This window comes from Vicia villosa, unplaced genomic scaffold (genome assembly GCF_029867415.1).
Source record: "Vicia villosa cultivar HV-30 ecotype Madison, WI unplaced genomic scaffold, Vvil1.0 ctg.000739F_1_1, whole genome shotgun sequence".
NCBI lineage: Eukaryota > Viridiplantae > Streptophyta > Magnoliopsida > Fabales > Fabaceae > Vicia > Vicia villosa.
In genome coordinates, this window is record NW_026705330.1 from 331,964 (window position 1) to 395,000 (window position 63,037).

The following is a 63,037-nucleotide window of genomic DNA, read 5'->3' on the forward strand; positions in this document are numbered from 1 at the left end:
GTCTCACATTCTCTCTCTAGAGTGGATTGGATACGATGTCTTTTTCCGTCAAAATCATTATCTGTGGTTATTTCCCGTTTGTCAAGTTCAATCGCTTGGATGATCCGTACTTGGTGTGTGGCAATTCGAATGGTTGTCACTCTTGTAGAATTACACCCCGCCTTTCGGCCTGTGGGATCCATGTAGTTCTTATGCTTCGCAAGCATCAATGTTTCCTTGCAAACCCAGTGTTTAATAACATCCCCAATAGAGTCTAGCCACTGCTGGCCTTCTTTGGTCAAAGTCCAATGATTATTGGCATCCCTTTCAAGTCCCGTGGTTATGGGCATCCTTCGGTCAGGTCTAATTTTGATTAGTCCTCCCCATTCAAGTCCGGTGGTTATCGGCATACCCCTTCAGATCCAGTTGAGTTTTCCAACCCTCGTGTTGCGAATCCTTTGCTTTCCTACCCTCGAGTCGTCAGCTTTTCAACCCTCGAGTTGAGAATCCTATGCTTTCCGACCCTCGAGTCGTCAGCTTTTCAACCCTCGAGTTGATAATCCTATGCTTTCCGACCCTCGAGTCGTCAGCTTTTCAACCCTCGAGTTGAGAATCCTTTGCTTTCCGACCCTCGAGTCGTCAGCTTTTCAACCCTCGAGTTGAGAATCCTTTGCTTTCCGACCCTCGAGTCGTCAGCTTTTCAACCCTCGAGTTGTGAATCCTATGCTTTCCGACCCTCGAGTTGCCAGCTTTCCAACCCTCGTGTTGTGAATCCTTTGCTTTCCGACCTTCGAGTCGTCAGTTTTCCAACCCTCGTGTTGTGAATTCTGAGTTTCTGACTTTTAGTCTTGAGTTTTCCAACCATCGAGTTGTCAGTTCTGAGTTCCCGACTTGCGAGTCATAAGTGTCCAAACCCTCGAGTTGTGGACGTTTGTCATATACTCCCCAAAAAGTGTCATGGAAAACCAATCTCTTGCACTTGCCTGTTGCAAATAGGCATCACAAATTCTTCCTTCTTTTAAGGAAATCCAATGGGAATATCATATTGTTACTTGCCGAAGCTTGTTAAGTGGAGGCAGCCAAAAAAACAAAAAAAAATGGTATACATCCGTTACTTAGAATGCAAATTTTGATGGTACTTTCGGGGTATTCAATCCACTCGCACCTCTCATGTTCGAACCCTAAGATGTTCGTACATTCAGGTTCAAGAAGATTGAATAGGGGCAGCTGTTGCACCCCAAAATTTGCCCACATATTTATTTCTAACTGGCTTAGATTTTGCATTCATGTACATACTTTGTTAGGTCATTGACATAACATACATCATTAATCAATAAGCTTTGCAAGGGATCGAGGTTGTAAATAGAGTTGAGGTTTCACATGGCTTGAAGTTCATACTTTGTGCAGGCTTGTTTCTATTGAGATTTTCAACTAATCATGGATTAAGGTTTGTTTCGCTGTGATTGTGTCAACGGGTGGATTTTCAGGGTTGTTCCTATGATCATCTTATTGTTAGGGTGTCATCTTGTTTATTCTCCAATTCAAAGTTTGGTTCATTTGATTACTTGGAATACAAGCTATTCGTTTGAAGCTTCGCCAAAAGAGTGTGTATTCATTCGTGTGAAGAAGGTATTGGGCCACTTTCAATTGTTAAAGACATTTGGCAAAATTTCAACTCTTAGTCAAAGTCAACCATGGACGGTCAACTTTGTTACTGAAGTTCATAAGTCAACCATGGACGGTCAACTTTGTTACTGAAGTTCATAATGAATCATCTTGGGCTCTTGTTTTATGACTCTTGTTCAAGTTGCAAATTGAAAGAAATATATGAGGATTCATTTGAATATTTAGGAGGGAAATGCAATTTTGAATCCAAAGTCATAGCTTGTCATATGTTGCTTCAAAATCAATATGGGAATCGTTTCAATACAAGGTCACCAAATGAAAATGGAAGATCTACAAGAAAATGTACAAAATAAGAATAGTTGGCTTTTTGACCAGAACTTTTGACCTTTGACCAAAGACTTGGATTACAATTCAAAGCAAAGAGAAAAGAAATTTCAAAGTTTGAATTGGAAGAGAATTATTACAAAGGGGGCAAATTTCATTACAAGACAATACAAGCCAATTACAAGCTACATTCAAAAGCCAATGCGAAGTAAAGTTTGAAATCCATGTCCGATTTATTGCAAGTACAAAGAAAAATTACACCGAAAAATATACAACACTTCCTAAAACCTATCCTTCTCTTTCTCCATTTCTTCCAAGCTGTTTCATTTGCTTTCACTTTGATAGATCTTGCTTCAAATTTGTTTTGCTTTGCATTATGCTTACAAGTTCTTTCTCCAATCTTCATGCTATATTTCTCAAAACCTACAAATTCAAGTTAAGTCATGAGAGAGCCTCACGTGCTGCCACCATGATTCATGTCAAAGAAAAAAAAACAAAATAGATTCGCCACTTGCTAATTGAATCAGTCTAATATTCTATTAATTGTCCCAATAACTATCCCAACAGCATTCAATAAACCAAAATCAGCATCTAACTCAAAGAAATACTCAATATTAAACTATCCAAAGTTCAGACATTTCATAACAGATAATCCAGCAATGTACAAAGGATCATTTCATAGCTGCCGTCATTCAGTGCATACTAAACCAGTCCCTATACATCACTCATTCACAAGACATCTACATCATCAAGGTTCATATAGTTGTAAGACATTTAAGTTATTTCAATCGTCCGGGTCGTAACGCACATTTGATACATCAGTTCAAGGTATTCAATAATTCAATTCAAGTTCAGCATAGTTTATCAAGGCAACAAGTCAGTTTGCAAAGGACACTCCGACCCAAATCTAATTACCAGCTAAAGCATCAACAATTGACAGTATACCAGTCACATTCAATGAAAAAAAACATATGTAGCAAACTGTGATAACAGAACCAGCTCAGCAATTTCCCAACTGACACTAACCTCTCCTAACTGTTATAACAAACCTTATTCCAAACCAACTTTTAACAGAAAACAAACCCTCAAACTACCCCCAACAGAATTCAGTTACTAACTAACTAACAACTTCTAAAAAACCAGTTGGTAACTAACTTTCTGTTACTAACCACACTTCTAACCTTCAATCACCCTAACTTCCAGTTTCACATCAATTCATAACAGTCATAACTAACCTTTAACTAACAGAGTTTCAATCCTAACTAACTTCAAAACCTAACAGAATCAGCTTCTAACTTTCCTAACAGCTCTAACAGAATGCAACCGATTCCTAACTGAAAACTAACAGAAATTCAGAGAATAGAAAAAAGGAAGCAGAGTGGTGAGGGATAACAGAAAATCAGAATAAAACTCACCTCTATAAATCAGAATCGTTTCACCATTTTTGTTCTTCTTCACTTCTTCACAGCTTCAATCTTCACATTAACCATTCTTCATTTCTTCATTCATCATCACCCACGCCTTCACTCTGCTTCCATTCATCACACACCACCTCTTCATCAAACATCTTCTTCCACTCTTCACAAACGTCATCTCCTCCAATCTTCTGAATTCACCATCTCCATGACCTTCAACTGTATCGCAGAATCATAACCAGGATCTGAGCTTCTTCACATTCATCATCAACCGTCAAAAATTTCAAGAAACTCTTCAATCTTCCTGCATCAATGTAACGAAGATCACATTCAAATTCGCAGAAGAGGAAGTTGATAACAATAAAGCAAAAATCGCAGCACGAAAAGAAAAAAGAAACTCACCGCTATTCATTCAATCGTAACAGAAGGCAACAAACTCCCTCCGATCGGATTCACCTGATTCGTGCTTCATCAATTCCCTTCGCCTCTTCGATTTTCATCATAGCCTGCTTCAATAATCGTCAACAGTCTGCAAGCAATTTCAATCGACAAATCACAAGAGAAAGAGAGCGTCGGGGAAGCATCAGAGAGGGAACTGTAATTGATTCGAAACGGAGAAGAAGAAGAGAGTGGATCGGAGAAGAAGGAGCACCGCCGCTTGCACCGTTTTGGTCACGAGTGAGAAGAAGAGGAACGTAGACTTCAAAGGTCACAAGAACAAGTAACCCTAATCCCCTTTCTATTTTAATTTTATAATTTTATTTTTATCCTATAGTTTTAATTGAATTAATTTGAATATTAATTGAGATATGGGCATTAAGTGGACATTGATTGATCCTAAAGTCTGAATAATCAAAAATCATGCCAAAAATCTGAGAATTGAATCAATCACTCCTTGGGCCTCACCGAATCCTATCCTCCTCTTGGCCCATGTTATTTTTGGCTGGAAATGATAACAAAAAGAAGCTGTTGGGCTAGACTCAGTGGGCCTGCGCCCTTACTCCCTTTACACCATCAATTTTAACATTCACCCCCTGACTCGATTATTCCATGTGTAGGCTTAGTTTTTGTACATAGTTCTTTTTCCTATTATTTTTAGATAATAAAAACATAATAAAATTCACCATTTTTTCTAAATAGATTTTAGGTGTTTTGTTTAGAATTAATTGTTAGATTTTAGTCATAGTTTCTCCCATTAAAAACTCATAAAAAATACTTTGATTTTCTTAACTAGATTTAGGTTAGTTTAATTTTGACATTCAAATGGTAAACTTCCCACTTCAAAAACTCATAAAAATAGTAGTATTTTTAGGTTAATTTTGCACTAATACTTGAACCGTTTTCTTTATGTTTTTGTATCATTTTCATGCTATTTTTGTATAATTGTTGTGCGATTTTGTTACTTGTTTTTGGCCTCGTTTTAGGCCTACTTTGTTAATACCATTTTAATGCTCCCTTTAGAATTAGAAGTAGGAATTAGAATAACTTAGATTAGAGAATAGGTTAGTTCCCCTTTGTTCATTCTTTTTCTTTTTCAACTTTAAAACATTAACAAATAAAGATACGAATCACATTAAGAAAGTGATAGAGAAATGAGTGGGATTCATTCCCTAATCTGTTTCTCAATCACTTAGTGACATAGAAATGAGTGGGATTCATTCCCTAATCTGTTTCTCGGTCACTACTTAATGGGAGAGAAATGAGTGGGATTCATTCCCTAATCTGTTTCTCGAACATTAATTAATGGGATAGAAATGAGTGGGATTCATTCCCTAATCTGTTTCTTGAACATTATATAATGGGATAGAAGTGAGTGGGATTCATTCCCTAATCTGCTTCTCGATCATTATACATCTTTATGTGATTCTAATCGCAAAGTAATTTCCCTTAAAAAATACTCAACCAAAAACACTTAAAACACTTAATAAAGGCTCAAATTAAAACAAAGTGACGAAGTGGTGCGAAACCTTGTATTGGGTTTTGTTCATCATGTAGTTACATAAAAAACACAAACCCAAGTTCATTCTTTTGCCTTGTTAGGCGCTTAAGAACAAGTTAAGTCCTTTCCAAAAGTAGGCGTATAAGTCTCCAAAGGTCGAGCATCGTGGATTGTGACCTTAACCGCTGTTCAACTAAAAAACACAAAACAAATGGGAACTATGGAGCCGAACTACGGTCGCTCTGATTCCTTGTAAGGGATACGTAGGCATTGGGTCGCGGGGCCTAAGCGAGCACACTTGTAAATAATTCCTTCTTTTCCCCGTATTTCTTTTGCATGCACTCGCATTTAGGTTTAGACATAGTATACACCCTTTAGATAGAAACAAACATAGGTGGATACCATCGAGTACGATGGGCGTGAGGGGTGCTAACACCTTCCCCTTGCGTAACCGACTCCCGTACCCCGTTCTCTGGTCGAAAGACCTTGTTTTATCCTGAGTTAGGTTTCTGATATTCCTTTCCCGCGATGGGATGAATATATTAGTGGCGACTCTGATCCATTTTTCGCGGTAGCGACATTGATTGGTAAGTTAACAAGTGTTAATTTGCCATTGTAGTAATATCCGAAAATCTCGGAATATCGTTCTCAAGAATTGCGTGATATTATAGGGTTTAATTCGAATTCAGTCGAACAAAAAGGTATTTAGAGGGTTAAGATTGGGTTGTTTGCAACAAGTAAAATTAAAATAAATTTAACAGAATACCACGGCTCGATCTCCCACAACTGCAACCGGGAAGGAGCTAGAACAAATTTATGCCATAACTTACCTACGAACTAGATTATGTGGTCCAGTAGGCCAGATACTGGTGGTGAAAAACAAAAAATAATTTAACGGAGTAGAAAATAATATGAGACGAGCTTATCAAGGATGAAATTTAGCTCTTGAATCCTTTTGTATCATAAATTAATCTTGTAACAACTAAGCCTTGTTTTTTTAATGACTATTGATTCTCTAGAATATTTATTCATAATTTCTAAGCAAACTTTTAGCATCCATTTGGTTGGGGGTTTTGGAGAGGAGGGGTCGGGACGGGAGGGGAGGGAATATTTTAAGTTAATTATGTTTGATTCAATTTTTTTATGAGGGGAGGGGAGGGGATTGGAGGTAATCTGATTCCCTCCTGGAATAATTTTTTGTTCCCTCCGAATTGGAGGGATTTGGAGGGGAGGGGAGGGAACGGAGTTATGATAAACTTTATTTTTGTTATATTGACAAAATTACCCTCATTTTTTTTATTAAAATCCTAAATTTTTATTAATATATATTATACGTTAATTTTTGTCGCCTTGTTAGAATTCTTCCATTTTTTAACGACAACTCTATTATTTTTTTATTAATATGTTGAATCAAATTTCTTTATTTTTTCATGTGTTTCATTTTATTCATTTTTTTTATTACTTTGTTTGTAAGAACTTAATTGTTTTATAAGTTATTGTGTTGTATTACATATCTATATATAATTGTATTATATGAGCTATAATCTAATTAGATGTTTTATAAATTAGATTATATTATCTATAATCTAATTTTATAAATATTTAATGGAATTAGATGGATCATCAAGATGATAAAATTATTCATCTGATCATACATCATATTATTATTGTATGAAATTTATCAATATTTTATTTATGCTTTAATATATTTTAAAATATTTGAAATATTAAATACTTTGTGTTAGATTATCTATGTTGTTTATGAATTAACAAATTTTTTTGTGTGAATATCATACTGTTTTTATTTGATTTAGCATGAGTGTTATAATTTTTTAAGGGTTAAAAGGTAAATTAGTTTTAAAATCTCTCCTCTCCTCTCCTGAACCAAACATATTTCTGATTAAAAATCTTCCCTCCTCTTCCCTCCCCTTCTTTTGAACCAAACATACTTTTAATTAAAATATCTTCATTTCTCTCCCCTCCCTTCCCCTCCCCTTTATTTAAATTCATCCCCTCCCCTCCCCTCCGTTAAACCAAACAGACATAATTTTAAATTGATTCCTATGCCTATTAGTAAATAGTAGTAATAGATAAAATTAAAAAATACGAATATCAAGAACATTATAGTTTTAAGCTGCTATCCTTAGTTTTAGCTGATAACTAACAAAAATATTCTTATCAAACATTACCTGTTAAAATTCTTTTCTAACAAGTAACCGTATCGCAATTTATAATTGATCAGAGGATAAAAGACATTAGAGACGAATAGAAATAAATCATACTGAAAATAAATACTTAGTCATTTCAAAAATATTAATTACTCATCTCTACCACTCGGGAATTTAAATAGTCACAATCCTAACAAATATATTAAAATAATTGTAAATGTTACACATTTGATAAAGAAGTTCCCACACAAAAACCTTTTTAAATTCCCTAAATAAAAGATAAATCAAAGAAAAAATCAAAATATGTAAGTTATAGTTCAAAATAAGGGGGAAAATCCAATCTTTGATATTAAACAAAATCTTACAATTTTTTTTTTTAAAATTAAATCCTAACTAAAATTATAAAAGTTAAATTTGGTTAGATAATACAATTAAATCCCCTCTTTGAATCCTTTTACCTTTTATGTGGGTAACATAAGTTGAACCTATAATGAATGTTTCCAAATCATATGACTCTTTTACAAAACACGATTAGTCAATAAGTTGATAGTTAAGTTACCTGTTTCGTCTGATGCGGTCTCTTGGCATTCTTAAAGGTCTGTTTGGTTTAAATGAGGGGCGGAAGGGGAGGGATTTTAATTCAGGGATGGGAGGGGAGAGGGGAATAATTTTTATTAATTATATGTATATTTGGTTCAAACAAAAGGAGGGATTTTCGTTAAAAATATGTTTGGTTCATGAGGAAAAGAGAGGAGATTTATTAATAATTTACATTTTTATCCTTATGATTTTATATAACTGATATGATATTTAAAGGTGAAAATTTCATAAATAATTTTTTGTAAATAATATTTATAATATTGAGTGATTAAAAGTTTATAAGTTAGCACCTATTTAATACACTTGATACGTATTATAACTCTCGACACAAAATTATCTATGTGTTGATTACAACTTTTGAATATATAAAATAATATATATATATATATATATATATATATATATATATATATATATATATATATATATATATATATATATATATATATATATATATATATGAGGAGGGATCAAATTACACCCGAAGAGTTACACCACGAGTTACACTCGTTCAATAACTACATCTCGAATTAATATTTTTTAAATTCAACCGTTGGATTGAAACATAATATCATATAGATCATACCTATAAAGTTTGAGCTTAATCTATAATGATTTACTATATCATCAAGATATCCAAAGATTAACGTCATAATGAGCTTTCATATAACGTTAATTTTAATGTAATTCAATGACATAGTAAATCATTATAGATTAAGCTCAAACTTTATAGGTATGATCTATATGATATTATGTTTCAATCCAACGGTTGAATTTATAAAATATTAATTTGAGATGTAGTTATTGAACGAGTGTAACTCGTGGTGTAACTCTTCGGGTGTAATTTGATCCCTCCTCAAATATATATATATATATATATATATATATATATATATATATATATATATATATATATATATATATAAAAATAAAATAATAATAAATTAAAAATTACAATGATTATAATTTTTATTAAATAAAAATAATTATTTGAAAGTAAAAAATAATTATAATAAATTAATAGAAGCAATAGAGAAAAATCACAAAAAAGAAGCAGAGGAAAGAAAATAATAATTTTAAAATAATAAAATAAAACTGAGGATATTTTAGTAAATATATTAATTTATTAAATATCAACTATCATATTCCCTCTCCTGCCCTCCCATCCGAATCCTCCGATTTGAAAGAACGCAAAAAGTGTGATTTAGAAGGATTTTGCTCCCCTCCCCTCCTAAAAATTGAACCAAACAGATTTTGTTATAAATATCTCCTCCCCTCCCCTCCTAAAAATTGAACCAAACACATTTTGTTATAAATATCTCCTCCCCTCCCCTTCATTTACGTCGAGCCAAACACATCGACTATTTTACAAAATTTGGTTACTCAACAAACTGATTGCAAAGTAAATCTCTTCCTTTGTTGCAAATTGCAATCTCTCAATGTTGGTAAGAGAATATAATCGCAACCAATGTAATACACATAGTCAGGAATAATTATTATCTATTGTGAGTAATCATAACAAACCCAAAATATTACTCCCTCTAATCTTATTTATAAGAAAAAATCAACTTTTTAAATATATTGAATAAATAATGTATTTGAACAATATATTGTCCAAATACATTATTTATTCAATATATCTAAAAAGTGAATATTTTCTTTTATAAATGGGACCAGTATTTAATTCAGTTGTGCAAATACAGGGTTAACTCTCAGTTGTGGCATTGCTAAGGCTTATTTTGATAGGCTATTTGAAGGAAGAGTGGGAAATTATGCACCAGTACTAGATGTTATCCAGCCGGTTATCACAGAAGCTGATAACATATCCCTTACAGCGCCATTGGTGAAGGAGGAATTTTTTGAGGCTTTAAATGAGATGCATCCTGACAAGGCTCCGGGGCCGGATGGTTTTAACCCGGCTTTCTATCAGCATTTTTGGTCCTTATGCGGTGAGGATATTTTTACTGAGGCTAAGATTTGGTTAGACAGGGGCTTTTTTCCTTCATCTCTCAATAATACCAATATTTGCCTTATTCCGAAATGTATGAACCCCAACAATATGAAGGATTTGCGACCGATCTCGCTTTGTAATGTGGCATACAAAATTATCTCTAAAGTGTTGGCTAACCGATTGAAGAAATTTCTGGATAGGATTATTGGTGAGGAGCAATCGGCTTTTGTGGAAGGAAGGTCTATTCTTGATAATGCCATGATTGTGTTTGAAATTATTCATACTCTTAAGCGTAGGACGGTGGGAAATAATGCTCAATTAGCTTTGAAGATTGATATTAGTAAAGCTTATGATAGGGTGGATTGGGGTTTTTTGCGTGGAATGTTACAGAGAATGGGTTTTACGGAGACTTGGATAAAGTGGATGATGATGTGTGTCACGTCGGTGAACTATTCTGTGCTGGTGAATGCAGATAGTGTTGGACCAATTCAGCCGGGCAGAGGTCTGAGACAGGGGGATCCTCTTTCCCTGTATCTCTTTATTCTTATTACTGAGGGCCTTTCGACTCTTATTAAAGGTGCCGTAGCTCGAGGAGACATTCATGGAGTCCAGATTTGTAGGGGGGCACCTAGTGTGTCTCACCTACTTTTTGCTGACGATTGTTTTTTATTTTGCAGGGCCAACTTGAATGAGGTGAATAATTTAATGGGGATCCTTAATCTGTATGCTGATGCTTCTGGACAAGAGATTAACTTGGCAAAGTCAAAGGTGTTTTTCAGTAGGAATCTTAGTCGACCAGCCCAACTTGATCTTGCTAACATTATGGGGGTGAGGCATGTGTTGGGTACAGGAACTTATTTGGGTCTCCCTTCTCTTATAGGGCGACGAAAGAAGGAAATTTTTGCTTTTGTGAAGGATCGGATTTGGAGGAAGATAAACTTGTGGCGGAGTAGACCTCTATCTAGAGCGGGGAAGGAGGTTATGATAAAATCAGTGCTTCAGGCGATCCCGTCTTATGTCATGAGCCTTTTTATTTTACCAGACGGGATTGTGGATGATATTGAAAAAATGTTGAATTCGTTTTGGTGGAGTGGCGGTCAAAATAATAGGGGTATCAGGTGGATGGCGTGGGATAAATTGACGGGGCCAAAGAATGATGGAGGGCTTGGGTTCCGTGATTTAAGGGCGTTCAACATGGCTATGGTTGCGAAGAGGGGCTGGCATCTCTTGTCAAAACCTCAATCACTAGTTGCTCGATGTTATAAAGCAAGGTGCTTTCCTAGAATGTCTTTTTTAGATGCTAATCTTGGGAATAATCCTAGTTTTGCTTGGCGTAGTATCTGGCAATCTAGGAAAGTTTTGACTCTTGGTTGCAGGTGGAGTATTGGTGATGGTAGGAATATTCCGGTGATGTTTGCACCTTGGCTTAGGGGTAAAGTTGAAGGGTGTGTTCATGGACCTCAAAGACAAGGTGCGTATGATCTTTCGGTTCATGATCTCTTGTCTTCTAATGGAAAATATTGGGATATTCATGTTGTAAGAGACCTGTTTGATCCTGCTGTGGCTGAGATTATTATGCATGTTCCGTTAGTTGATGTGGTTGAAGATATGTGGATTTGGAAGCATGAGACTAGTGGTTGCTATAGTGTGCGGTCGGGGTATAAGTTGTGGAGGAAAGAACAGGGTCAGGCGGGTTTTAATAGAGTGGATGGGGACTGGTGTAGTCTTTGGAATATTAAGGCCTCTCCAAGGGTTAAACATTTAATGTGGAGAATTTGTAGGGGCTGCCTACCAACTCGTGTTAGACTTTGTCAACATTATGTCTCTTGTCCGGCTTCGTGCCCCTTTTGTGAGAATCAGATGGAGGATACCTGGCATGTTCTGTTTGGTTGTGATGTTACTAACAGGTGTTGGAGAATAGCCGGTCTTTCAAATGTTATCGACCCTCGGGTAGCTACTTTTGATAATGCTTCTTCTTTGATTCTAGATGTTTTTAGCCGCGAGGATAGTATGACGGCAGGGAGGGTTGCGGTAATGATTGAGGTGTTGTGGAGGAATAGGAATAATATGATTTGGAATAATGAGAGTGAGAATTATTCCAAACTCGGTTTGCATGCTCTAGCTAGTTGGCAGGAATGGCATATGGCTCAAGAGAGTGTCCCTCGGGCTCATGATCAGGTGCAAATTACTTCTTGGATCCCACCTCCGTTCGGAATGCTTAAATGTAATGTGGATGCAGGTTTTAATAATATCCGTGGGACCTCGAATCGGGGCTGGTGCGTGAGGAATAGCATGGGCTCGTTTGTGTTTGCAGGAGCGGCATGGGATGTTGGTATTTCTCCCGTTCTGGACATGGAGGCTTTGGCACTCAAGGAAGCTATGCTTAATGCTATTGATTTGGGTTTGGATCATGTTATCTTTGAGAGTGATTCCCAAAACGTGACTAATGCTATTCGATCCAACCATATTGGTACTTCTGAGTTTAGTTTTATTATCTCATCTATTAAGTCTTTGTTGCTCTCTTTTCCTAACTTTGAGGTAAAGTTTGTAAAACGCCAAGCGAATTCGATTGCTCATACGTTAGCAAAAGCGGCCGATTCTTGGACTAGGCGTAGTTTATTTTACACGATTCCTCCTTGTATTGAATCTTTATTATATAATGAAATGAGTTGAGTTTCTGTTTGTCAAAAAAAAAATTCCGTAAATGAAAAAAAAAACATTAAACTCAAAACAACATTGAATAATTATCAAAAGACGTTAATTAAAGAGAGAAAAACAATAAGGGTTACATGATTTAGATAGTTAAGGCAAATTCCTATAAGGAAGATCTAATCTAAGAGAACTGTCCATTAATCCTTAAGGTATTCATAGCAATTACAATAGAAAACGAAATGATAAACTTACTATTGACTAGGGATGATTTCTTAATAATAACTTTCGTTTCACCTTCACCTTAGCTCCAAAATGTCTTATTTTCAATAAAAATAGAATACTTAGTACCAAAATTAGACAAATGAAACTTTTTCCTTGGTTTACAGTAAATGTTTATTGTAATGGGACAAATTTAATATGCGTAGTTTCCATCTTTCAGACTCCAATATTAAGGACATGCAGTCTAAATTGAAGCATCAGACATTAATACATGTGATTATATTCAATATCTTTTTCAAATTATTGTGTTAATGTCCTTAACATGTTTAGTGTATGACAACATATGCATGTGTGAAATATTGTAAAATTTATACAACCAACAGAAAAAATTTCTTATATACAACTCATCACCTAAGGCAAGACTTTTGACTGTTCCATCCCCTCACAAAAATGATCATACAAAAACAATCAGACATAAATTGAGGCCTGATTAATGATGGAACAGAAGCAAGAAGTTTGCAATATTACATATACCTCAGATTTCATAATCTATGTCTGTTACATTCTGCGACGCGGCAGGCTTAACCAACTCTCCTTGCTCGTTGACCTGATCAAAATTCCGACACGGTTTCGGAAAAATGGTCCCTATTACCTGACCTTCCACAAACGCGCACTGAAAGATATGTTTCTTTTTGTATGTTATCCCAACATTCATATCTTGGAAAGTCACATTTCTAACTGGAATCTCTTTGCTACCTTGAATTCGCACGGGAACACGAACTCCCTCGCCACGGACACTGATGAAGCTTATGTCTTTGAGAATTGGAAGCGCGGTAGGGTCATATCCGGCGTCAGGGTGTTCGTTGTAATCGGTTTTGATGACAATTCCAACACGGACGTTATGGAAAGTGAGATTTCGGTAAGTTATTTGGCGAACGTATCCGCCTCTTCCAGGTGCGGTTTTGATCCTGATGGCACGTCTAGATTCCCAAACAAGAATGTTTTCGATGGTGACGTTGGATACTCCGCCAGACATCTCACTTCCTATGGAGATGCCAGCACTGTCGCATTTCACACAAAGAGCAATATGCAGATTTAGAATCATCCAATGACTAACATTTTACGTGTTTCATAATGATCAATACTCTCTCTCATCCTATTTATAAGAAAATGTTTACTCTTTAGATATATTGAATAACTAATGTTCTTGAACAATATATAGACCAGATATATTAATTATTCAATGAATCTAAAGAAGTAAATTTTTTTTATAAATAGGATCAGACGGAGTAACATTTTTCAACAAACGCATAAAGAACAAGATGATGAAAGATATGCAATAAGTAAAGTGAGTTGAGCTAGAAATTTGCTTTACCTGACATTAGAACGAACGACAAGGTTTCGGATTAATATGTTCTTAGAAGGCTTTCCATAAGCAATTCCATATTGATCCCAGCCACTTTTTATCGCAATTGCATCATCCCCGACACTTATGTAACAATCCTCTATCAACATATCCTCGCAAGAATCTACTCATAACATAGAAACCGGGGCTTGTTAAACTTCTTCATACAACAAACCACCCGATCATATATTACGATGTGAAATTACTTATAGTATTTTGAAAAAGATACTTGCCTGGATCGATGCCATCAGTATTCGGAGCATGATATACGGGAGCCAATATCGTAACGTTTTTTATTGTAACGTTCTTGCAGTCATATGGATGAAGGGTCCAAAAAGGAGAGTTGCGCAAAGTAATATTTGAGATCACAATGTCGCTAGACCACATGATCTGAACAAGTGGCCCCCTTGTGTGGTTGAGAAGTTTATTCAGATGTTTTGTCCACCATGTCTGTCCCTGTCCGTCTATGGTACCATTATGCCCTGTCCATATTATGAGAATATACAGTCAGAGAAAGCTCTAGATTATAGACCTTGTATGTCAAGTTCTTATGTCCGCCATCGGTAGATAATCATATATAAGTAGTTTACAAGTCAATCTAAGTGCAGCCTCAATCATGAACAAGGATGAAAAACCATCACCTGTTATCACGACATCTTTAAGATGTTGACCATGAATCAAACTGCTATACCGCGGCCCAGGATGCTCCCTACCATATCCATATGAAGGCAAAGCCGGCATCAATGGCCAATACTTTTCATCCTATCAATCATCATACAAAATAAGCAAAACAAAACTTTAATCAACCATCCCATTTATGCACATAAATAACAACCCAAGGAAAATGAAATTCAACAAATCTCAAATAATTGTTATAATTGTCCACATTTTCCCTGGCAACAAATGATCCAGAATTTCACTGATATGCCCTATCCGTATAAACAAGTTTTATGCGGACATCCAATCATATGTCACCATTATGCCACATGATCATATTAGTTCCTAAATACCTCTAGAATCATCTACTTAGTGAGATGTGGTTAAGTGCATACAATATCAACAACCAAATCTTATCCAGAGTAGTCAATAGCGGGGCTATCCCGCTATATCGGAGCGGAGCAGAAGCCGACCGCTATGAGAAGAGCCTTAGTGGTGTAACACATTATAATGGACATTATAGGATAAATTGCCGGTAGGGGCGGAGCGGTTCCCAGCCTGGAGCGGATTCTGTCCTGCTATCATTTTCCCCTTTAAAAAACCGAAATTACCCCTTAAATTTAAAAGGTTTTAAGAATAATTTTAGATTTTTCAATCAAATTTGAGTTGAGACTCAATCCTAATGGTCCTTCACCGACGTTTCTTCGTTCCAAAGAAAAGTCACATTCCTCCCTCCTCTCTCTCCACACTTCGTTTTTCTCTATGCACTTCATATGTTTATAAGTATTATTCATGTAATTTTTCTAAAAGAATGACCAAATCAAATAGCGGTCATCCTACTATACGCTATCCCACTATCCCATTTTTAGGTCAGCCGCTATTCGAGATTGACTACTCTGGACTTATTCCACTAAGTAAGGTCAGTTACATAGATAACCATGCTTTTATACAAACTGTTAATCTCGAGATCTTTCTTAATAACTTCTCTTATAATTTTTCTAGATCTTCCTCTACCTCTAGTTGTTCGACTCTCCACCATATAATCTACAGTCTTTACAACAGAATCTACATGTATTCTCTCTACATGCCCAAACCACTTAAGTCTATTTTCCCCCATCTTTTCTACTACCGGTTCTTCCTCAACACTCTCTAATATTGTCATATCTAATCTTATCACACATCCAATGGATTATAGTGCATGAGTAAACTATTTTGCATACATATACCTAAACTCATCAACAAATCCTAAAGCGAAAATGTACAAACAAACACAAAAGTCTACAACAAACACATCAGAAGGAAAAAAAGCACCTGAATTCCAAGAATGACAGCATCACGAGCTAGAAAAAGAGTCATATGACTAGTAAGATTAAACGGCGCAGTAAGCCAAAGACCAGGCGGCACATTCAACTGAGCACCACCCTTATCCCCAAACTTAGACACAACAGAAACAACTCTTTCAAAAGCCTGAGTATTAACAGTAATCCCATCACCAACCCCACCAAACTCAGTCAAATTGAACACCACAGGCCTCAGCTTCGGTGCATCCCAAACCATTTCCCCACCCAAAACCAAAAAACCATTAATCGCATTCTTCTGCCACACCAGAAAAACCGAACCAAGAGCTGCAACAATTAGAAACACAAAGAAGAAACTTGTACTCTTGTGAGAGGTAAACGCCACCATGATTCTAATCTAACACAGTGAATGAAGTTGATATGGAAAATGGTTATATGGGTTTTTTTCAAAATTCAATCTTTGGTGGGTTTTGGGGTCTCAATCGAGATTTGGTGAAGATTGAGTGTATTCAAAGTGAAGTTGATGGGGAAATGAGATGAATGATGTGTAATAGGAAATGGAATTGGTGATGATGTGATTAGAAGCAAGAGAAAGGACAGTGATGTTGAGGATTTGGAAGATGACGGAGGTGCAGATCGCATGTTGTTGTTGTTGTTCATGTTCATGTTCGGAAATTTTAAGAGAAAGTAATGTTTTTGTTTTTCGGATCTAAACAACCTGCGATGTCTACTTGATTTTTTTAATGTATTATTTACTTTTATTTTAAAAATTTGTTATTTTTTTTTTACTCCTTTCTTCTTGTTTTTTAATATATATATATATATATATATATATATATATATATATATATATATATATATATATATATATATATATATATAAAAGAAGAAGAAGAAAAAAAAGTAAATAGGGGAGATTTAGGATTTGTTTGAATAAGTTTTGTATTTTTTCTGCGAAGGAATCAAAATTGATCGATGATCATAAGATGTAGATTTGAAGATTGTAATAGTGGATTTGAGCTTCTGATGTGGTGGAAGAGAAGTTGACATGCAAGAATAATATTTCAACGTTCAAATCAATATACGAGTAAAATGAATGAATGAAGTTTGAATTCAAATTGTATCTGAAAAACGGTGTGCATTGTTATTATGTAGGGATGTGGTTATAATAATTTGTTAATCTTTAGGCGTGGAATACGAAGATTCGTATGACAGATTCTGAATTTAGACCATCTGCACTTTAGATCAGGTAACATACCTATTTCGCGAGTGCCACAATGAATTAGTGTGCTCTTTAGGTCGCAACTATTAAACCTTCTAACTGACTCATAATAGTATTCATAGAACAAGATGCTTTGTATTCATTCTTTTTATTTTGAAGATGCATAATATTACAAATTTGTCATTAAAAATTATATTTTTTAATTTTCAAAAGTAAAAGTTAAAACTTATAAAATCTATTTTAATTTTTAAAATTTATAAATATAAGATAATTTTTTAGAAAAATTGTAAAATTAGATAATCAAACAAGTTCTATTATTTTTAAGTTTTAAAAATTAAAAAACAATTTTACACTGCTAACTCAAACAAACAATTAGATTAACTTTTAATTTTTAGATTTTTAAAATGTGTGTTTAAAAATTTGTTTCTAAAAATAGTTCAAACAAAAAAAAATACATATTTGTTAATTTTATTTTTGAAAAATTGTTTTAAAGATAAAAATGAAAAAACTTGTTTAAAAAATTTATTATTAAAAACAATGAAAATATGTTTATTCTTTGTAATAATCAATTAACCAAGTCCACTATCTATGTGGGTAAATTTCATTGAAATTGAAACAACTTAACCAATCTTGTCCTCGAGGGTAGTTCACCAAATTCATGAATGTCTTGTTCAATGTTCACATTGAATACTATTGTCAATTACTCCCTCCGTTTTTTATTATAAGTCGTTTTAGACTTTTCACACAGTTTAAGAAAAATAATAATTGTTGTATGAAAATGAGAAATTATGAAGGTTTTTACAAAATTATCCTTCATTAATGACATATAGAAGATAAATTTATATAATTGAAAGGAGAGAGTAATAAATATTTAAGGATATAATAGGGAAAGTAACATTAATTATTCATTGGAATTGTAAAGCGACTTATATTTAAATACAAATTTTTTTTCCAAAACGACTTATAATAAAAAACGGAGGGAGTAGTCGCTAGTATTGTCTTTGAAAGTCAAATGTAAGGTCTACGTGATGTAATCACTAGAACTTCTTTATGATATTTATGTGTTGATGGGTGTTGTTACGTTTCTTTTATAGATAAGTGGTTATTGTTATGATAATGGAGTTGTGGAGGAGACTAAAGTCCATGGTCTAATGGTATTCATTTCACATTTATTAAGAAATGATGGAGCTTAATAAAAAGAGATTTTGTAAGCACTTTGAAAGAATTTTACCAAAATGTCTTGCTCCCCCAAGACCAAGTCTCTTAGATGTTGACGAAAATTCTCGTAAATAAGTTAAAAGAGGTGTTAGGAAGCATGATATCAAATAATCCTTCGACTTTACTTCTAAATACACGACGTAAGAGATAGATGTTTATAATTGAAAATTGATTTTAAAAAATTGTATGATTTAGTTAGTTTGAAGTAATTTCAAATTCATATTTTAAAAAAAATAAAATTTCTTGAATACATAGATGAGGTAGATGAAGTCATGCATTTTCACAATCACAATGTTTGTCTTGGTAAATGAAAGTCCAACTAAAAGATTTCATTATTTTTGGTATGAGAGTTGGATAATGAGGCTCATATTTATAATTAGGGGTGTTCAAAATTGAATCAGTTTAATAAAAAACTGTAAATTTAATCAAACTAAATTGAAAATTGTAAAAAAATTGTATTTAATACGGATGTATTTGGATCATGATAATACAAAACCGCGTGGTTTGCTTCGGTTTGCAACTTGTATTTTGCAAAATGAATCAAAATGCATTATATTATAACTCAAATTTCAGTTAACTCACATCCACCCTAAATCTAAATCTATTATGCTTTAATCTTACGAATACGAATGATTTTCTCTTTCTCACATTTAGGATTTCAGTTTCGGTCTTCTCAAATTTCTTCCAGCACTATATTGTATTCTTCTCCAAATACATATTGCCTATTCTTCTCTAATCTCTACTCTCTTATATTATTTCTTTCCCACCTTCTCATTTTTACGCTACTATTCTGTCTTTTCAATTTCTCTTTTATTGCACATCTTCTTCTCTAATATATCCTCTCTTTTGTTCTTTCTTTTTCCTCTTTACTAACTATTTTTTTATTTCATTATAATATTTTTGATATTGTTTTATGTTTATTATTCCACTTTTGTCTAATATGATTTTTACATATTAAATGGGAAGTTGTGATCCATTATGATGAATTTTATTGTTATTTAATAGTGTATGAATTACTAAATACAAAATTATGTTGTCATCTATATGTGTATGTATGATTCAATAAAATTTTTGAAAAAAACTGAACCAACCGAACCAAATCAAATTGCATTGGATTGGTTTGAGTTGGTTCGATTTTATTTCTAAAAGTCAACTAAACCAAACCAAACTGCATGTTTTTTCTCTTGCGATTCGGATGATTTTTTGCATAAAAACCGCACAAACCGCACTGCAAACACCCCTATTTATATTAGTCTAGAAACGATTATTAAGTTTGGTTAAAAAATATGGTCATGGAAAGTTTCAAAAACTTTATGGTTAGATTTTGGAGAATAATATTTTGGAGGATTACGTCTATATTTTAAAATTATATGATATTTTTAAAAAATTTTAAAAATATATAGTTTTATAAGTTAATATAGTATGTTGTTTTCTTAAATTTTTAAATATAACAAACATATTTTAATATATAGACACAATCTTTCAAAATCTTTTCTTTCAAAACCCAACTCTCAAATGAACGAACTCCTAAAGTAAATGATTGCTTACCTAACAACATTACACAATTTTGAGTTGATAGAAAAGAAATGCTAACAACACTCTCTTTTGAACACTCTCTCAAACACTCACTTTCTTATTAGTTAAAATATGTGTGGGTCCTACTACTTTATGTGGGACCAATTTTCAAAATGAGGGGCCCACACATGTTTCAACCAATAAGAAAGTGAGTGCTTGAGAGAGTGTTCAAAAGAGAGTGTTGCTAGCACTCCTCTTGATAGAATCATTTTAAAAGAAAACTCTTAAACAGATCCTTAAAGTCTATGATCACTTATATTACAACATTACTCAATTTAATAATAACATTACTCAATTTACTAATGACCGATGACAGAATCATTTTAAGAGAAAAATTTGAGAGAACTTTGTTTTTTTTTTTAAAACAAAAAAGGGACTCAGCCCATAAAATAAAAAAGAAAATAGGTACAAAAAAGAGAACTTATGTAACATTAAAATATATATTACGTGTTTTGAATTGGTTTTCACTCAAAGAGTGGACATTTTCAAAAGTAAACATTATGAGTTGAACTTGGAAGAATCCTTCGACCAAGTAGACTCAAATTTCTTTCGTGCAATGTGGACAAAATAATATTTTTGTTTTTTATTTTATTTTCAGTGAGTTATAATCCTATGAGATCTTCAATATTAAAATCAACTTTTGACTCTTTGAAGAAGACACTATCTTAGTGGAAAGGTAAACATTTATCTACAAGCAGAAGTGCAGTTTTAATTAATTTGATATTGAGTAGTCTTCTATTATTTTTCTTCACTTTTTACAAGGCTTCACAAAAAATACTAAATGAAATTAAAAAAATATTTCTTTTGAGAAGAGGGTTGTAAAGTAACAAGATTAATTGAGTAACTTGGGATAAATTTTATCTTTCGTAGAAGGATTAGGAATAAAAATTCTTGAATGGTTCATTTTACCTATGTTAAGTAAATGATAAGTAAATGATGGTGGAGATGCATAACATATTCAAATTCACTTTGGCATGATTTAATTGATTTTAGATATTGGTTGGGGTAAATAAATTAGTGTTCTCTCTCCATTCGAGATTTCTTTCAATTTCACTTTCATCTTCGTTCTTATACACACGTCCTTTGTTTATGAGTTGACTTGTCAGCATGCACCTATTTGATCACCAACTTGTCTGGTTTTTCATTTTTCAAAATGCATAAGCCAAAAACTTAAAGAAACCAGACTCGTGTCACGTTTGATGAAATGTCGAAGGCGAGAGTGCTGGTATGAATGCCATTTAGAGGATTTGAGATGCAGATATGAATTTTTAATTGTTGAGCTCTCGGTCTAATAATAAGGTCTCTTCAGGTTCCAAATGTAGGCGATAAGAGGATATTGATCTTTAATTAACGCCAATTTTACGGTGGGATGCAATAGAGAACTGATAACCTGGATCACCATCAACGTCTGAGAAATTTATGATGATGATCGTGTATTTAGAGAACGGGATCTGAGATCGGTTGACTCATTTTTAATCAAATTTTTTTGAGTTACTAGTTCATGATATCTTTAGACTGGATGAATATTTTTTTTCTTTTGTTATTGTTGTCTCTGTGAGAGAGATAACTGAGTTTGATTGAGAATAAACTTGAGGCCATGTCAGTTTTACCAGGCTCCACAATGGGCGTCAATTCGGACGACCTCACCAATATTGATGCATTTGGTTTGGATCAATTTATCATGGACCTGTTTACCCTTGATTTTGGTAAACAACCGCTAGTCTTCCGAATTCGATACTTTGGTTGCTTGAAAAATCGGCTAGATTGATGCTAGGACATATGTGTATAGTTTTGTGTGTTGTTTTAGGTTTTCTGGGCGCTAAATGTAAAGGTAATCTTAAAGACAAATACATACACGTAAAAGGCCTATTTGTAAAGATAAATGGCAAAGAAAGATAAATTCTACTGAAAAGTAAAAGGTTCGACTAGAAATATAAAGAAAATAGAAAGGACTTTGAATGCAAATAAATTGCTTTAGAAATGAAAAAGATGTTTCAAACGTACATTTCTCAGAGACTCGTTTCTCAATACGCTCAGATACTTTGAGTAATTTGAGTATAATACAATGTTGAACACGCAAAAATCTAATTACTAAGACCTCTATTTATACTAATTCGACTATAACGGTCTTCTCTTCAAAAGATGGTGTGAGTGCAACTTGCCTTTAGATATGTTTTGCATGATGTCAAAAATATATGAATTTAGCATTTATGTATATTGGACAGTATCCCTGAGTTGTTGTGGCACCCTTTGCGTTAGAGGTCTTAGGAAGCATTCAAAACAAGTTTAAAAATGATCCAAATCATAAAAAATAATTTTCTGCTCAAAACACACTTGCATGTGTCGACACATCCGTTTTTCAGACCGGCACATAACTTTATGTGCTGGCAGATAAACCTTTCGTGCTGGCACATGATGTAGCTTTACAACTTCATACTGACACATACGATTTTCAGGTCGGCGCATGAGCTGCAGTTTTAAAGCCTGCAGCTTATGTTTGCTATGTGTCGGCACATAAGCCTTTTCAACCCGGCACATACTATTATGTTCAGTTTTATGTGTCGGCACATAAAAATTTTAGGTCGGCACATACTGTTATTTGGGTCAAAGTTTTCATATTTTTTCAATTCTGAAGTTTCCCTTTTTGCCACCAAAGTTCCACAACTATAAATACATCATACATATTTCATTCCAACTTGGTGAAACTATAAACATTTACCATCATTACTCTTCACCTTCAACCTCCAACCAATGCACACACACTAACAAATCACACACAATCATCTTTTGTTGGGGTGCCATCTAGATGAGGTTTGATAACGCCCAATTAGGTTTGATGTAATCGAGAACATTCAGTTGAAAATTGTGGGGGGGTTTCATACGGAAAAACCTAGGGTTTGTCCTCCAAGATCTTTGGTAGATTTGGGGGTTTGTACAAAGAATTCTGAATGAGGATTGCGGTCAAGTGAAAGCCTTGGAGTCTTGGTAACTCACAAAGGAGTAGCGCGAGAACGGCGAATCAAAGGATTGGGGCCTAGTGAAAGCTTTAGAGTTTTGGTAACTCGCAAAGGTGTAGTTGGAGAATGGAGAATCAAAGGATTGCAGCCAAGTGAAAACTTTGGAGTTTTGGTAACTCGCAAGGGATTAGCGCGAGAACAACGAATCAAAATGGAAGTTCTTGGGTCCAATAGATTGCAATTTTATTTGATCAAGTTAAAGATTTGGAGATAAAGGATATTGAAAATTAGTAGCGTGAGACGGTGAATCAATTGGATCCATTCTGTCTTGGTCTTGTTGAAGATCAAAAGAAGAAAAGTGGTTGAATCAACAACAAACGGTTAGGGTTTGTAAGGGTTGCTCTTGAAACACTTCTCTTGTAGTTACTTTATACAAAGTAAGAAATAACTTCTCAATTTCATTTGAAATTGAGGGCATACGTACCCACACGCGAGGACAACGTGGGGAATTACCTTACCAAATCCTTGTGTCGCTCTCTATCTCTTGCTCTATTACTCTCATTTAATTTCTATATGCAATTTCTTAAATGTATTATTTGATAGATCAATTCGTATAGATATTTTCCTTGATTACTAAAGTTGAAAATTGCTTTGTTGATTATCTTACAATCACTTTGATTGTAAGTGCTTTTGTATATTAACAAAGCTTAGAGGAAAAATCTTAAAAATTGATCACACATCAAAGGTTCGATAAAATGCTAGTTTTTCTTTTTATCAATAATTTCATTAGAAATAGGTAACGGTTGTAATTTATGGTAAACGGTTAATTGAAATAGACTTGTGTTGATTGTTCTTATTATTATGTTAATTCCATATGGCTTGCGCATATCCGAGTTCCAATAACTAGGTTCGTTTAGACTACTACTTCGATCTAGACTTTAAACCTTCTGCTAAAATTGTTTTCAAATGAATTCTATTTGTCCTAATTTTTTTTAAATGATTGTTTTGGCTTGGGGATCTATTCACCCCCTCATCTAGATAAGGTTTCGTAGTCTAATAGATGACACATTTTTGCCTGCATGTGCTTCGTCTCTTGCGGGTCTCCACGCGTCCTTCTCAAGGAACAAATAAGACCAAAATACTGTTACTAGCCAATTTTGAATTCCTCAGTGTCGAACTCCAAATTCGATTGATTTAAAAATCTTTCTAAGTCCCAAATAGAAGATAAGCTTTCTAGTATGGCTAGCATTTTGCCAATGTTTTGTAAAAAACATCCATATGTTTCGTCGAAGTTAGTCACTTTTCACAAAATGGACCGTCCTTTCTTGGGCCTGGTAAAATTATCCTAATCCAATATGTTTAACATTATTTCAAACTTTGATATCACTTTGAGCACGACTCAAATTGTTATATTTACCTATTCTATGAGTATATCTACACTCCCGGTCTGAAGTTTCTTTAGTGTACTTGTAACATGAGTTATGACTATTACACACAAGAAACAACAACATAACATATAAATTAATAATTAAAAACTTACCTATAAGAAATGACTATTATACACATATCCAAGTCAAATTAGTTGCTCCCTTTATCTTGGTGCGCCTCGTAATAGAAAATATGTTTCACCAGACTTATATCTTCTTAGTATAATCACAACATTTTTATATTTTTTACAATAAGAAATCATATGTGTATCATAATCATCCATTTATCCTCAAGCATTAGGCTGACTTAAGGTCAGACTGTGCATGGCTTGATCGAACCAATTTTTCAATCTAAACTGCTTGAGACAACCTTGATATTTATTTTTTAAATTGAGTTTCAAAAAACTAACCAAGTAGCCCGAAAACAACATTGAGTCCACAATGATCATCTACTTAAATATCAATGATATTTTCAAAATATTGATGCATAAATAAAGTTCATATTGTTTGGGAAGGTATGTCACACTAGAAAAGGATTAAGTGACTAACTAATATGACATACACTTAGTCATGATGACTGTGATTGTGAAGCGTGTATATCTACATACAAAGAGTCGACATGCTAAAAAAAAATGGTGAATGCCTAGTGGAACGATCATTCTGACTAGAAGAATCCCTCTTTAGTGCATCTTTTGCTTTAATCTTATTTTTAGATAGACATATTGTAGTTGTTTCGGGAAAAAACTAATGTAACTACTCTTAATTGAATCCTACAATATATGACAAATAATAGGAGTGATATATGTAAAATTAGGATTCAATTAAGAATAGTTACATTAGTTTTTTAATATGCATAAGTAGTCAGTCCAAACCCTTATCACTTTCCCCTTCATCGGTCTCATTATAGTACCTTCCACACATATTTAAAAAATTGGGAAAATTTAAACGTAAAATTTTGAATAAACAAATAGAGTGAAGATATGTTTCCTCCGAGTCATACTCCATCATAGTTTTTCATGCATCCATTATAGTTGTTACATACTTTAGTTAATTTGTTTTTTTTTTTTCTGTCCTTAGATTTCAAATATTTCACTTTGACATTCAACCTACATATTGCTCTAACATTTTAAGAAATATGATGCCGACACGATAGAGAATTAGGGAAACCTTTGGCAACAATATTCATCAAAGTATTGTCCTAAGCAACCACAATTACTTTGGGAGAATTTTTTATACACATAATTGTCTTCAACCAAGTGTTTAATCAAATATTGTATACTTATCTTAGATCCCTGATAGACTCGTTTAATCTATAACGTGCATTGTAAATATCTTTGATAGTAGTTGCATTACGACCAATTCTTTTTATCAATGTTTTTAATTTTTTTTTTTGTAAGGACCATATTACCTATCATATAACCAACAATTTATTCTCTTCCTGCTCTAGACATTTTTACATGTTTATATTTATGAACTTCAAAGAATTCAGTTATCATCATATATTTGTGTTATCCATTCAAAATGTTAATACTTCATACACCACTACTCAAATTATAAATGGACATTCACAAATTAAGGATGTTGTGTCTTGACTTTTATTTTTTTTCTTGTATTGTTTATACTTACCACCTCTTTTACATCCCAATACAACGAATGATTTTCTATTTAAATCCAAGCTTCTCTTATTTACCTCGAACTCATGTCAACAACTTATAATGCAAAGTAAATTTTCTCTTGATCATAAACTATAGTCGACAATCACTACAATACGCAACCAAATGTACAATGTCGGTTTTCTCATCGGTGGAAATATTCATATATGAAATTCTGAACACAGTATATATCGACAGTTTTTAGATTCTATAACCCGGACGTTTGAAACCCAAATGACATTTTTGAGTTTTCGAAAGATTTCTGATTAACTAAAAGGGTGGGAAAAGAAAAATATATACTTTTATGTTGTAGAGTTTAGTAGAAAAAACAAGGTTGCAAAAAGCAGCCCATATAGTTCACAAAAGCCAAAAACTAATTTGGGCTTAATTCAATCATCCAAGCCCAAGTATTTTTCAATTGACAAAATCTAATCTAAAAATAAAAAAATTTAATCCATGTTCTGAATTGAAGCTCCCACATCAAAGCCACGTGTGAAATTCAAATAGTATTAGCTCTTCCTTACATTTCTGTTCCACAAACACAATATTACAAAAGTTATCCATCATCCATATATAACAGATAAAGTGACAAACCATTTCTTCCATTCCATCTAAGAATTTCATCTCTGTCTGAGTCCATGGCTTTAGCCATTTCATCCACTTCATTATCATCAAGTTTTCCAAACAGGTTCAACTTTTTTTGTTTCAACCATTTAAATTAACTTATTATCATTATACTATATAGTTGTTTTTTTGTATTTTTATGCAGAGAAATATGTCAAAAGGTTTTACACCAAGGAACTACAACAACTTCATGGTTAAGTAGAAGAAGAACACTTACGATTAGAAATGCGAAAAAAGGTGTGTCGGATTTGTGTGTACCACTTCCTCCAGATAGGCCTCTGTGGTTTCCAGGTAGTTCAGCTCCTGAATGGCTTGATGGCAGTCTTCCTGGTGATTTTGGTTTTGACCCTCTTGGATTAGGTATGTCTTACTTTCACCAAGCACATAAAAATGTTACACTGTATGATATATTGGGTTATATAGCACCAACATAAAAATATCATCCGTCTTTTGTTTCTATGTCATTCGGTGTTATCTGTGTCTGTGTCCGTGTCGATGTTATCTGGTGTCCGTGTCTGTGCTTATTAAATATTGATTCTTCACCAGCAAATAATTACTAACATGTGAATTTCAGGCTCTGATCCAGAGTTACTAAAATGGTTTGCACAAGCAGAACTAGTTCACGGAAGATGGGCGATGTTAGGAGTATCAGGAATCCTAATCCCCGAAATACTCGAAGGAATGGGCTACATAAAAAACTACTCATGGTACACTGCAGGTTCAGTACACTATTTCGCAGACCCAATAACACTCTTCATTGTTCAACTAGCTTTAATGGGCTGGGTTGAAGGTAGAAGATGGGCCGATATCGTCAACCCGGGTAGCGTTGATATCGAGCCCAAGTTTCCAAATAGGCCTAACCCGAAACCAGATGTTGGTTATCCCGGCGGGCTTTGGTTTGATTTTATGCAGTGGGGAAGAGGGTCTCCTGAGCCCGTTATGGTTTTGAGGACTAAAGAGATTAAGAATGGAAGACTTGCTATGCTTGCTTTTGTCGGGTTTTGTTTTCAAGCTGTTTATGTTGGAGATAGTCCTATTCAGAATTTGATGGCTCATCTTGCTGATCCCGGTCATTGCAACATTTTCTCGGTAATTAATACTCTTCGCTTCATTTCTACTATGTTTAACTAAGTTTCATTTATAGCTTAGTCTCACATCGACTATGAATGTGGATGGTAATGGCAAAAAATTTCACATGTGCAGGCTTTCACTTCAAGGTAGTGCTATGATTTGGAGAAGCATCAGAATGAACCTGCACAATGTTGTCCTAGAAATATTCTACTATTATTTACATGTAATGTGTTTCATAATCTGAGTCTTATCATTGACAAAAGATTTATATTCTTTTAAACAAAAATGAAAGTAGTATTGTTTTTTGTATTGTTTTCTGCTTTCCCTATAATTTATAATTTGGAAAGCTTCAAGGCTAAACCTTATTGTATAGCATGCTTTCCATGCTCATGCTCCTCATTGTAAGTTCATAATATTGAATTCATGTTGAAGTCTAATATAGTGCACGGTGAGGCTCTTATCGTTTTTGCTTGATGGAAACGATCGTCTTTGAGAATGGACAAGAGCAGACTACCACACATGATTTAAAATTTGACAATTAAATTTAACTAATATAGGCTGTCTTTAAGGGCGTGTAAGACGGACTATCGCTCACAGTCTAAAATTTGAGACAGTTAAATTGTAATTAACATACACAGAGACCATCTTTGAAGGTGTACAAGGCAGAATATTGTTCATAATCTAAAATTTAACCCAGTTTATGGGTTTTTGAGTGCTAACCTTACCGATACACCTCGCACCACCATATCGGAGATTGGTCTTAAAAACTTAAGACAAATATGTTCCTTTGTATGTTACAATCAGTTTTGTCCCCCACACATCTTTGATTGATGATGCCAAAAATAGAAACATCTCTCAAACACATATGACTTGGTCAACTTAACAAATCTCCTAAACCTATATCATCTCCAAAATTATCGTAACAAACCCAAACTATTTCCATGCAACCTCTATTCTTAGAATCCAACTTCAATTTGTGGCAAAACACCATCATCACCTCTCTCTCCACATTACCAACATCCCAAAAACACAAAAACACAAACAAAAACACACCAACATGACACACCATCCGTTCTCTTACGCCACCACCCAAAACCAAAAACAACAAAAACATCAAAATAACAGAAACAACCTTAACCTCTCCGACCAACAACTGTCTCCTATAATAACACCCGGCAGCTGGCAATACAACAAATGGCCGCTGCTGCCAACCACCACCTCCTCCTCCTCCTATCTCTCTCCTTACTCTCTCTCTCCACCGCACCACCACCACCATCAGAGACTCAATCCCTCCTCAAACTAAAACTATCTCTCAAAAACTCCGACAAAAACTTAGCCTCATGGATCCCAAACGTCTCTCCATGTTCAGGCACATGGACTGGCGTTATCTGCTTCAACAATGTGATCACCGGTCTCCATCTCTCCGACCTCGGCCTATCTGGAACGATAGACGTCGACGCTATCTCCGAGATACGCGGCCTAAGAACACTCAGCTTCGTCAACAACTCGTTCTCCGGTCCTATTCCGCAGTTCAACAAACTCGGCATGATCAAGTCTCTTCTCCTCACGCAAAATCAATTCTCCGGGCCTATTCCGCCGGACTTTTTCGCTCATTTAACCTCCTTGAAGAAAATATGGTTCACCAATAACAAATTCACAGGCAGCATTCCGGTTTCCTTAACCGAACTCGACCTCCTCAAAGAGCTTCACCTCGAAGGAAACCAGTTCTCCGGGCAGTTACCGAATCTCAAACAAGATATCAAATCATTCGACGTCTCGAATAACAAGTTAGAAGGTCCTATTCCAGAAGGCCTGGCCAAATTCAGTGCAGCTTCGTTTTCTGGAAATGAAGGTTTGTGTGGAAAACCGTTGGAAAAACAATGTGACGCTTCGTCTTCCTCCGAGTATTCGCTAGCAGATGGCCTAACAGAAAATAGTTCAGGATCTGATTTGGCAGTTAAGGTGATAGTGATTCTGATACTGGCAGTTATAGCAGCGGGTATATTTATGTTTGTGAAGTCTCGACAACATAGACGCGACGATGATTTCAGCGTCGTGAGCCGAGACTCCAGCCGAGACTCCAGCGTCGAAGAAGTCATGCAAGTGAACGTGCCAATAAGTAGATCTACGTCCGCATCAGAGAGAGTCGGGAGAAGGAACGTGGGAGAATCGTCGAAAAGAGGAGGAATGGGGGGTGGGACTAGAAATGGGCTAGGTGATCTTGTAATGGTGAATGATGAGAAGGGTACATTTGGTTTACAGGATTTGATGAAAGCTGCTGCTGAGGTATTGGGGAATGGCGGATTAGGATCGGCTTATAAAGCGGCGATGGCGAACGGGTTGAGTGTGGTTGTGAAGAGGATGAGGGAGATGAATAAAATCGGTAAAGACGTGTTCGATGCTGAGATGAGACAGTTTGGGAGGATTCGACATGCTAATATTTTGACTCCTTTGGCTTATCATTATAGGAGAGAAGAAAAGCTTTTCGTTACCGAGTATATGCCTAAAGGAAGCTTGTTATACGTCTTGCACGGTATGCATGTTTTACTAGCTCGTCGATAAAACTTAGGTCAAGTTCTGGTTTTAAATTGCGGTCGCAGTTGCAATTATACTAACAGCATTTTGTTTATGTCATTATGTAACTTTTACAGGTGACAGAGGATCGTCTCATGCGGAGTTAACTTGGCCTATCCGATTAAAGATTGCTAAAGGAATCGCGAGAGGTTTAAGCTTCCTTTACAACGAGTTTTGCACGTATGATTTGCCACATGGAAACCTGAAATCGAGCAATGTTCTAATAAACGATGAATATGAGCCTATGTTAAGTGATTATGCTTTTCAACCACTGATCAACCCGAGCATTGCAGTTCAATCAATGTTTGCATTCAAAACACCGGATTACGCTCAAAACCAGAAGCTTACGCAGAAAGCCGATGTTTATTGCCTTGGAATCATCCTTCTTGAACTCATAACAGGGAAATTCCCATCTCAGTATCATAGTAATGGTAAAGGTGGTACTGATGTTGTTCAATGGGTTCTAACGGCGATTTCTGATAGAAGAGAAGCTGAATTGATTGATCCTGAATTACAAAAGAATGCACCAAATTCGACGAATAATATGCTCCAACTTCTCTTAATTGGTGCTGCTTGTACCGAAAGTAACCCCGAACAAAGAGTACATATGAAAGAAGCTATTAGAAGGATAGAGGACATACAACTCTAAAGATCAAGTAAATAAAGATAGCTTAAAGTTAAAATATGTAGGTGAGAATTACAGAGAAAATGGAAATATTACCTATGTTGGTGTACCGACACGTTTGGTTTTCAACACGACACTGATACGTGTAGTTTCAGTTTCATCTTTTGTTCTTAAAATTATTATCAGTGTCGTGTCTAATGTCTAACTTTAATAGATAGAGAAGAAGAGAGAAAGAAAGAAAAAATGCTGAAAAGGTGAAAGATTGGAATTGGATAACTTCATAAAGCAATGTGGATTATGAAAAGGGTCTAAAACAGATGTGAAATCATGTTTCAAGAGGAGCTGAAACTTGAAGTGATTCTCATATACTTTCCTTTAGAAGATCAAGTCTATGCTTGGATATTATATTGGCCCTTACAAAATTTGTGCAATAAAAAACATTTTAGGACAGCATCCCTTAAGTTTGTAAAGAATATTTTAGGATTTTTTTTTTCCTTTCTAGTACTTGTTTATTTTTTGACAAAACTGCAATGTATATCAAATACAAGAGACTGGTTCTGTTTGTAATTGTACTCTTACTCTCACTTCCTCATTCAATTGTCCTTTCTTTTGTTTTTAGTTTACATTTGACTATATATCATCCTAGCTTCGTTTAAAATTTGGTGGACCGACCACCTACTATCAGGTATCAACTACCTGGCCATCCACCATCTGGACCACCTACTATCAGGTATCAACTACCTGGCCATCCACCATCTGGGCATGAAAGTCAGATAAGAATCTCACATCAGACTATATAATTTGAATGTTTACTTATAAGTAGGGGACAATCATCACCCTACAAGCCGGTTTTATAACAATGAGTTAGGTCTATACACATTTCTCTTTCAACGAGTATAATGGTATATCAATTGTTCTTTCTTGTGCAAATTTAATTTATATTATGCAATACAACACTAGCTTTTATATGAACAAACATATTTAAAGGTAAATGAGCACAAACAAGAATCTAAAACCATTCAACATGCTTTCAAATGCATTAACACAATCCAAATGCAACAAATTCAAGGGCATAGATAGATATCATTGATGGTTGATCTCAATTACAAAAAAAGAAACCAAAAAAACTATTAACTGTGAAGTATTTTGTCTCATGTCACGCTAGTTTCTACGGAAGATAAATGCACATCAACCATATTACTTTTTCTTCCACACTTTTGATATCAAACTTGAGTCACAGCTGCATTAAAATTTGCAGATAGGACCACGAGCTTGAAGGCGGTAGGAAGTTTTAGTCAAAATCGAGGAATTCCATCCTTTTCCTCATGGTGCCCTTTAGATCACTAGCATCCCGTTCTGCTTTTTGAGCCTGAAACGCGGAGAAAATGAAATGAAATTTGGTCCATAAGCAATTCGGAATATTAATGAACAGCATGCCACCAAAACTGAGTAAATATAATTTTAGTTAAGGAATGTAAACTTTGAAGTAATAATACATGTTACATGCTATCACAACACAGTTTTCAAACAAGTATAAAGCAAAAGCAGAATCTGATTTTGTGTTTCCAGATAAAACTATTTGTTGATAGGAACTCTCAATCATGTAGGGAAATCAGACAATTCTACTTAGAATATGATATAGTGAGCTGAAAATCAAATAGCTTCCAACCGTTAGTAAAAACATTTTCTATTCACTTTCATTTGCGAAATTGCCACCTTGTTTTCAAGGAATTACGAATTAGTATAGGAAACACCAAAAACAATTTTCGTTTTTGTTTTCAATGTTTCTTGTACAAACACTGAAAACAGGAAATAGATTGAAAGCAATGTGACACTTTTGTAATTAAAAGTGATACAAAAAATGAAAACCGAAAGTGTTTTCAGAAAATAAATTGGCCCTAAGAGTGCTTTACAAACGACAATTAAGGTAAATAAAATGCAGTTAAGCCAGTTTTTCCAACACCTGCCTCACACCCAGGGGCTTGGAGTTTGGACACTGCAGTTAACCCAAAACAGATCTAAGATAGAGGATAGGCTCTTGCCCGATTTTCTAATTTGAGTTCAGAGTCTAACTAATCCTCACAAAAGTTGCTTTTTAGGATTTGAACGGTGCAAGCTTTATAAGCAATACAATTTACAAAACAGTGTTGTCAGTTACAGGTAGCAGAAAATAGTGGATTGCAAAATTCCGCTATGGCATAGTGTTATGGCGCACTATAGCTACTATTTGACAACATTTTGTACAAAACAGCGTCTCACAAAACAATAGTCGTTTCTCCAAATACCGCTGCGCTATAGCGGTGTAGTGCAGCTTTAGCGGCTTTTTAACAACATTGACACAACTAAGCACATAAAAAGCATACAAAATTCGAAATCAATGGACATTGAAGAAGCATGATATTCTCAATTACTAAAGAGGGAAGAGTATAGTGGGACTGGGTTCCCCTTGTTGAAGCTGGTTTTAGCTCATTAGAGTAGGATCCGATCACCATGTTGTCCTTTTGGGTTTACTGCAAACTAGCAATGAAGGATCGACTCGTATTCTTTGGTTCCTGACTTCGTTCGTGCTAAGAGCTTTGGGACTGAGATTCAAAGCAATATTGTTCACCCTTTGCAAATGGAATCACACTATAATGCTTGATGCACATGCAGAGCCGAGTGCTACAATTGTGAGGTCAATGTTTTGTCCACAATAAGCCTTATAATTTACCGGTCGGTTGCATTTTAGGATTTTGACACAACACTCAACTACTGTCATTTTAGGCATGTAAAGGGAAAATAACTAGTATTTTGAAGGACCGGTCAATCTTTCTCAAACTCTAGATATGTGAGTATATACAAGTCTCCGTTAATCTACCCGAGTTTACATAGAAATTGTTTTGTAAGCACGACTTTGATACTAGGTCATAAATTCAAGACTCTTAGTTAATAACTCTTAACCCATTCCCCTCCCGCCCAAAACTGAAAATTTGGAGTGTGACCAAAAAGCAGAAAACCTAATAGCAACTGGTCCAATGGATCTTAAATAAGCTCTGATACCATCTAAAATATTTGGATTAGGCCTAACTCAACCTTACGAAGCAAGATTGTACGAGTTAACTCAAGATCTTGACAACCATGATTTCCATAAAACCAATTTGTTGTGGCAAATCTTGCAGACTTTTACACATGTACCACACGTGTTATCGATGGCGGATGGTGGTCAATGGCGGAGAGCCAAAATCCCGCTATATTGGCAACTTCGTGGCCGTCACAATGGATTATGGCGGAAAAACCACCAATATCGGTCAATAGTTATCATTGCAGTCAATCAAAACACGGCTATTGATAACCGCAATAGCGCCGCCATGGTGGATATTCGATAATACTACAAGGATAAGTTTTGCACTTTGCAAGGTTGCTTGCAAACCTAGTGACTACATATATGGGTAGATAGGTCATAACTCACATCCACTGTAAACTACTAAAACAAAAATACCATGGACCCTCATTTTATCACAACTTTGGGTTGGTCACTTTAACTTGTTATATATCCATTTTTCATCACTTGCACAAGCTTAGACACGTTGATGAGAGCTTGTGGAATACACACCACATTCAAATCCCACATTGAAAACAAATTAGTCCTGCAAAGAGTTTGAGTTAATAAAGAGTGACACACTTCACATTACAAGTTGGTTTTGTAAGGATGGCTTAGACTCAATATAAAAACTTCATACTTAAGGGTTACGTAGATTAATAAGAGTCATCTTCGAGGATGATTTTGTGAAGGCACTGATGGAGAATTGTGATTACGTTTGTTTTGCTCAGCCTAAGTATAAGCAACACAAAGCTTCTACGCATACTTCAGCTATGATAAATAAGACTCATGAAGATTTATGGGATTACTTAAACCCTAAGAAGCACAGATACTTCAAAATTGTTGCCGAATCGTATCCGATATGTACCGATACGCCGATATGCTCCGATGCGTCGCTGATACATATCGAAGAAGTATCTGAATTTTATTATTTAAAAACAAAAAATAAAAAAGTTCCGATACGGGGGCGATATGACCCGATATGCTGTCGACACATTTCTGATACGTCAGGGATACTGCTAGTTTATTTCATGACTGTCATGGTTTTCAAACTTTCCTCTCTTTAAATATTCTTCTCTCAACATTAATTCCTCTTGACTATTCATTTTTTTTATAATAAGAATAAAATTTTCTCCTATTTAATTACTCGTGTAATCTTTAATTACCTCTTATCTTTCCTATACAAATACCTCTTATCTTTCCAGTGCAATTTATGATACACCAATTTAATATTCTTTAATTATTACTATTTTTCAAGATAGGTTTTTTTTTCATAATTCTTTTATTCATGTCAAATTTTGCAAATTCAATTGGTTTACATTGAACATTGATTTAACTAGTGTATAAATTTAAGTTTTATATACGTATATATAAAACGTATCGTATCTTACATTTTTCAATGAGTGACGTATCTACGCATCGGATACGATACCCTTATCGTATCCATGCTTCATTGCTTAAACATAGTTTACAAGGGTGAAGCTGATCCTTGCATTTTGAATTCTTAGGAACTTTCTTTCATACGGAGAATCCTTTGAAGAACAGAGGACTAATTGGAAGTAGGAAAATTGAGTTCTCACCAAATCATGTTAATGGCCCTACTATGACGAATGAAGACCATATGAAAGTGCAGCTGGCGGATTTGAAAGAAATGGTCAATACACTTTACGAAAGGGGGAAAACTCTATATAGTACTACCAAAGGAGAAACCGCATATAAAAAACCACAAGCTCACGTTAATTTCTCGCTAGAAGAAAGAACGAAGCAGAATGGTCAGTAGTTTTCAAAATGAGCCAAAGTGGCCGCAATTTTGTTATTTCCTATACGTCACTGGGACGCGATATTATAAAGCATTGAATGAAAGTGTCATGCATATACGGCATGGAAACCAAATCCCTAAAAATGACTAATCAAGTTTTTGAAACATTGCTGCAAGACACGTCAAGAGAGATAACTATTTGGTCCACAGGCCCTCATAATTATAATTTTTTTATGGTAAAATTGAGAAATAAGAGTAGATGGACGAACCTTTCTTATGTCCGCTTCTGACACACACGTCATATGCGGTGGAAGCTCTTCCTTTCCCAAGTCCTAAGTCAACGATAAAGGTTACAAAATAATCAAGATTCCCCTAATAAGCATGTAATCAAAGTCAAATGATACGAAACAATCAAGAACATTCCATACCAGCTCTCCAATTAAGACAACATTTTCCCCACGAATTACATAAAGGCCTAAAGGGACATCACAATAAAGATCTCCAACAATTACCCGTTCGCACGCACCTTCTAGAACAACATTAGCTGTAAATAGTCATCACATCAAATTGTCAGTTAATATTAGATAGAAATAAATAACAATAAAAACAATAGAAATTCACAAAGAAGAATGCAAGTAGAATCATTAGTTACCAAATTGATCAAACGACCGTAATAATCCCAAAAGCTTTCGACCATCTCGCAACAAAACAAGAAGTTTTTCTGCAAAATAAAAAATTAGCATCATAAAATGCTCGTTCTCATCGATCCAACAAGAACTATAACCCCTGCAATCAATAATTCAGAAAAGATCTGCATGCACATGAACAAAAACATCATAAAAAATATCAGAGAGAGGGAGAGATTACTGTCTAGGTATGTAGCAAGAGAGGTGGAGAGTAAGAGCTCATCAGGGGCAGCCCAAGACATTGAGCTAATTCTTGAACAAAACCTGAAAAAAAACCAACAAACATTAATCCATAAGTTTTCTTCAAACTCAATTCCACTCCAACCCCACAATTCCAATCACAAAAAACTCTGCACATTTACAACTTCTACAAACACATTACCAAAAAAAATTCAATCAACCCAAAAATTTCCAAAAAAACCAAACCCATAATTCAAAAATCGAAACTTTAACAAGAAAAACACAACCCCATATCATATTTCAATTGAAAGGGGCAAAAACAAACGGAAAATTGAAAAGGGTAAGATTGAACCTTTTGGATCGGCGAGTTTAATGGAAGAAGGGTTGTTTGTTTCTCTCTCTAATTGTAGAGTGAGAATGAGAGTGTGAAATCGAATCTTGGTGTTGTTGTTGTTTCAGTCTTTCACTCACTCTGAGTTTGACCTTTCAAGCCTTTGAGCTTCACCAGTTTGGTTTGGAACTTGGCACGATATTTTGGTTTTTTTTGTTGTTGTGATGTATGCCATTTTTGGTAAAAAAAAAGGGATAAATAAAAAACATATCTTTTCTTTAATGAAAATATAAAAATTTAGAAATTATTTTGTAAATTAATAGTAATTGCTTTTGGAATGTTTCATAGATTCTTATAAAAATTAAAAATATGAAAATCATTTAAAATATTAAAATTAAAAAATTAAAAAAATAGAATGTGTTTTGACAATGTGAAATAATTTTATCCTATCAACAATAAATCACATATATCCCATCAAATCATGTAATATACTTTTAAAATTGTGACGTGACATAGTGAAATATTATTTTTTATTTGACAATCGTATAAAATTATTTTTCATTGTCATTATATATTTATTAAACTCTAAAAAAAATATTTTGAATGATTTCTTTTTAAGATATATTTTTTATAATATTAAAAAAAATGTTTTGATAAACAAACACAATAATTTTAGTCTTTTAGAAAAGAAAAGTCTAAAATTCATTTATAAATATTCCCTCCGTCCCAAAATATAAGATAAAAAATAAAAAACACACTTATTAAAAAAAGTATAAATATAATAATTTAATTTGAGGAATTAATGAAATAAAATGCTTAGAAAGATGTAAAAACAAATTTGATAGGTTGTTGGTTATAGAAATATGAGAGAGAATGTAGATCAAATGCAATTTGCATTTAATTTTATCTTGAAAATATGAAATATGATTTTTTTTTCTCTTATATTTTGGGACAAGAAAATGCATTTTTTTCTCTTATATTTTGGAACAATAAAAATGCATTTTTTTTCTCTTATATTTTGGGACTTATGGAGTAACTAAGTATTTTAGGATCACTTTTTATAATTAGTAATAAATGACTCCTTTTGGATACCCATGTTTCACAACTTTGTCATCAAATTGGAATATCTTGATATACACATCTAGCAAAACTTTGATAACCTTTAAATAAAAGTAACTAACATGTTTCTTGCTCTAAACCTTCATAGGTATCTGGAAATTTATTCTTGTAAATGGATATTTGTCAATCAAGTAAGCTGCTTTAGCACCAGCCTTACCCCAGAAACTTCATAGCAAATTACCTTCTAGCAATATCTCATAGACTATCACATGTGTTTTTATCCTTTATCTCTTGCAAAATTCATTGAAATACCCTAAAACAACCTCTATCCATCTACCATGCATTAACGTCAAATCCCAAAGCTTGTTCTTCTCATGAAAGTCCTCACTAGCTAATGACGAATGATTAATAACATTGGAACCATCTAAATATATGATCCAAATATTTTAGACCATTTTAGCTACGACCACTCCACCATGTGAAATCTTCAACACCCCATGTTCAAATCTAGTGCGATAGTTTATATCGTCAAACATGATTTTTGATATTCTCCAAATCAATCTTCAAATATTCACCACTATCGTCAATCTTCATATATGTCTGACACCTTTGAAAATTGGTTGGATTTCATAGTCGTTTGGACTTCATTCAGAGTATTAGTATCTTTTTTGCCATAAAAAAAAAGACATTATTGAAGTGCTCAAAGGATCTGGGTAATGAGCTTAACAAGAGTAAATTTTTTGTCCCTGTCATCAATCTTCACCCCAATATTTTCATATCATCATTGATATTGTAAAACTCGGTGAATCGCTCTACTATAGATTTGTTATCTACCATTCTAAAAGAGTAGTTTTTTTTTACAGACACAATTTGTGAGCTTAAAACTTTGTCATATAAACTTATTCAAGTTTTTTCCACATTGAAGTCGTCGTCTTCTTCCTAGCGACTTTGCTTAAAACTTTATCCTTGAGTTATAAGATAAAGACACTTCTGCAATTATCCACCATCTTAGTCTTATCTATTTGTTTTAGGCATGTAAACATTAATTCTTCCCCTTCAATGCTTCAATACACCTTCGTTGTGTTAAGCTTGCTTGTATATTCACTTTCCACAATCTAAAATTATTATCTCTAATAAACTTCTCAATATCTAATTTAGTATCCATGATGCTCACTTGTAAACAAAACCCCTTTCTCCCACAGTATAAATCACTTGTTGTGAAATTGAAAGGCTCAATCACACATATCTTGAAATTTCTCATAGGGTATCTCTATCTTATTTAGGTGTTTTGTTGATTGTCATTTTGTTCATTATTGTTAGCAATTAAATCCTTCACAATAAGTTTGTTGCACGTCTCTTAGAAAATGATTATTTTTCATGCATAAAATGTTTTTAGTGCATAAAACAAGCCTTTAACTAAAATTCAACGTAAAATTATTTGAATTAGAAAGCTTGTGACTTGAATCAAGAAATTCTAGCAGACATAATTCGAATCATGTAAGTTCTTAATTCAAAGCATGAAGTTTTTATTTTTTTTAGAAGTTGGCTTCGGGAATCATGATTCGAATCATACAAAGCCTTGATTTAAATAATGATTAAGGTCAAGAATTTGGAACTTGGTATTGAAACTATGATTCGAATTATACCCTCATTTGACTTAAATCATGAGATGTTGTGGTTTGAATCATGGTCTGGTTTGGTTCTAACCATGAACAAAAAGATTTTTTTGAAAGCAATTATTGAGTGTGATTCAAATCCTATGACTCGAATCATGATTTGAATCACCATGGAAAATTATGAGTTTTCTTCTCTTGATTCTACTCATTCTATCACTAGATTTAAATCACTCCTTTTGTCTTTGACTCAAATCAAATTGTCATTTTTGCATTATTTATATGCCTTATCTGTAAACATATATAAACTATTTATCTAATTTTGCAATCGATCACACAATAAACTTTGATAAAGTTTTAGTGTTCATCATTTACACAAAAATCTCTCTTAAATAAACCTTGAAGAAAAACATTTTTTAGTGTAAATCTCCTGAGTGAGAAAAGTTGTTTGTGTGAGATTTTTATGAATATATTCAACCTCAAACCAAAACACATTTGGTGAGTGTTGTTAAACTCTAGGAGAGAGTATGAGTTCATGTTGTGAGGTGATTCATTTGGTGTTCTAATGTTTTTATGAAGATTTTTCCGATAGTATAATCAGGTTGTGTTTTTTTAAAGATAGAGTTACAATGAAGAAAGATAAGAAGTCTTCTTCGAGAGGTTTAGGAGTTTCTAACATATGTCAATAGATTAAGACTTAGACAAATAAATTCTGGTAGAACCGAGTGAAGATTGTTACGTATGGGATTCTAGAGTGCGTGAAGATGTGGGGTGAAGATGTATCTGCTCAAGATCGTGGATCATGGAGTTGTTGCATCCTTGTGAGTTGTGTGCATTTGAAGAAAAACCAAAAAATAGAAATATAAAAATTAATCTTTCTAATTATTTCATCTTTGATTTGTGATTATCATCTGTAGTAAAGGTTGATATATAAAAATTAATAGCTGAAGACAACAACAATTTCTAAAGGCTGGCCATTCAAGACTGGATTAAATGCAAGTGAGGACGATGCACCAAACTAATATAAATCTCGGCATACATTCTCTTGTACATTATCTCTTTACTTTATGTATATTTTTGCATGTTTTAGGTTTATTGCTTTTTAGCAGTGTGTATATTGTTATGTTTAATTCCTGTTAATAACAATTTAAAAATTAGGTGTAGGTCTGTATTAGATCTCGTCTTCTGAATAACTCTTGTTGTTGTTGCTCATTATGTTGGAAAATTATAATCCTAGATTATTATCTTAATTTATCAAACTTCATTAAATATATCTATTTGAATCTACTTATATTAACTCTCTCACTATTGTTTAGTAAATTTATCATTGTTTTCATATTTTAAATTATTCTCAACATTAATCAAATAAGTGTAATATTTTCCAAAAGCTCTTCAAATTTCCACTGTTAAACTCTGTTTTTCAAAATAATTTTTTAAGAAGGGAAAAGTTTATGCGTCCCCTATAGACCATTCTACACTTATATTAAACCAATAAAGCTACCATTGAAATTTAACAATAATATTAATTTTGCTGGTAGTAAAGACGTATAAGACAAAGAATAGCTACAACCAAGATAAATGGCCTTAAGTAACAAAATAGTCTACCATCATTGTAAGAAAATTCACAAGAAGAAGATAAAAAAGGAGTACACGACAAACTTATTTACCTAGTTCAATCAAACTAATATATTATGGGGGATAGAAAAGCTATCTAATTCACTATACTTCTAAAAGTTATTACAAAAGATTACAAATTAGTTACGAAAAAATAGTCTCTCAAGTTCCCAAGAATAAACCCTATTTTCTATCCTTGGTGTTTCTCAATATCTCCAACTCTCTATATATGAATAACACAAATCCAAGGTAATTATCAGCATTTCTCAATCACCTTAGATACCCTCAAAGGTTTCTCAAATCCCGAGAAAATAATCCTAAGGATTTCTATCATTTACATCACTAACTAAGATTACCACCTATTTCCTTTGTCGTCAAAACTTAACCATAAAAGTGATAGAGATACATATTTATAATCGTTGAAACTTAACAAATCCTTAACGGACCTAAAAAAACAACCCATTAAGGAAAGAATATGTGAACTGAAACGACCACACCTATTACTCGTAAACCATCATTGGGACTAGACTATGACTATGATTGACTTTTTAGTAAGTGCACTATAAATCGTCGTAAATGATAAAAAATGGAAAACCTATCTAACGTCAAACTCAAAAATTGATAATCTTTATTTAATAATAAAAGATCATTAATAGAAAATAAAAGATAATCAATAGATGAAGGAAAAATACAAAGTGATGAAAATTATATGATTAAAGATGTCAGGGATGCGATTGATCTTATTTTCCTTATGTTTTTTTTTAATAAACCTTATCAATTGAGTTACTTAAATAGTTCGATTACTGTTTTCCTAGATTATTTAACCCTAATCTCTCAGTGAATGAATCTTTAGTTTTATTTCAACTTATAATATGTGTATTAAATCATAAGCAAAACAAAGCATTTAACCTTAATATAGTTACAAGGGTTTATCTCTATCTCTAAGTGACGAAGGAAAGAATAGCAGTTCTCAAAATATTTACATTGAACTCTCATTCTAACAAAAATGATACATTATTTTAAAGATAGCTAATCAATAAAAATTATTAAACACAAATAATGATTATATATTATTATAATTCTTCAAATGATAAAATTAATTCAAAACACAAGATATTCAATTTAAATTAGTCATCCCTAACACAAAGAAACTTAGTCAGTCATTATTCTAATCATAAAGTAAAATAAGATGGAAGAGTAACACATAAATAGATGAATTAAGAAGTTTCAATGTCAGTAATACGTTGGAAAACGACTCCCCAATGCCTCCTTGTGCTTTCCTTGCTCCATATTCTCAAAATTGCTCTAATGGTCATAAAAACTGGATTCTCAAACCCTTGTCTTTCTTTCTTATTTGAATATGAGTTGATAATGAACTCTTAGGATTGAGAGAATATAACAAAATAATTCAACTGCATAATTCATCATTGTAACAATGTCATACTTTCAGTCTTTATTTTAAGTCCTTTTATAGTCATCTTCATAAAAGTTGTAACTGTAGATATTAGCTTTCACTTTCTGTCAGTTTCACCTAAATCGAAGTTACAAAGATATGGATATGACCAAAATACTGCACAGACATTAAGATATAAATGGGCTAAAAAAAACATAATTCTGAATCTTCGTAAAAACGTACCACATTCCTTTTTCCTATGCACCACACTTTGCTTCATTTGCGATTTTTTTCTAATGTTTCATGTGATTTTTTCAATTGTCCGTTTTTTCCCATTCTTATTATTCTTGTGTTCAAGTCTTATTTAATCTTTGTCATCCTGACTTTTATAGTAAAAACACTATAAACTTGTCTGGTAGGGATAATTTCATCGTGAGTTGGTCTTTTTCACACTTTTTTAGAATCTTTATTAAAATCTTACAAAATCTTAAACAATTAAAAGCAAAAAAAAAACTAATAGTTTGAATAAATCCAAACTTGAATCTGACAGTAGACACTGGGTTACATTTGTTTGATAAACTCAAAATTAACTCTTTAGATAGAAATAGTAAAACTCGAATACTTTTGAGTTGTGTCGTTATTGTTTCTTTATTTGTATTCATTAATATTTTATACAATTTATTTTTATATATGTATTTGTGCATTTTATAGTATTTTAAAGATTTTCATAGCTAGCTCATATTTAAGCGTGAGAATAATGCATATAAACTAATAAGAATCTACGTCTTAACCTACATAGGCTCAGATCATACTAGATTTTTTTAAGTAAAAAAGACCGAAGATTTTTATAAGCCTCTTTAATTAAAAAAATTGTGTCACATGCAATAAGAAAATCTTAAAATTCTTTTAGGCCGGTTTATTTAAATAAATATGAATAACTTATTATTATTATTATTATTATTATTATTATTATTATTATTATTATTATTATTATTATTATTATTATTATTGTATTTTATACTTTGAATCAAAATAAAAAAAATAAAGCTTATGCCCCTTAAAAATATATGAAAATAAATTTTTAAAAAAACCTTATGAAGAATCTTATAAATTATTTTAATAAAATTTTCAAAAAAATAGTCTTAAACAACATATATTATTAGATATGTTCTAATAAATCAATGCAAATAAATATTTAGTCTCATCGATTTTTTAAATATGTTAGTTTTTTAAATATTAGTTAAATTATTTATTTACATATATTCAAATAAAATACTTTTAAATAGACTGATACATTAACAAGACTACAAGTGAGGACTTTTTTCAAAATAACTACTTTTTTCAAAACAAAAAAAAACCACTTTTCAAACAAAAAAAGTTTGAAGCTAAGAGGATGGGCCACTGCCTGTAGCGCATGCACTTTAATTAACACTGATGGGTCATTGCCTGTGGTGCATGCTTATGTGTCATGCCATAAACAGTGACACATGCACTATAGCATTAGGAGCATGTGTCACACATGTTGGCTCCTCGTTGTTTTGTGTTTTTAATTTATTTTAACAAAAATAATTTTAAAAAAATATTAAATAGAAAATACTAAATTATAATATTATAACAAAAAAATTTACACAACAATTGGAGGTAATTTTATTTACCTCCTCGACCTAAACGCCTACCACTTCCACAGTTCGACCCCTATATTTGTCTTCGAGGCCTTACTAGATTTCCCTGAGGTGTTTGGGGTCTCCTTGTATTCGCTCGAGTTAGAGGTGCTTGGTGCGAAGGTCTTGGGATATTAGTGTTATTTAACAAATTGTCGATCATATCTCCCTAGTAAGTGGCGCTACCATAATCGAGTTTGGTGTCCATGTTGTCGTACTTGGGCTGTGTTGGTTGGGTTACGTGTGGACGGAGAGGTTGGTTGAATTGAGGCCTTGAATCATTTTAGAAACGAAGCAATGGTTCTTGTGATGTTTAAAAGACATGTGTTAGATCAGTGTACACACATGGTGTTACGATGTTTAACTATATTAAAGGTTGGTTCAGTGTACACACATGGTCTGTATCTTTCTTTCGATGCTCGTATGTGTCATTCTTTCGATACTCGTCTGTATCTCCTTTTGATGCTCGTATGTGTCATTCTTTCGATACTCGTCTGTATCTCCTTTTGATGCTCGTATGTGTCATTCTTTTGGTACTTGTATGTATCTTCTTTCGATGCTCGTCTGTGTCGTTCTTTCGATACTCGTCTGTATCTTCTTTTGATGCTCGTATGTGTCATTCCTTCGATACTCGTCTGCATCTTCTTTTGATGCTCGTATGTGTCATTCTTTCGATACCCGTCTGTATCTCCTTTTGATGCTCGTATGTGTCACTCTTTCGATACTCGTCTGTATCTCCCTCAAAAACAATTGTCTATGTCACCTTATCTTTCTGTCAAACCTACCTCTCTCCCAATCATTTCCATGTAAATATCAATCCCTTTGAGAACCTTGTATTAGCACCTTGGCTACGTTACAAGTTATCACCATCCAGTTACTCACTGTAAATGTTTCCATCAGAAAAATAAAAGTTCTCTTTCCCCAGCAGATATCAAAACAAAAAAAAAAACAAAAAAGGACACCACTTACACCATCTCCTCTTCAGGACAAATTTCTGGTACTTTGATATTTAACCTTCTTATACTCCGAATGTTCGAAAGGCTAGCGCCAACCTCACCTTCGAGTATAAGACGATTAAATAGGGGCAGCTGTCATACCCCAAATTTGTCCTACCCTTTAACTTCTAACTGGCTTAGGCTTTGCATTCATGTACATACATCACTTAGGTCATAATCCATACCCATGCATTCATATCATAGGTGTTATTCAAGGGCCAGCAAGAAAAAGCTCCATTGCAAAGAAGTATGATCAAAGAACGAGAAGACTGAGGTATAATCATGTGGCTCTATGTTCATTGAAGTCCTCCTGGATTGGGGTGTCTCTCCGCTTCAAATCAGGGCATTGATTGAAAAGTGCAAGCTTGCAAATCATCTGGTTCGTTAAATCAGGGTTTCTTTGACCAAAGTCAACCAGTTGACTTTCTGGTCAACATTTAATCAGGAATGGCTTCTATGTGTGAAAGGAAAACTTCTCATACCGACTGTGTGGATGTGTTTGTTTGACTGGATGTGAGTGGAAGAGATTTAATCGGGAATTTCATCAATAGTCGGAAAAATCGGAACAGTTGACTTTTGGGTCAAAATCGGGAAAATTATTCAGATATTGACTTTTGGTGGAAAATTAATCAAGAAAAGTCGAAGAACGGATAAAATCGGGAGTTCGGCAAAAAGTTGGGAAAAATAGAAAAAAGGACATTCCAACATTTAGAAAAATTTTTGATGTCTTAAATCTTGTTGAGCAGTCCACTTCAGCACCAGATTACACGTGGCAAACGACATTTTCCGGAAAAGTTTCTAACATCAAAGTTGTTCCTCTCATGGAGGAGAACAACTTTGTAGTTGGACACTTTTTCATTTGAAGCTTGTATAAAGAGTTAGAGTGGTGTGAAGTTGCTGGAAACTCATTTGAATCAAGTCACATTCCAGGTCACCAGTCAGGTCACGACCTGGCATTTTCACAAACACATGGCATGCCAAATCTCCAGTCATTTTTAGAGCTGTACAGAAGTGATATGAACGCAAACTTGGTATCATTCTCTTCTTTGCCATGTCATCTATCCATAGAAACAAGAATTGGGACAATTGAGCAAATATTTAGTGAGATACAAGCCTTCAAAGTAGTGCCCCAACCCTGACCAAATCCTGCAGGCAGCCATGACACAGAATTCTGGGCATGCAACGCATTTCAGCAAACACATGGTGGGCCAAATGTCAAGGTCTCTTTCTTCTTCCACATGTCTCTATCTTAAACAAACCCAGTTCTAAGCTATTCCTTGCCATGTCCTCTATCCAATGAGACCAGTATCACTGATTTTGGACATGTATTGATCGAGATAGAGAGGCTCAAAGTACCACCCTCGCCGAGTCACGTTCTGGCCATACGCATGTGACAGCAAGCTGCTGGGCGTGTGCAGTGGTATTTGCATGAATTCAAGGCTATTTTTCTCATACTTCCAAGCCTTATCTTGAGATATTTTCAACACCAATCTTGTTCTATCCCATGCCCTCTTTGATATGACACCATTCTTGCATCATTTAACAGCCCATGGTTCGAGATATAAGTGTTCAAAGTAAGCACCACAGCATGAAGAAAAAAGAGTAAAACAACACACAATTGCACTACACACACATTAAAGTCCCACATTGGAAAAATGAAAAAAGTGTGCTGCAAGTCCCACATTGGAAAAATGAGAAAGAGGTATTGCAAACTAGTCCAAGTCCCACATTCAAGGATTGTGAATCACAAACCAATGGTTGGCCATATAAATAGAAACTCACACTTCATTCTCACTCACTTCCACTCTTCACTATATCACTATACTCTCTCTCTCTCTCCTCTCTCTCTCCTCTCTCTCTCTCTCTCTCCCTCTCTCTCTCTCTCTCTCCTCTCTCTCTCTCTCTCTCCCCCCCTCTCTCTCTCTCTCTCTCTCTCTTTCCCTCTCTCACACTCATCTCCGAGCTCCACTCTTCACCACCACAATTTCGGATTCAAGAAGCACCATTGGTTTCATCTCACCCGCATATTGAAGGAACTTTGAGGCTCTCTCTACAGCTTAGTCCAAGACTCTTCCACAAGTAAGGTTCATAAACCTCTTTGCATATCATGTAGCAAGCTTATGCATATTGTATCTGAACATTAGGAGCCTTGAATGATCATCTCTGTTGGTGCATAATGTTGATTCTCTGGATGTTTGAAATGTGTACTTGAACTATGCATAGAGTAGGAATTAATTTGATGCCATTAGTGTTTGTTTTGATGAAGTTTTCACTAGCTAAGGTTTAAGAATCTCCTCGGTTTGCTTGATAGAGCGCGTATTACTAAAAACCGATTGCATTTTTGAAATCGGCACGAAAAATAGTGGGAGAGTGGTTCTCTTTTTTAATTCTGGGCTGTCTAAAAATCTCCGGCGTGGTGAGGCCGCCGGAGAAGACGGCGGTGTGGTGGCCGACCGGCGCGCATGGAATTCCGTCCCCATGCAGAGGGAACGCGTGGCGACATTCGGTTCGCTGCTTTTCCAAAGTTCTGGGCGCAGCATTTAATGGGGTAGGGGGGAGGGACGCGTGTCCAAGCGGTACTGGCTGGGTTTTTTTTTTGTCACTTAGTTCATTTAAAAGCTGTATGACCAATTGATGCAGTCTGTATGCCATGCATGTCACGTTTCAGTAAAAGAAATAAATGAAAATGAGACAAAATGAAATGAGGGAAGAGGAGATTGCATTGGGCCGCGAATCCTGGGCTCTATCACCTCTCTGGATTACACCCCCGTTCTTGCTAACGCACACCACCTGCTTTTGGACTGGGCCTGAGTGCCCACGCTTTTTCCACCCCTTTGCCGGCCCAGTGTGGTTTTTAACTGTTTCTTTAGTTCATTTTAAAATTACTTGTGCACCCCCTTGCTGTTAACAAAAAAACAAATAATAAAAATGGGTTTTCCCTTTTATGCTTTTAAATCTTTTGCAATTAAAAATTCTTTTTCTTAAATAAATTGACAAAAAACATTTCTCTTCCAATTAGAGTTTTTAGAATTCTTTTTTTCTTTAATTAATTTTAATTGTTGTTTCCTTGAATTTTGATTGGTTGGTAAACCATAGCATATAAATAGTTGTTTCTTTGATAATTCAAAAAATAGCTTCTCACATGAATAAAATACATTTGCTTGTAAATATTTTCACAAATAGTTTAGATTTAATTTTCTTTCTTTCTGTGTGAATATTTTCCATATATGTGAATTGTCTAAAATGCCCTTGGTCTTTAATATCACTTTAATCCTTTTGATTGCTTTTTCCTCCCCATTTTCCCTTAGAATAATCAATAACATAGAATGTAGTTATTAGGGCTAGTTCCCTTTTGCATTTTCTCTTTTTTTCTTTTACAACCACTAAAACATCTAATAAATACTTGAATAAAATCCCCTTAAAAAACACCAACCAAAAACACTTCAAAAAACCTAATAAATGTTCAGACTTAAAACAAAAGTGAGGAAGTGATGCGAGACCTTGTAGTAGGTTCTCGTCATCATGGAATTACCCTAAAAGACACAAACCAATCATTTCTTTTCTTTTGCCTGCTTGGCACCTAAGGGCATCGTTATCTCCGCTCTACTGCATCTTAGGTCGATCCCTTATGCAAGAGCGTGAGCGTTAACTCCGCCCAACTAAAAAACACAAAAACAAACAGAAAATCGTGAGCCGAGCTACGGTAACTCTGATTCCTGAAAAGGATACGTAGGCAGCGGGGTAGGGCCCGTGCGAGTATAATTCTTTATTTTCCCTACATTCTGCATTCATTTCGCATGTAGACATAGACATAGTACACACCCTTTAGATAGAAACAAACATAGGTGGATACCATCGAGTACGATGGGCGCGAGGGGTGCTAATACCTTCCCCTCGCGTAACCGACTCCCGTACCTTGATTCTCTGGTCGCAAGACCCTGTTCCTTCCTTTGTTAGGTTTTCTGATATTCCTTTCCCTTATGGGATAAATATATTGGTGGCGACTCTGTTCATTTTTCGCGAGCGTGCGACAGCTGGCGACTCTGCTGGGGATGTTGCTAGACCTGTTGCTGGTCCATCCTTAGTGAGTCGATCCTAGCCTGCGTTTGTTTGTTTATTTACTGGGTGTTTATTTGTTTTATGTCTATATCTTGTATATATGTTTGCATGTTTATTTCCTGCTTGCATATCATGTTTATTTCTGTTTGCACATCATGCATATGGATTATATTCTGTGTTCCTTGGGGTCTTCTGTTCTGTTTTGCAGGTGGGGGGTTTTTGAGGTAAAAGGCCCACTACCCAGGCCAAGTGACACCTAGGATTAGCGTGGATGCTCATGTTGGCTCCCGTAGCTCTTGCTACGATCGAGTTGATGTGGGGTACCACAACTGGGCAAGGTTCTTTCATGGAACACTGTGTCTGGCACTCTTGTTGCCTCAAACACTTTGTACCCCATGGGAACTATAGACCCCAGTGACCATTAGGGACCACCTGTCCGTGTCTAGAATTCATACCCGTGAGTTTTGGGGAGGGACAGGATACCGGCCTTCATCATACCCGGATTTCCATTTTGCAATCTGAAGTCAAAATTTTGAACCTGTTACAATCAGTATTACCCAGACGTTCAGAGCTGCGAGGGACATTCAGTCTCTCACCACATCATGCACATGACACATCATGCTATTGCATCCACCTCACTTCATTCGTGGAGAATCCTAAAATCTATTTCTAGAGAGAAAAGAAAAGAAAAAGAATATATACATACCTTTTTGCAAAAAAAAGAAAAAAGAAAAGGAATAATGAAAGGATTTTAGGATTCTCCCAATGAAATGCATTCCACCACATCATTTAACATGCATGTTCATTTATTTTCAGGAACTTTTTGGCTTTGTCTCCGACTAACACATGGCTCCACCACTGAAGACTGGCAAGCGCAATTACTCTTATTCTTTTGTGAATCCTAATCTGAAGTCTGTTGAGTGTTTGGCAAAGAAGATCACACCGGATGAGTCAACCAATTTCCGAGAAAAATATGGGTACATTCTGAGCCTCCTCAAGATGCCATTCACCAAGGATGAGCAAGAGGGAGTTCACACTTTGCTTCAGTTCTATCATCCTTCCCTCCGTTGTTTCGCATTCACTGATTATCTTTTGGCTCCTACCTTGGAAGAGTATTCGTCATTCCTTGGCATTCCTGTTGGGAAAGAGGTACCTTATTATAGCGCCATGAAGGCCCCTGATTCCATTGAAATTGCTAAGGCTCTTTATTTGAGCAAGTCAGTCGTGGAGGCAAGTCTCACCAAGAAAGGAGGTTGTCATGGTTTTCGTATGGAGTTCCTGGTTAAAAGAGGTTGTGATGCTGCTGAAGCCAAAGAATGGGACACTTTTAGAGCTATTCTGGCTCTAAGTATCTATGGTATTGTGATGTTCGCAAATGTACCTGACTTTGTTGATATGAATGCCATCCACATATTCATTCTGCAGAACCCCATTCCTACGCTTCTGGGGGACGTTTATCATTCCGTTCATCATCGTAATGAGCAGAAAGGAGGTTTGGTTAGATTCTGTGCTCCGCTGCTATACCGTTGGTTCAGATCACATTTGCCGGAACGTGGAGCTTTTGTTGATAGTAGGTACACATCCAGATGGGCTGATAGAATTATGGGGCTTAGAGCTAAGGACATTGTCTGGTACAACCGATCCTTGGACCATATGGAAGTTGTTATGAGTTGTGGGAAGTTCAAGAATGTGCCTCTCATGGGCATCAGAGGTGGGATCAACTATAATCCTATCCTGGCTAGAAGAACATATGGATATGCTTTCATTAGTCCTCCTGAACAAGCAGAGATTGCTGAGAATATTTACTATCATTCAGCCACCAATGTTGGGCAAATGGCAGAAGCTGCGCAAGCCTGGAAGAGTATTTGCTGGAGAGATAAGAAGCATTTTGGTCAAAGAGACTGTGCGACTTATAAAGACTATACTGAGTGGGTTGAAGTTGTGGCCAACACCCAAGGGATGCCCTTCCCTCCAAAAGATCCTTTGTATCCTCCTGCTGGTGTACAACCCAACATTGTCTCCATGCCTTGTTATAATCAGACTGTGGAGCAGAATCGGAAATTGACTGAACAAATGGAGACGATGCAAGTTAAGATGAATACTGATAGGCAAGAGAAGCTTTCTGCCCTTCATAAGTTGAAAATGAGAGAAATAGAGCTTGAAGAATTGTATGCTAGAGGAAGTACTTCTCAGAAAAGGTCAAGGGTGACCATAGACTCTAAATCTGCTAAATCTCAAGAGAGGGAGATCAAAGAGCATTATGAGGTTCAGTTGGCGGAATTGACAAAGAGGCTCCAAATCCAAACTGATATAGCCAAATCAGAGAAAGCCCGTCGAAAGAAAGCAGACAAGCTCCTTATGGAACGTCAAGCAAGGATTGAGGGGTGTTATGAAGAGATTCGCAAGTTGAAGGGTCGAGTAGAGGAAAAGGGGCAAAGTGATACTCAAGCTCAAGAGGAGGCCAGAGGTTGGGAATTGAGAAGCCGTTACTTGGAGACCATGCATTTCAGAAAGGACCTATTGATTCAAGAAGTTGTTAAAAGACCAACCCATGCTGAGACCAAAAAGCTGTTTGAAGAAATGAAGGCTTGGAGCTATAAGAACATTGGAGATAGCCCACTTCGTCATTTGGACATGGGAGATCCTGCTTAGTATTGGTTTTTGTTATAGAATCACCACCAGTCTTGTTGGATGGGATTCTTATTTCCATTTTCTGTATTGTTGGCTCATGAGAGCGGAATATTTTGTACTTCAAACATGGTTGTGGAATTAATGGATTATGGTTGTTTATCTTGGTTGCGCTTCGTTATTTCTCATTATCTTGTAGTGTTGGTTCGAGACAAAGCCGAAAATTCTTGAAAATAATAAAACATGCACACATGCACCCATGCACTCATATCATACTGCATTTTCAGGTTTTTATCAGATTCTAATTGAGGTCCCTTCCAACAACAGATTTCTTTTCCGACGACGAAGCTGACTTTCTTACATCCTTACCGCACCAGGAGCAACGAGAGAATCATGGATCAATTTGAACAGAGTCAAGCTGCCCTCCGTAGGGATATGGATGTTATGGGGGAAAGAATGACCCAACTTATGGAGACTCTTCATGTCGTTGTCCAAGGACAAGAAGAGCTCAGAAAGAGCGTTGCTGGGCTGATCAAAGATACTCCTACCAATTCTGCTGATGGAGGGGTGAAAACTAAAGAGATTCCTGTTGAGGGGATAGCAAAAGTAGTGGATGACCACCACGAGGTTATTGACCTTGAACATGATCTTACTGCTGAGTTGACTGAGACTGCTAAGATGTACCAAGCTCTCGAAGAACGCCTCAAGGCCGTTGAGGTTGCTAAAACTTCGAGTTTCGACACTGCTGCTATGTGCTTGGTACCTGGGATTGTTATTCCCCCGAAGTTCAAAGTGCCAGATTTTGATAAGTACAAGGGAGTTACCTGCCCAGAGACTCACATTCGTTCTTACTGCCGTAAGATGGCCGCTCACGCTGAGAACGAACCTCTGCTTATGCATTTCTTCCAGGATAGTCTCACTGGAGCCCCATTAGAGTGGTATATGAAGCTCGAGAGGTCTAATGTTAGTACTTGGGGAGAACTTGTTGATGCCTTCTTGAAACAATACCACTACAATACTGCTATGGCTCCTAGCCGCGCACAGTTGCAAAATATGTCACAGAAATCTGAGGAGTCTTTTAAAGAATACGCCCAGAGGTGGCGTGAACTTGCTTCCCGTGTCCAACCTCCTCTCTTGGACCGCGAGTTGATTGATTTGTTTATGGGAACTCTGAAGGGGCCGTATCTTCAGCACATGGTTAGTAATACTTCTCCTTCCTTTTCGGATGTGGTCATCATTGGTGAGAGGGTTGAGAACTGTGTCAAAGCAGGTACCATTCAAGGTGTTACTAATCCTAGCAACTCAAGTGGTAATGGTAAGAAGCCGTATTCTGGGTTTGTGAAGAAGAAGGAAGGTGAGACTAGCACCGCTTCTGTTGACCAAGGCCGAGCTCCTGCATATTCTGCTGTTCCACCTCCTTATTATCCGATGCCTTATGCTGTTCCTGGTCCGTATATCCCTCAAGCATATGCTGCTGCTCTTCCACAACCATGGATGGCACCCCAACAGCCTTTCGTACCACAACAACAAGCTGCTGCTCCTCAGAATCGCCAACAGAATCCTAGGCCTCAAGGTCAAAGAGGTCCACAGAGGCAAAGATACCCTGACAGGCGTATAGATCCGGTTCCCATGCCGTATGCTCAACTTCTCCCCCAGTTGCTTGCTGGTCAATTGGTACAACTCCGTGAACTTGGACCTCCACCTAGTCCTCTCCCTCCTGGTTATGATGTTAATGCTCGATGTGAATTTCATTCAGGTGCCCCGGGCCATACTATTGAAAAGTGTAGAGCATTAAAGTACAAAGTCCAGGATCTCCTTGATGACAAACTTATCTCGTTCGCCCCTACTGGTCCTAATGTGCAGAATAATCCTATGCCTCCTCATGCTGGTGCGACCAATGCTATTGAGTTATGTGATGATCAGGTCCTAGTAAATGATGTTAATGAGGTTAGGATGCCGCTAGCAGTTGTCAGAGAATATCTTATGCAACAAAAGGTTTTGTGTGAACTACATGACTACTGTTTGCAATGTTCTTCTAACCCTGAGGAATGCACTAGGTTGAAAGAAGAAATCCAGAAACTAATGGACGAAGGTGTTCTTAGAGTGGAAAGGGTCGTTCTTGTCAAAGATGTGGCTACTCTAGAGATACCTTACTATCCTGCTGAGGTGTCAAAGAATCAGAATACTCCTTTGGTCATTCGTGCTCCGAGTACTCCCTTGGTCATTCAGGCTCCGAGGACTCCGTTAGTTATTCAGGTTCCAAATGTTCCTTCGACTCCTTCAACCTCGTCTATTGTTCCTTCTCCTGTGAATGATTCTAAGGCTGTTCCTTGGAGTTATAATGTCGTGTATATTCGAGGGAAGAAGTTTGACTGTCCTCCAGTGGGCATCTCGAGTATCACAAATATTACTGGCACTAGTGGTATTACCCGTAGTGGTCGGATTTTTGCTGCCCCTCCTCCGCCTCCTAAAGAGACCAATAAAGAGGCTAGTACACAAGCAAAAGGAAAGCAAGTTGCTGTTGATCCTCCTGTAACACGTAACGCACAAGATGCCGAGCAACTCTAGAAGATCATTAAGAAGAGTGATTACAAAGTGATTGACCAACTTGATCAGACCCAAGCCAAGATCTCCATCTTGTCTCTCTTGGTGCATTCTGAAGCTCATCGTGATGCTCTGATGAAAGTTCTGGCTTCCGCTCATGTAACTCAAGATATTACCGTGCCTCAGTTTGAAGGGGTTGTGACCAACATTGCTGCTGGTAATTGTTTGGGTTTTTCTGATGATGAACTTCCACCTGAGGGTAGGGCACATAACAAAGCGTTGCATATCTCAGTCAAGTGTCTGGATGCTGTGTTGTCTCGAGTTCTGATTGATACAGGTTCTTCTCTTAATGTGATGCCCAAAACTACTTTGTTTAAGCTGAGTATGGATGGGGTTATGATGAGACCGTGCACTATGAGTGTCAGAGCATTTGATGGTTCTAGAAGGTCCGTAGAAGGGGAAATTGATCTGCCTGTCTTGATTGGTCCTCACATGTTCTATATTGCCTTCTATGTTATGGATATACGTCCTTCATACACTTGCCTCTTGGGTCGTCCTTGGATCCATGCTGCTGGGGCTGTGACATCTACCCTCCATCAGTGTTTGAAATTTGTTGTGAATGACAAGATTGTTGTGATCACTGGTGAAGAAGATTTGATAGTCAATAATCTGGCGTCATACCGTTATGTTGAAGTGGAAGGAGAGATACAAGAGACACCTTTTCAGGCATTAGAGATTGTGTCGGTTGATAAACTCCCCGTGGTTGAGAATAAGAAGGAACTCGGAGCACCCCTCTCGTCTCTGAATGATGCTAAGGCCTTCTTAGAAGCTGGCACTCCCCATAGTGCCTGGGGCAAGCTGATTGATGTTCATGAGAAGCGAGACAAGTATGGCCTTGGGTATCAACCATCTTCTTCTACTCAGCTCAGCATAATTCCTGGAAAGAAGGTGATTCCCCCCATTTCTCAAGTGTTCGTCAGTGCAAGCACCAGTTCTGGAAGTCAGGTTCTCGCCGTGGATGATGATGATGAAGAAGATCTCTCCAGATTCATTTGCCATGCTGCGCCTGGACAGGAGCTCAACAATTGGACTATCTTGGACATCCCCAGAGTCACTTTTATGGAGATGTAATTTTCTTGTTTCGATAAGTCATATGCTTCGCCCTAAGCATTTTGACCGCTTGTATAAAGAAGGGCCCCCATGTTGTTTCAATTTGTTTAATATTGAATGAAAATCATATTTTCGCATGCAATTACTGTTCCATTTCTTTCATTTTTGTTTTTACTTAAAAAACTCTTTCAAAAATGGCAAAGCTTTTTCCTTTTTTTCTTCTTTTTATGTGATGCATTCTAAGGCATAAATCATCCATCGTGCAGATCCGGCTCGAATTCCACCAGAAATGATAATGTTACAGTTCCACGTCTTAATATCCTTGAGAATCCAATTGACCAAGCTGATGAGGATAGTGGGGAAGATTGTGAAGTCCCTGAGGAATTGGCAAGACTTTTGAGACAAGAGGAGAAATCTATTCAGCCACATCAGGAAGCCATAGAAATCATCAACCTCGGTTCAGAAGAAGCAAAGAGAGAAGTCAAGATAGGGGCCGCTTTGCAAAGTGATGTGAAGAGAAGGTTGATTGAGCTGCTTCGAGAGTATGTTGACATCTTCGCCTGGTCATACGAGGACATGCCTGGTTTAGACACGGATATAGTTATGCACAGGTTACCGCTCAAACCAGAATGTCCGCCTGTAAAGTAGAAACCACGAAGAACTCGACCTGATATGGCTTTGAAAATCAAGGAGGAAGTTGAAAAACAGTTGAAAGCGGGTTTCTTATCTGTGTGTGAGTATCCTCCTTGGATTGCAAACATAGTACCTGTTCCTAAGAAGGACGGAAAGGTACGCATGTGTGTCGACTACCGAGATTTGAATAGGGCAAGTCCGAAGGATGATTTCCCTCTGCCTCATATTGATGTGCTAGTCGACAACACTGCTCAGTATTCGGTATTCTCCTTCATGGATGGTTTTTCTGGCTATAATCAAATAAAAATGGCTCCTGAAGATATGACCAAGACTACCTTTACTACTCCGTGGGGTACGTACTGTTATAAAGTGATGCCTTTTGGTCTTAAGAATGCTGGTGCAACATATCAACGAGCAATGGTGACTCTTTTCCATGACATGATCCATAAAGAGATTGAGGTGTACGTCGATGATATGATTGCAAAATCCCAAACTGAGGAGGAACACTTGGTATATCTTGAGAAACTGTTTGCTCGTTTGCGTAAATTCAAGTTGAGGCTTAATCCAAACAAGTGCACTTTTGGAGTGCGATCTGGAAAGTTACTTGGATTCATTGTGAGCCAACGAGGGATTGAGGTCGACCCTGATAAAGTAAGAGCAATACAGAACATGCCAGCACCAAAGAATGAAAAAGAAGTTCGAGGGTTCCTTGGGAGATTGAATTACATAGCCAGGTTCATTTCTCATCTCACTGACACTTGTGAACCCATCTTCAAACTGCTGCGCAAAAATCAAGATATCCGATGGGATGATCATTGCCAAGAAGCCTTCGAAAAGATCAAGCAGTATCTCCAAGAGCCACCAATCCTTATGCCTCCGGTTCCTGGGAGGCCGCTTCTTATGTACTTAACTGTGCTTGAAGGATCTATGGGGTGTGTGTTGGGCCAACATGACGAGTCTGGTCGAAAAGAGTGCGCCATTTATTACCTGAGCAAAAAGTTTACCGATTGTGAATCCCGCTACTCACTACTCGAGAAAACTTGCTGTGCTTTGGTATGGGCTGCTCGCCGACTGAGGCAGTATATGTTGACTCACACCACTCTATTGATCTCCAAAATGGACCCGATAAAATACATCTTTGAAAAACCGGCTCTTACAGTAAGACTAGCCCGATGGCAAATGCTTTTATCAGAATACGACATCCAGTATGTCACACAGAAGGCCATCAAAGGAAGTGTCCTTGCAGATCATCTTGCTCATCAGCCATTAGAAGAGTATCAGTCAATGAAGTTTGACTTTCCTGATGAAGATATCATGAAACTAGATGATAATGAAGGACCCGAACCAGGGGAGCGATGGACTCTCACGTTCGATGGTGCATCAAATGCTATGGGCCATGGTATTGGGGCAGTTTTGACTTCTCCTCGTCAAACTCACATCCCTTTCACAGCTAGAATATGCTTTGATTGCACGAACAATGTCGCAGAATACGAAGCTTGCATAATGGGTCTCGAAGCAGCCATTGATATGAGGATTAAGATCCTTGAAGTGTATGGGGACTCTGCCTTGGTTATACACCAAGTGAGAGGTGATTGGGAGACACGACACCCCAATTTAGTTCCTTATAAGGACTATATCTTGGAGTTGCTTCCCGCTTTCGAGGAAATCACTTTCAATCACATCCCCCGAGAGGAAAATCAATTGGCAGATGCTTTGGCTACTTTGGCGGCTATGTTCAGAGTTAGCTCCCCTAAAGAAGTGCCAGACATAACGATCCTCCGTTACAAAGAGCCTGCCCATGCATTCCCTGCTCATTGTCTCACTACCGAAGATGTGTATGATGAAAAGCCATGGTATTACGACATCAAGAGGTACGTTGAGAAGCAAGAGTATCCCGAAGATGCTACGATTGGTGATAAGCGAACGCTTCGAAGGTTAGCATCCAAATTCTTCTTGTCAGGAGACGTCCTGTACAAAAGAAACTATGATTCAGTTTTGCTCAGATGCGTGGATAGACACGAAGCAGAATTGATCATGCGGGAAATTCATGAAGGATCTTTTGGAACTCATTCCAGTGGACATTCTATGGCCAAAAAGATCTTGCGAGCGGGATATTACTGGATGACAATTGAAAGTGATTGTTATGTATACGTGAAGAAGTGCCACAAATGCCAAGTGTATGCCGACAGAATCCATGTTCCTCCAACTCCTTTGAATGTTCTGACATCACCTTGGCCCTTTGCTATGTGGGGCATAGACATGATCGGACGGATAGAGCCGCAAGCTTCGAATGGACACAGATTTATTCTTGTTGCTATCGACTACTTCACCAAATGGGTTGAAGCTGCTTCTTACAAGAATGTAACCAAGCAAGTCGTTACTCGCTTCATCAAGAAAGAGATCATATGCCGATATGGGGTTCCAAACAAGATCATCACTGATAATGGGTCCAATCTTAATAACAAGATGATGGCGGAGTTGTGCGAAGAGTTCAAGATTGAACATCACAATTCATCACCCTATCGGCCAAAGATGAATGGCGCAGTCGAAGCTGCTAACAAGAATATAAAGAAGATTGTCCAGAAGATGGTTAGAACGTATAAAGATTGGCATGAGATGTTGCCATTTGCTTTGCATGGCTATAGAACTTCTGTTCGTACTTCAACTGGGGCAACTCCCTTCTCTCTTGTCTACGGCATGGAGGCCGTACTACCTGTCGAAGTGGAAATTCCTTCGTTGAGGGTCTTGATGGACGCCAAACTCGATGAAACAGAATGGGTTCAAACGAGGCTTGATCATCTCAATCTAATTGAGGAGAAACGCTTATCTGCTATCTGCCATGGCCAGTTGTACCAAAAGAGGATCAAGAAAGCGTATGACAAGAAGATTCGGCCTCGAGAATTCCACACCGGTGACCTAGTCGTAAGGAAGATCTTGCCAATTCACACTGATCCAAGGGGCAAATGGACCCCCAACTATGAGGGACCATACATTGTGAAGAAAGCATTTTCAGGTGGTGCTTTAATCCTGACAAAGATGGATGGGGAAGACGTTCCGCTTCCGGTCAATTCAGACTCAGTCAAAAAATACTACGCATAAAAGACCCGCTAGGTCGACGTACCTAGGCAAAAATAAGGGCATCCCGGCAAACCAAAAGGGTCTGGGCAAAAATTAGGGATAAAATAAAAAAAAAGAATAACCCGCTAAGTCGAAAACCCGAAAGGGCGACTTAGGCAAAAAGGGGCATCCCGCTGGATTGAAAACCCGAAAGGGCGATCCAGGCAAAAGTTAGGGATCAAAAGCGAGAGGCTGCAGTCTGAATATCCTTCACAAAGACCACTATACGCCCTTGGCAGAACGGACAGATCAATCCAACCACTACCCTTCTGAAGCAAAGCATTGAGAGGATCGAGGATATGGGAACTGTAGCAATATCAGTTTTAATGGAAATCCGAGCATTTCTCTTTGCCATTTCGCTCTTTGCATTTTTTATTTTTATTTCCATTTTCGCAGCTACCTCATTTAGGAGTTGCTTCCTTGTACAGAAGCCTATTCTCAGGCGCTCCATCAATAAAATGATCTTTTGATGCAAAAGCTTTCTTTCTTTCTTTTTATTTTCACGCATGCGAGATGTGATTTAATTCGTTATTAAACATTGCACTGAAAGCATGGGGGCAATAATCACAAAATCAAAACGAAACATGATGTTACATAAACATAAAAGTGCTCTAAAGGGCGCCATCTGCATCCAAACGTTGTTTTCTGTGCAGGTTGCAGGTTCTAGCCATCATCTTGGCTCATGATATGTCACAAAGGTCATCATCATTCCACGTGAAAGTTCCAAAGTGTAATTCATCAGTACTGGTAAGCACGGAGCGCCTGAAAAGGTCCATATCCCTCTTCAATCCGGCAGACAAAGAATGGTCCCCCAAAGAACTCATGATTCCCCAAGCAGTATAGGATGTAAGGAAAGTCGAGTAAAGTCACTTCCTCCCCAGCAAAGCTATGTTCTAACTCTCCACACGGTTGCCAATAAGCTGTGGCACTATGAGGTTTCCAACGCCCATCCGCAATAGTGTTTCAAGACAACAAGCAGCGGACCCCAATGATCTCGCTCCCCTGTCACTAATGCCTTTATTTGGCACTTTGCATATAGAAGTCATTGCATATAACATTGCATCTTCAAAAGTGTAGCATATCCGTCAAAGCGGATCGTTACGCCATAGAAAAAATTCAAGCATGCATACAAAGCATAAGCCAGATAGTACAAATCATCACTCAATCAAGCCGATGGTGCATCCTCACAGAAGTTGTCATCCGTATAAACTTCACTTGATATCTACTACTCCATCACAAATCTCTTCCAGCCATGGTGCCGATACCTGGTATCCCAATCCCCAGTAATTCAATCTACCAAACTCCTCAAACACTCGTCTGTGTCATTCCTTCGATACTCGTCTGTATCCATCTTTTTGATGCTCGTATGTGTCATTCCTTTGGTACTCGTCTGTATCATCTTTCGATGCTCGTATGTGTCATTCGCCCGATACTCGTCTGTATCTCAATTTTGATGCTCGTATGTGTCATTCTTTCGATACTCGTCTGTATCTTTCTTTCGATGCTCGTATGTGTCATTCTTTCGATACTCGTCTGTATCTCCTTTTGATGCTCGTATGTGTCATTCTTTCGATACTCGTCTGTATCTCCTTTTGATGCTCGTATGTGTCATTCTTTTGGTACTTGTATGTATCTTCTTTCGATGCTCGTCTGTGTCGTTCTTTCGATACTCGTCTGTATCTTCTTTTGATGCTCGTATGTGTCATTCCTTCGATACTCGTCTGCATCTTCTTTTGATGCTCGTATGTGTCATTCTTTCGATACCCGTCTGTATCTCCTTTTGATGCTCGTATGTGTCACTCTTTCGATACTCGTCTGTATCTCCCTCAAAAACAATTGTCTATGTCACCTTATCTTTCTGTCAAACCTACCTCTCTCCCAATCATTTCCATGTAAATATCAATCCCTTTGAGAACCTTGTATTAGCACCTTGGCTACGTTACAAGTTATCACCATCCAGTTACTCACTGTAAATGTTTCCATCAGAAAAATAAAAGTTCTCTTTCCCCAGCAGATATCAAAACAAAAAAAAAACAAAAAAGGACACCACTTACACCATCTCCTCTTCAGGACAAATTTCTGGTACTTTGATATTTAACCTTCTTATACTCCGAATGTTCGAAAGGCTAGCGCCAACCTCACCTTCGAGTATAAGACGATTAAATAGGGGCAGCTGTCATACCCCAAATTTGTCCTACCCTTTAACTTCTAACTGGCTTAGGCTTTGCATTCATGTACATACATCACTTAGGTCATAATCCATACCCATGCATTCATATCATAGGTGTTATTCAAGGGCCAGCAAGAAAAAGCTCCATTGCAAAGAAGTATGATCAAAGAACGAGAAGACTGAGGTATAATCATGTGGCTCTATGTTCATTGAAGTCCTCCTGGATTGGGGTGTCTCTCCGCTTCAAATCAGGGCATTGATTGAAAAGTGCAAGCTTGCAAATCATCTGGTTCGTTAAATCAGGGTTTCTTTGACCAAAGTCAACCAGTTGACTTTCTGGTCAACATTTAATCAGGAATGGCTTCTATGTGTGAAAGGAAAACTTCTCATACCGACTGTGTGGATGTGTTTGTTTGACTGGATGTGAGTGGAAGAGATTTAATCGGGAATTTCATCAATAGTCGGAAAAATCGGAACAGTTGACTTTTGGGTCAAAATCGGGAAAATTATTCAGATATTGACTTTTGGTGGAAAATTAATCAAGAAAAGTCGAAGAACGGATAAAATCGGGAGTTCGGCAAAAAGTTGGGAAAAATAGAAAAAAGGACATTCCAACACTTAGAAAAATTTTTGATGTCTTAAATCTTGTTGAGCAGTCCACTTCAGCACCAGATTACACGTGGCAAACGACATTTTCCGGAAAAGTTTCTAACATCAAAGTTGTTCCTCTCATGGAGGAGAACAACTTTGTAGTTGGACACTTTTTCATTTGAAGCTTGTATAAAGAGTTAGAGTGGTGTGAAGTTGCTGGAAACTCATTTGAATCAAGTCACATTCCAGGTCACCAGTCAGGTCACGACCTGGCATTTTCACAAACACATGGCATGCCAAATCTCCAGTCATTTTTAGAGCTGTACAGAAGTGATATGAACGCAAACTTGGTATCATTCTCTTCTTTGCCATGTCATCTATCCATAGAAACAAGAATTGGGACAATTGAGCAAATATTTAGTGAGATACAAGCCTTCAAAGTAGTGCCCCAACCCTGACCAAATCCTGCAGGCAGCCATGACACAGAATTCTGGGCATGCAACGCATTTCAGCAAACACATGGTGGGCCAAATGTCAAGGTCTCTTTCTTCTTCCACATGTCTCTATCTTAAACAAACCCAGTTCTAAGCTATTCCTTGCCATGTCCTCTATCCAATGAGACCAGTATCACTGATTT

At 36.2% G+C, this 63,037-nt stretch overlaps 6 protein-coding genes across 6 annotated transcripts in view; 4 read left to right on the forward strand and 2 right to left on the reverse strand.

The window, feature by feature from the left end:
• Positions 1-13,010: 13,010 nt before the first annotated feature.
• Positions 13,011-16,942, reverse strand: LOC131630792 (probable polygalacturonase). The gene is made up of 5 exons (XM_058901532.1): positions 16,247-16,942; positions 14,920-15,040; positions 14,512-14,760; positions 14,249-14,402; positions 13,011-13,934 (listed from the first exon to the last, which is right to left on the reverse strand). The coding sequence occupies exons 1-5, from the start codon at positions 16,619-16,621 to the stop codon at positions 13,409-13,411; spliced, it is 1,425 nt and encodes a 474-aa protein (XP_058757515.1). The 5' UTR covers positions 16,622-16,942; the 3' UTR covers positions 13,011-13,408.
• Positions 16,943-26,814: 9,872 nt separating this feature from the next.
• Positions 26,815-28,288, forward strand: LOC131630794 (photosystem I chlorophyll a/b-binding protein 6, chloroplastic-like). The gene is made up of 4 exons (XM_058901535.1): positions 26,815-26,972; positions 27,054-27,268; positions 27,483-27,997; positions 28,112-28,288. Exons 1-4 carry the CDS (start codon positions 26,923-26,925, stop codon positions 28,127-28,129), a joined length of 798 nt encoding a protein of 265 aa, XP_058757518.1. The 5' UTR covers positions 26,815-26,922; the 3' UTR covers positions 28,130-28,288.
• A 268-nt stretch (positions 28,289-28,556) lies between these two features.
• On the forward strand, positions 28,557-31,757 carry LOC131630793 (pollen receptor-like kinase 3). The gene is made up of 2 exons (XM_058901533.1): positions 28,557-30,512; positions 30,631-31,757. Exons 1-2 carry the CDS (start codon positions 29,174-29,176, stop codon positions 31,200-31,202), a joined length of 1,911 nt encoding a protein of 636 aa, XP_058757516.1. The 5' UTR covers positions 28,557-29,173; the 3' UTR covers positions 31,203-31,757.
• Positions 31,758-32,188: 431 nt separating this feature from the next.
• Positions 32,189-37,431, reverse strand: LOC131630795 (sm-like protein LSM1B). Its single transcript, XM_058901536.1, has 6 exons — positions 37,235-37,431; positions 36,884-36,966; positions 36,669-36,737; positions 36,445-36,560; positions 36,286-36,348; positions 32,189-32,547 (listed from the first exon to the last, which is right to left on the reverse strand). Exons 2-6 carry the CDS (start codon positions 36,942-36,944, stop codon positions 32,470-32,472), a joined length of 387 nt encoding a protein of 128 aa, XP_058757519.1. The 5' UTR covers positions 36,945-36,966; positions 37,235-37,431; the 3' UTR covers positions 32,189-32,469.
• Positions 37,432-50,453: 13,022 nt separating this feature from the next.
• LOC131630805 (uncharacterized) lies at positions 50,454-51,676 on the forward strand. Its single transcript, XM_058901550.1, has 2 exons — positions 50,454-51,606; positions 51,648-51,676. The coding sequence occupies exons 1-2, from the start codon at positions 50,454-50,456 to the stop codon at positions 51,674-51,676; spliced, it is 1,182 nt and encodes a 393-aa protein (XP_058757533.1).
• Positions 51,677-51,749: 73 nt separating this feature from the next.
• The window catches only part of LOC131630806 (uncharacterized), a 19,001-nt gene continuing 7,713 nt past the window's right edge, over positions 51,750-63,037 (forward strand). The window contains exon 1 of the mRNA XM_058901551.1: positions 51,750-52,177. Within this exon, the coding sequence (XP_058757534.1) occupies positions 51,750-52,177 (428 nt within the window). The remainder of the gene's footprint in view (positions 52,178-63,037) is intronic.

Coding starts and splice junctions, on each gene's coding strand:
- LOC131630792 (XM_058901532.1), bottom strand. CDS start 16,621: ATGGTGGCGTTTACCTCTCACAAGAGTACAAGTTTCTTCTTTGTGTTT. Junction 14,761..14,919: donor TAAAGATGTCGTGATAACAG/GTGATGGTTTTT, acceptor TAATATGGACAG/GGCATAATGGTACCATAGAC. Junction 14,403..14,511: donor TACTGATGGCATCGATCCAG/GCAAGTATCTTT, acceptor TGTTATGAGTAG/ATTCTTGCGAGGATATGTTG.
- LOC131630794 (XM_058901535.1), top strand. CDS start 26,923: ATGGCTTTAGCCATTTCATCCACTTCATTATCATCAAGTTTTCCAAAC. Junction 26,973..27,053: donor TCATCAAGTTTTCCAAACAG/GTTCAACTTTTT, acceptor ATTTTTATGCAG/AGAAATATGTCAAAAGGTTT. Junction 27,269..27,482: donor TTTTGACCCTCTTGGATTAG/GTATGTCTTACT, acceptor TGTGAATTTCAG/GCTCTGATCCAGAGTTACTA.
- LOC131630793 (XM_058901533.1), top strand. CDS start 29,174: ATGGCCGCTGCTGCCAACCACCACCTCCTCCTCCTCCTATCTCTCTCC. Junction 30,513..30,630: donor CTTGTTATACGTCTTGCACG/GTATGCATGTTT, acceptor TAACTTTTACAG/GTGACAGAGGATCGTCTCAT.
- LOC131630795 (XM_058901536.1), bottom strand. CDS start 36,944: ATGTCTTGGGCTGCCCCTGATGAGCTCTTACTCTCCACCTCTCTTGCT. Junction 36,738..36,883: donor TCTTGCTACATACCTAGACA/GTAATCTCTCCC, acceptor TTTATTTTGCAG/AAAAACTTCTTGTTTTGTTG. Junction 32,548..36,285: donor CAGAAGCGGACATAAGAAAG/GTTCGTCCATCT, acceptor TCCGCGTTTCAG/GCTCAAAAAGCAGAACGGGA.
- LOC131630805 (XM_058901550.1), top strand. CDS start 50,454: ATGGCTCCACCACTGAAGACTGGCAAGCGCAATTACTCTTATTCTTTT. Junction 51,607..51,647: donor TCCTTTGTATCCTCCTGCTG/GTGTACAACCCA, acceptor TGTTATAATCAG/ACTGTGGAGCAGAATCGGAA.